This window comes from Thamnophis sirtalis, unplaced genomic scaffold (genome assembly GCF_051295495.1).
Source record: "Thamnophis sirtalis isolate CommonGarterSnake01/CBP01778 unplaced genomic scaffold, rThaSir2_p1.2 scaffold_3, whole genome shotgun sequence".
NCBI classification, from domain to species: domain Eukaryota; kingdom Metazoa; phylum Chordata; class Lepidosauria; order Squamata; family Natricidae; genus Thamnophis; species Thamnophis sirtalis.
The window spans coordinates 31,854,166-31,925,711 of NW_028261383.1; the positions used below are offsets into that span (position 1 = coordinate 31,854,166).

Sequence of the window (71,546 nt, forward strand, 5' to 3'; positions counted from 1 at the left end):
TCAAAAGAAACCAGCATGACTGCATAAAGAACTCTCTGAGACATTGAAAGACAAAAAGGATAAGTATAAAAAGTGGAAAGAAGGGCACACAACTACACTATATTGCCAAACGTATTCGGTCACACATCCACATAATCAGAATCAGTTGTAAGTGAATACTTTTGGCAATATAGTGTAAGGCAGAATATCAGCAAATAGCCTGAGCCTGCAAAGATGAAAACTAAAGCTCACAATGAACAAAGGATTGCCATAAAAGTAAATAATAATAATAATAATAATAAAAAGCTTCTTCCCACATGTTCAAAACAAGAAAAAAACAACAAGGAAACAGTTGGTCTATTCCTGGAGAAAGTGACAAGAAGGTGACAAGAAACAGGGAGAAAGCAGAACTACTTAATTTGTTGTTTGCATCTGTCTTTACACAAAGGAAAAAAACAGTCCAACCTATCAAAAACAGCACCACAAAAACAGATTAGGAACACAAGTTGAAATAGGGAAGAAAATGGTAAGTGAGCACCTGTCTACCCTAGATGAGTTCAAATCACCAGGACCGGATGGATTACACCCCAGGGTTCTGAAGGAACTGGCAGACAAGATCACAGAACCACTGAACTATATCTTTCAGAGATCCTGGAGCCCCGGGAAACTGCCAGAGAATTGGAAAAGAGCTGATGTGGTTCCCATCTTCAAAAAAGGGGGGAAAAAACATCCAGGAAACTACAGGCCTATCACCCTGATCTCAATACCAGTGCAGAGTCTGAAAAAGACAATCAAGCAAGGAATCAGCAAACACCTAGAAGCAAACAAAGTAATAACCAAAAGCCAACATGAGTTTGTCAAAGAAAGATCATGCCAGACTAAACATATTGCATTCTTTGACAAAGTGACAAAATTAGTGGATCAGAGGAATGCTGACAATCTAATTTACTTGAACTTCAGTAAGGCATTTGATTGAGTAAACCATAACCAACTACTTGATAAGATAGAAACATGTGGGCTAAACAGCATCAATACCAGATGGATTCATAACTGGCTGATCAATATATAGTCCTCAATGTAACTGCATCTACATGGAGGGAAATATGCAGTGGGGTACCCAAGGACTCTGCTTTAGGCCTAGTACTCTTCAACATCTTCATCAATGATTTGGACAAGGGGATAGATGGGGAACTCATCAAATTTGCAGACAACACCAAGCTGGCAGGAATAGCCAACACTCCAGAAGATAGGCTTAAGATAAAGAAGGATCTTGACAGATTTGAACATTGGATGCTATCTAACAAAATGAAAATCAATAGTGAAAAAGTAGGTTTCTACATTTAGGCAAGAAAAACAAAATGCACAGGTACAGTATAGGTGGTACCTTGCTCAATAGTAGTAACTGTGAGAGGGATCTTGGAGTCCTAGAAGACAATCATTTAAATATAAGCCAGCAGTGTGCTGCAACTGCCAAAAAAGCCAACACATTTCTAGGCCACATAAACAGAAGGATAAAATCAAGATCACATGAAGTGTTAATAGCACTTTATAGTGCCTTGCTAAGGCCACACTTGGGATACTGGATCCAGTTTTGGTCACTACAATATAAAACAAGATGTGGAGACTCTAGAAAGAGTGCAGAGAAGAGTAACAAAGATGATTAGGGGACTGGAGGCTAAAACATATGAAGAACGGTTGCAAGAACTGGGTATGTCTAGTTTAATAGAAAGAAGGACTAGGGGAAACATGATAGCAGTGTTCCAATATCTCAGGGGTTGCCACAAAGAAGAGGGAGGCAAACTATTCTCCAAGGCACCTGAGTGTATAACAAGAAGCAATGGGTGGAAACTAATCAAGGAGAGAAGCAACTAAGGAGAAATTTCCTGACAGTTAGAACAATTAATCAGTGGAACAATTTGCCTCCAGAAGTTGTGAATGCTTCAACACTGGAAGTTTTTAAGAAGAGATTGGATATCTATTTGTCTGAAGTGGTGTAGGGTTTCCTGCATAAGCAGGGGGTTGGACTATAAGACCTCCAAGATCCCTTCCTATTCTATTCTATTCTGGAGGCAAATATTTCACTAATTAATTGTTTTTACTTTCAGGAAATTTCTCCTTAATTCTAGTTAGGATCTCTCCTTGATAAGTTTCCACCGGTTACTTTTTATCCTGCTATCAGGTGCTTTGGAAAATAAGCCAACCCTCTCTTGTCTGTGATAGCCCCTCAAGTACTGGAAGAGTGAAGCAAAGGGGCGTCTGCCATCCCAGATAGATCAGCCGTGGACACCAAAGTCACGAATCCTAAAACTACTTTTCTTTCAGGGTTACAGAAACAGAGCCTGCCTTTAGCCTAAAGCGAACCAGGAAGGATAAACCCGGAGACATTTTCTCAAATTGCGTTCCTATTTTGGACACAGAAATGTCTTATCTCACCGTTGCCTGGGCTGCCTCGCTTCCTCCTCTTCCTCGAGGTGATTCTCACAGCCCACCACAGGGAGGGGAACCCCCTCAAAGTGTCAGACCTGCCGCCAATTAAACCTCTAAATAAAAAACATCCTCGGCCCCATCTGTTGAGAAAGGCAGCGTTTTATTAGGAGTGCATTGCAGTGATGCGTAGCCAGAACTGAGGATCGCACGCCAGAAGCCCTAAGTTTAACCTTCCCCTCCCTCCACCCACCCTGTGCGACCAACCAAGTTCAGGCAGGATTTTTTTGTAATGGCCAGTTGTGTACAGGAAGGGAGGCAGGTGGCCTTGAAACAGCAACTCCAAGAGATGCAAAACTTAACTTTCTCTTTCCTCCTTGCCTTCCTCCCAGTCCCACCCCACAATTCATGGCAGTCTGTGGAAGCACAAGCAAGTATAAGGTTACAGCTGACACCGTGTTTCTTTGAATCTTCAGAAAAGCTTATTTTTTTATTATAATTATTTCAGCCTTCTTCATTTTAAGAAAACTTCAGTGGTCATGAAAGCCCTTAAAAAAAATTACTTTTAAATAAGAAAGGAATAATTCTGTTGCCTCACATTCCGTTACCTCAGTTCAAAATGGCAGACGTTCCACTCCTTCACTCAGGAGAGGTCTGGGACTCCTTACAGTACTAAACATACAGTACCTCACCAATATGTCTACGCCTTCCACCTATGGAATTGCTTCTGGACTCAAGGCGGCAGGAGCGATATTCCCTTATGTGTTTCAATCGTCAACCACCATTGAGCCAATGGATTGTGAATCGAATTTCTCCTGCATAGCCCAGTGGTGAAATTCGTCCGGTTGAAATTCAAATTTTTTTTACTACCGGTTCTGTTGGCGTGGCTTGGTGGGTGTGGTGTGGCTTGTGGGTGTGGCTTGGTGGGCGTGGCAGAGGAAGCATACTGCAAAATCTCCATTCCACCCCCACTCTGGGGCCAGCCAGAGGTGGCATTTGCCGGTTCTCCAAACTACTCAAAATTTTCACTAGCGGTTCTCTAAACTACTCAAAATTTCCACTACCAGTTCTCCAGAACCTGTCAGAACCTGCTGGATTTCACCCGTGATATCATCACGAAGCATGGGTATCCAGCTACTAGTAATAAATAAATTGCTAGCATGGAACCAACGTTCAGCAAGATTAAGCATTTAATCCAGCATCTTCAGAGCCTAGGTAGTCCTTTGTATACTTTCTATTAAGCGGTCTTAAATATGGACAGGAGAATCACTCTTCAGCCATGGAGGGTGGTGGAGAAGAGAGATTTATATCTCATGAGATTGGGATTTGAGAGAGATTCAAACCAGGATTTTGAGCCACTGCAGACAATTCAGACCACCCTCTACTAAACCCCAAACTCACTTGCTAATAACACAGATTTCCAAGGAGGATTTTAATTGAAATTTGACATGTTTTGGAACTGTATAGAAAACCCATCAGGAGCAAGATTAACAAGACATCAGAACTCATTGCAAAAATCACCACAGCAATAAATAATTTCTTACAGGAACTCGCTTAATGCAATAAATTTAGTGAAAATACTATATATAACTCAAACAGACCACTTTAAAGTATATTTCTATCCCAACATTGTATTCAGTTATTTCAACTTGAGTCTATTTTGCAAGGGAAGAGCAAAGCTGTTTGAGTCAAGTTGACTCAGGAGCAAGCAAAGTCAACTGAATTCAATAGATTCACTTCCTATTAAATATGTTTAGAACTTCAGATTAACAGAGTTGGAAGGGACCTTGTAGGTCATCTAGTCCAACCCCATGCCCGAGCAGGAGACCCTATACCATTTCTGACAGATGGCAGTCCAGTCTCTTCTTGAAAGCTTCCAGTGATGAAGCTCCCACAACTTCCGAAAACAAAGCTGTTCCATTAGTGATTGTTCTCACTGTCAGAAAGTTCCTCCTTATTTCTATGTTGAATCTCTTCTTAGTCAGTTTCCATCCATTATTCTTGTCTGGCCTTCAGGTGCTTTGGAAAATAGCTTGACCACCCCCTCCTCTCTGTGACAGCTCCTCACATATTGGAACGCTGCTATCCTGTCTCCCCTGGTCCTTCTCTTCACTAGACCAGCCATGCCGTCATACTTTCCCAGGAAATCTCAAATATTCTTCCCTTTCCCCACCTCCTGGCTTGTTATATGAGTTCTACAGGTTAACTGCTCCTGATTGCAAAAGACTCTTTTAAGGGGTGAATTCAACTGATTTTAATTCCCATTGCTGCCACCTGAACCCCCATTTCTGACCTTGAGGATAATCATCTCTTCCTCCGCTTCTTCCGTCCTGATCCCCTAATTTCTCCTTGGAACCAGATCAGGTCTGAAAAGGATGACCTGTCTTACTTCGCACCAGGGGTGGGAGGTGCACGGAGCTGTGGGAATGGCCTGAATTCCCTCCAGCAACTGGCTCTTCCGGTGGGTTCCATTATGACATCAAGGTGGAACCTTTTCAAAACCCGAGGAACTGCCAAGATGGTGGTTGGGATCTGGACCTGGATCCTTATCCTGGGTGGCCTTTGGGGGAGATGGATCATGGAGGTTGGAGCTGGGCCAATGAGTGAAAAATCTGGTATTTACTCCTTTGTTTATTTATCCCTCCAACCCATTTCTACCCTGCTCATCTCACCTAGGTAAGATAGGTGAAGAAGGCTAAGGAATGAGCTCTAGGCCCTTAGGTAAGTTCCCCAAATTTATGATCCCTTTCCTGCCCCTAAGGAACATCCAGGAATGGGGAGATAAAGCCAAGTTGATGGCTACCGTGGCATAATCAAAGCCTTGTCTGGTTGTATGTATATGCAATACACATAAAAGAGGGCAGACTTTCACTTCTATGGTCCCATATAATTGTTTTTGTACACATTTATGGAGATTCCCAGTCATCCAGGTCATGGTTGTCCCAAAGGTGCTTTTTTCAAGAGGCAGCTGGACTTTCTGTTTCTTTTGAAGACATTTCACTTCTCATCCAAGAAGCTTCTTCAGCTCTGACTGGATGGTGGGGAATGGAAGGATTTCATTCACAAATGTCCAGTTGACTTGCAGACAACTGGACATTTGTGCTTTTCTACACACACACACACACACCAAAATTATGGGTGTTCCTATTGCCTCCCCTTGACCTGTAAACACATAATTTCTCATAGCAGGAACAAATAGTAGTTTCAAACCAGGAGAGGCTTGGGTGGGCTTCATGTCCTGCCTACCTCTTCCTTCTCACAACCAGCAACAAAACATAGTTCCTCTTCATCATTGCTTGACTCTCCGCAACTGGTTTTTCTAATATAAAACAAGGAAATTATAAGAATTTAGCTGCTATAATTATCTGGTCTTTGATTGAACCCTTACTGATCTAGGGTAGTCTGTTTTTAAGCCCCTGGTAATACTAGAAATGTTGTAGGTCTGAATTCGTTTTCTGTAACATAGGATAAAAGAAGACACATGCATTGGCATGTATGTGGCATGTATGTATATGTGTGCATCTGTGTGAATATGCACATTTATGTAAATAAGTTGTGTATGTATGTGTCTATACACACACACCAATGGTGGGTTTCAAAAATTGTTCAAACTTACTCTGTGGGTGTGGCCTTTGTGGGAGTGGCTTGCCACCCATGTGACCGGATGGGAGTGGCTTGCCACCCATGTGACCAGATATGAAGATGCCGAGGTGGTGCAGTGGTTAGGGTGCAGTACTGCAGGCCACTTCAGCTGACTGTTATCTGAAGTTCAGCGGTTCTAATCTCACTGGCTCAAGGTTGACTCAGCCTTCCATCCTTCCGAGGTGGGTGAAATGAGGACCCAGATTGTGGGGGCGACATGCTGACTCTGTAAACCGCTTAAAGAGGGCTGAAAGCCCTATGAAGCTGTATATAAGTCTAACTGCTAAGATGCCGATGACACTTGTCAGAACCACCTTAAATTACCTCACACATAGCACTGGCATGCATAAGAATATGATGTAAACTTGTTTTTTAAAAGGCATCTTTAGTTTGCGTTAAAACAACTTCAACACATGCAATGTTCTGATTGCACCACAAATGCAGTAGTAATCCTTAACTTTCACAAAGGCACTGAGTTTTATAAATATGAGAATGATAGGGTAGAATAATCATATCCAAGGACCAGTGGTGGGTTTCAAAATTTTTTGGAACTTCTTCTGTAGGTATGGCTTGCTTTCCGGGTCCACTGGTGGAACCTCTTCTAACCGGTTCTACCGAATAGGTGCGAAATGGTAGGAACCCACCTCTGACACACACACACACCTTAAATACATATAAATATATTGTAAATACACATGTATATATACATATGTACACATACATTGTAATTATTCTTCCAAATGTTGGAGAGGTCATCCAAGAATGGCTCTTTCTTTCATTTGTGATGGCCATGTGATAAAGTTATACCTTTGAGATACACTGCTTGATTTATGACCAACCACTTAGGACCGTTCAAAGTTATAATGGACCTCCCAGGATGATAACGACTCAGTTCTGAAGTTCCAAGTTCCCCAGAGTCACATGACTGCATTTCGGACACTTGGCAACCAGCCCACAGGTACAGCCAGTTGCAATGTCCCACAGTGATGTGACCACATTTTATGATGTTTTTGCCAAAAGCAGCATTTACTTCTGTTTTTGGCAACACCAGAACATAGCAAACAATTGGTTTTCTTCTCCTAGAGGAGATCAGCCCTGACTGCTCTTTAGAAGGCCAGATCCTGAAGATGAAACTCAAATACTTTGGCCAGCTGATGAGAAGAAGGGGCCCCGGGAGGAGAGCCTAATGCTGGGAAAGATGGAGGGCAAAAGAAGAAGGGGACGACAGAGAATGAGGTGGCTGGCTGAAGCAGTCGGCATGAGCTTAAATGGACTCCAGAGGATGGTAGAGGACAGGAAGACCTGGAAGAACATTGTCCATAGGCGATAGGCCGGACACAACTTCGCAACTAACAGCAACAACAAATATTTCAATGCTGGGTTTATAGGCAGACACATGGCACACGCTCCCAGCTGGATAGCAACATCTAATTAACTACTTTGATCACTAACCAGACTGGAGCTGATTAATATTTGGATGGGAGACTCCCCCACCCTAGCCCCCCCAAAATCCCAGCATTGTGGGTTAGACTGAAAAGTTGATTTTAAAAAAAACCACTAAAAGAGGTTGCAGCAAGAATATTCAACTCAAAATGATTGGCATATCAATGTATCGACAAATGTTTGAAAAAATTAGAAAATAGAAAACAAGAAGTGTTTTAACAGGTCATCCCCAATGCATAGACAAGTGTTTGAAAAAATTAGAATGTAGAAAAGAGGAAGACTTAAAACAGAAATGTTTTAAGAAGTGATTGTCAGGGGCAAACAACCAGACCTACAATTGAAACGTTCAATTAGTTGCTTTACTGCTCAAGCAGCAGTACAGAGGAATCTTCTCAAATGAACAGCTTGCAGCTAATTGAGACTAGATAAGGTTCAAAGGCATTCAACCTTGTCCTCTTGTGCCCATGTAGGGATTCTAGCCTAAGTCCCCATTTGATGCCTCTGTCTGGCTCAGCCAGTTTCTCTTCTACAGCAGGGTTTCCCAAACTTGGAGACTTTAAGATCTGTGGACTAAAACTCCCAGAATTTCCCAGCCACCACATGGCTGGCTGAGGAATTATGGGAATTGAAGTCCATAAGTCTTAAAGTTGCTAACTTTGGAGATCCCTGTTCTACAGAGATGTCCCCAATGTATAAACAAGCGTTTGCAAAAATAGGAAGTAGAAAAGGCAGGAAGTATTTAAATAGTCATTGAGTAGTTTATAAGCAAAGCAGGACAGCTGCAAGTTGTTTCATGCATTTTCCCTTCAACTTGGTGAACAGCGGATGCATTGGTTGTGCATTACATGAGCAATTTTGGGTGCTCTGCAGTTCACCTGAGTAACACTCCTGCTCTTCTGACCTAGGCTTCCTGATACAATAAAAAGCACACTCTTAGTCCCAAAACCCCCCTTTTTATTTCAAGGGCTATTATTCATGTTCATTCACAGCCCTAAATAAGTCACCAATAGTTTGTAAAAAGTCTGACAGAAGTCTGCCAAAGTCTTTCAGGATAAGGCTGATAAGCACCAAAGACCTAATTGGCAATTAACTTGCAAGACACATGGAACAAAGAGTCAAAACGGAGCTTCAGAATTTAATGAACAAAGTTGGTTCCTGCAAAGCTCATGTGACTTTGCTCCTCCTTTATGTCCTTTGGGAGGGGACAATCATCTCCAAGCCTAGTTGTCCCTTTTGTCTTAACTGTTCTTGCCTTCTGGCAGCTCTGCGCATGCACCCATTGGGAACAGGCTCCCCCTGTTCCTCTGCCTCACTGATGTATGACTTTGGAGGCTCCGGAGGCAGCACATCTCCCAGATGGCCCTGGCCCCCTTTCTGCCTCTGACGAAGAGCCTTCGTCCAAGTCTTCCCCAGACTCCAGGACTGGCCCACGTTCTTCCCCAACCTCCTCAGTGTCTGACTGCTGCCAGCTCTGCAGACCGCCAGTGGACCACAACAACTGCTGTGTGAGCTGCACTGACTCCCTATTGCTTTCCAGCTGACATTCAAGGTGCTGGTTATCACTTTTAAAGCCCTACATGACACAAGTCCAGGTTACCTGTGAGGCCACTTCATCCTGAAAGTATCTTCCAACACTTCTAGGTTACTTAGGGTAGGTGTGCTGCAAATCTCCCTACCTTACATGTTGCTACCTGGCAGGATCTTGGAGAGGAGCTTTCTTGGAGTCTGACATAACCCTTTGGAATGGTCTCCCACTTGTGATCCAAATGATCCCTACTCTTTTAGTCTTCAGTAGGATTGTGAAGACATGAATCTTCCTCCAAGCATTGAACAAGGATGGGGATTGAGCTGCAAAGATGATTGATCTGGCCCTCAGGATAAAAGGGATTTATTTATTTTTTTGCATTTAACAATGCTTTATGGGTTGTTCTGAGCTGCCTAGTATCATCATAGGAGATAGGTGATCGTAGAAATCCTGCAAATAAACCAATAAATATAAATAAATTGGCTGAATGAGAATCCAATTCTACTCTCTCCCCATGGCAGAGTAGCTTGGAGCCAAATGCTTGGCTTCGTAGTAGCTTTTGGAATATAACTTCTGGCAGATGCCAGTGATAGTATGCAAAAAGATTGTTTGGCAAAAGCAGCATCACATTTCTGGAAAAAGCCCAATGGGATTGAAGTCCAACATCAACTAAAGAAGTGAACGCTGTATTTTCACAGGATCGTGTATAAATAGTACAAAGCTATGTTGATAGTCATTATAACATGGTTAAGGTAAAGATAAAGCTTCCCCTCAAACATGTATGCTAGTTGTTCCCAACTCTAAGGGGCGGTACTCATCTACGTTTCAAAGTCGAAGAGCCAATGCTGTCCGAAGATGCCTCCGTGGTCATGACTAAACGGCAAAGGCGCACAGAACGCTGTTACCTTCCCACCAAAGGTGGTCCCTGTTTTTCTACCTGCATTTTTACATGCTTTTGAACTGTGAGGTTGGCAGAAGCTGGGACACGTAATGGGAGCTCACTCCGTGACGCAGCACTAGGGATTCAAACCGCCGATCTGCCAACCTTTCTGATCAACAAGCTCATCGTCTTAGCCACTGAGCTGCCACGTCTTATATATACACCTATTCTATAAGTAATATTATATAGATAGATAGATAGATAGATAGATAGATAGATAGATAGATAGATAGATATAGATATAGATATAGATATAGATATAGATATAGATATAGATATAGATATAGATATAGATATAGATATAGATATAGATATAGATATAGATATAGATATAGATATAGATATAGATATAGATATAGATATAGATATAGATAGATACACATACATACATACATACATACATATATTAGTAATTATTCTATAACTAATAAGTAATATTATTTTCACTTTCAATGTTCAGAGACACTTTCCCAATTAGTTTTGAAGACCCACCCTCCCTCCACCACACAGCAATAGTTACTTGCTTGCCTCCCTCCCTAGAGTATAGAATACCTATTCTATAAGTTAGCTCCTTTGAGGTACTTTGGTTCAAATATTGTTGCCCTAAGAATGCACCATTTCACCCATTTAAAGGCCATGGCGATGAGAGGTAAACTACTATCTAGTTTACCTGTCCGAAGGTATTTAGGATGAAAGTGAGCTTACATCTTGATCCATAACTGTGATGAACGTCTCATTTTTTTCTCACCAGCATCAAGCATCTGCCCCATCATCCATGAGTTTATTCCTCGGGACTCCGAAACCTTCATCCCTATTCCCCACTCTAACAGTTACGCAATCCTGTGCCGAGTGAACCTCACCTCATCCCAATGTGAGTGGGTCTTGCTTGCCAACAGAGGGCGCTGTTACTACTTCAACTTGGGCCTGAAGGAGCACCTCGTTCTCCACCAGATGGGCCTTATCGTCATGCACATGAAGAAGGAGCTGGAAGGAGAGTATCAGGTCCTCTCTGGGATAAACCGGAATTGTCAGGGAAGGGTCTTGATGACGTATGTGGGTAAGAGTCTCCTGGGGAAAGGAAGATGGCAATGGATAGAAAAAGTGTTGATGGATTTTTTTTGTAGATAACTAGTTGATAACCCGGCATTGCCTGGGTATTTATTTATAGGGAGAAAATGTTTGGATCAAACATAATTTCTAATATTGGATTTTCCCCCCTTATCAGAGGGAGCCCCCTTGTGGAGTACTGTGAAGCCATAACCATGGCAACTCCACTGCACTGCACAGTAGAACCCATTTTATGGCAGTACAATAGAAGCCATTTTAAGGCACAACAGGCTGTATCTTAACAGAACAACCCCCCCTGAGGGGGTGTTAGGGGCATCTTACCCCACACAATATTTTTTTCCAGACAGTAAGTCATCTCTGTTCGGAGTTTGGTTGAAATTGCTTCAGGCACTCCAGACAGGGGTGGGTTGCTCCTGGCATTACTGCCGGTTCAGTGTGCACAAATTTTTTTTTTGCAGAAAATCCAACATTAGAAATTACGTTTAGTCTGGACATTTTCAACAAGGCTTTGATTATTCTAAATGCCTGTAAATTCAATTAATTTGATTTTGATTTGACACTATGCATATAATTCATTCCTTTTCCTGATACAGGATTGGGATAAAATAAATACCCGGGCAATGCCAGGTTATCAGCTAGTTCAAGTATAAAAAAGCAACCCTTGCAAACAAGTTCCTCTGCCCCCATAGGACACATAAAGCATACGACTCCATTCAGTCAAGCTACCACACACTGCAACACAGTTTGAAAAGCAGAAACTACTTGCAACACAAATGCCCGTGCAACTTCAAGAAAAAGTCTGCCCAACTGAATACAACGCAAACAACATCCCAAAAGAAGGCTGTCCTGTACATCAAACGTATGTCGGAGTCCATCAACAGGTTATTCCAGGCAAAGCTTTCTGTCCAAACCCATAGCAGTACCACTAGAAGACAACATTGAAACTCTATATCAGGGGTCGGCAACCTTAAACACTCAGAGTCACAAAGGTCCTAACCGGAAGGGCACCCCCCCCCTTCAATTCTGGAGCCGACCAGAAGTCCTGTTCCCCCACCATAGAGTCTCCTCCTAGTGCAGCATTCTTTTTCCTCTGCTGACCGGAAGTCCTGTCCCCCCCACCATAGAGTCTCCTCCTAGTGCAGCATCCTTTTTTCTCTACATGTCCTAACCGAAAGGCCTATCAATTGTGGAGCTGACCGGAAAACCCACCCCTTGCCATAGAGCCATGATGGCGGACCTATGGCACCCGTGCCAGAGGTGGCACACAGAGGCCTCTCTGTGGACACGCACACTGTCGCCGGCTGCTCTTCTGGTTTCTGACACACATATGCACACCGGCCAGCTGGTCTTCATAGGGTCTGAAAAATGCCCTGAAAAAGAACCAAAAAACAGGTCATTTCCCATTTTTGGAGCCATTTTCAGGCTGTTTTGGGGGCATTTTTCAACCTCAAAAATGACCCAAAAACGGCCTGAAAACAGCCAAAAAACAGGCATGCATGCGCTGGCCAGCTGGTCTTCAGTTTCTGGTGCTCGGCATGACCACATGCATGGACGTTCCAGTTTGGGCACTTGGTGCCGAAAAGGTTCGCCATCACTGCCATAGAGTCTCCTCCTGGTGTGCCCTGCTACACCCCCCCTCCGCCAAACTGGAAGCTCCTCTCAAAATTGTGGTGCGACTGGCGACAGGGAGCCTCAGCAGAGGAATGAAAGAGCCACATGTGGTTCCAGAGCCACTGGTTGCTGACCTTTGCTCTATACAAAAACACAATAAAAAGCCTGTAGACACCACTGCATAGGACACATAGGGGGGAACCAGGAGCCCAATGAATAGTCAAGAGACCCAGTACCAGCTCCGCCATTTCATTTCCCACCAACAATCTTGGGGCAGAGCATATTCCAACAGGGTTGGTTTGGGAAACGATCAAAATTTTAGATTTAAATTTAACTTAATGTTTTAAATCTCAATTTAGCCAGATTGAAAAAAATACAAGAGAATGTTTAGAAACCTGGGATTCCAACCAAAGCACTTTTTTAACAGACTGCCATCTGTTAGAAATGAAGTAGGGCAGGGATGTCAAACTGAAGGTCTGCGGGCTGGATCCGGCCCACGGAGTACTTAGGTCTAGCCCACAGGGCCGCCCTGGAAACAGCAATGGATCGGCCCATGGTGCCTCTGCCAGCAAAAGCATGCGGTCCTTGCGAGCTCTTTTTTTGGCTGGGATGGCCTCCTGCAACCCTCTGCCAGTGAAAACGGAACTCTGTTTTCGCTGGCAGAGGGTTGCAGGAGTCTGCCCCATCCAAAAATTGAGCTTGGTAGCGCTGGCAGAGAGCTTGGGCCACCACAGGTGCCCGCCTGACATGACTGAACTCAAGCTTGCCGTGTCCACCATGGTCACACACACATACCCAAGGTCAAACACAGCCCTGATGCGGCCCTTAATGAAATCGAGTTTGGCACCCCTGATTTAGGGTCCACTTGGAGGGATGGGGGACTTGGATTAGATGACCTACAAGGTCCCTTCCAACTTTGTTAATCTGTATCTGTATCTATCTAGAGACGCACCAAAAGATATTACCAAAGACTTCCTAAAGGTGGTTTTCCAAAAAGACAACTGTGCTTTCTTTTTCCTTGAAGATGTTTTGCTTCTCATTTACTGTGATTTTTCAGCAACACTGCTACTCTTTGAGTTACTACTGTAATTGAGGCTAGTAATTACAGACATAAGTCATGATGGTCATAAAGCAGGCCATCTCATGACTGGTCCCAATTTTACAACTTTTGTTGTGGCACAACACGTTATTCCCTTTAGGACGTTTTTGGGTTGGAAGTAAATGCTTCTTTCCAGCAATTTTTATATATATATATCACTGTCACATGAACATGGGGCACTGCAAATAGCCCGCAATGGTATAGAGCAGGGGTGTCACACTCAAGGCCTGGGGGCTGGATCCGGCCCACAGAATGCTGAGATCTGGCCCGTGGGGCTGCCCTGGAAAGAGTGAAGGACTGGACCACAGTGCCTCTGCCAGCAAAAACTGGAGCTCGGAAGCCTGTTTTTATTGGCAGAGCACTTGGGCCACCACAGGCGCCCCCAACATGAGTGATGTAGATCTGGCCATGCCATGCCACCCCCCCCCCCACAACGTCAAACACAACCCTGATGCAGCTATCAATTATGTCAGTTTGACACCCATGGTGTAGGATCTCCTGCTTGAGAAAGGGGTGGACTACAAGACCTCCAAGGTGCCTTCCTACTCTGTTATTCTGTACTTCTCTAAATCTTAGATTCCCCCCCCTCCTTGCTTCCTGGTTTCCAGGATTCCTTTTCAAGGAACACATCACCAATACATCTGTTGTGCAGGGAGATATGGCACCCACAGCATGGCCCTAAGCACCTTTATCCACAAATGTGCCCAGTAAAAGACACTTAACTCCCCTTCAGAGATATTATTCCATAGGGGGAGAGGGAGATCATTCAGTTTTATAGAAAACCAACTGATAACCTGGCCCTGCCCTGGTATTTATTTACCCCAACCCTTCTTCCATGAACATTGCTGCAATTTGTAATGTTGGATTTTCCCCCTTACTAGAGGGAGCCCTCTTGTGGAACACTATGAAGTTGTTACCATGGCAACTCCACAACACTGTACAGTAGAAGCCATTTTAAGGCAGTATGATAGAAGCCGTTTTAAGGCACAACAGGCTCTTAATAGAACGTACACCCCGAGGGGTGTTAGGGGTGTCTTACCTTCACAGTATTTGTTTCCAGAGGGTAAGTAATCTGTGTACCAAGTTTGGTTGAAACTGCTCAAGGCGTTCCAGAGTTATGCTGGAACACACACACACACACACACACACACACACACACACACACACAGAGTCATTGATATAGCTAGATAGATTTTGCATCTTGCTATGTACTCAGAGACCTGGCTTGTCACAATTTATGTTCTGAGGAGATTTCTCCTCCTTTTTCCAGACCTAGGGCCGTCATTCCTTTATTGCATGATCTTGCTGATCCTGGGCATCATGTTCCTGATGGGGCTGGGAATGCTGTGGGACTGGCTGATCAAAGCCCGCAGTCGCCTGTGGACCTCTGAAGAAGAGCAGGCCGCTAACCAACTGATCCAGCATGTCATCCCTCCCTTGGATACGACTGCCCGCCTGTGACTGTAACTCCGCCTTTCTTTCCCGTTCATTATAGAGGTGATGCCAATGTGACCCGGCGCTCATTTGCTCTCGATCTATGGCTTGTAAATATCTCTTTTCCTGCTCAAACTCTGGTTTTTGTTTTGTTTGTTTCAGAGGTTTTTAATTAATAAAGAGTTCTAAACCAAACTGATTTCGAGAGTGGATAGTGACTGCTTTTTTGATGTTTGTTGCTGGGGGAGAGAGGGGTGTTGCAGGGCTATCGGTGTCACTCCAGATTAGGTTCCTGTGGTAACTGAGGCATGGATGAGTTGCTGCCGGTTTTACTACCGATTCACAACTCATGTACAATGTGCGCTGCGCATGCATATGCACACATGTGCTGTTCAATATAGGATGTGTAATCACTAAAATCCAAAATAGTGTGGCCCGGCGGTGGCGAGGGAACTGGTTTCAGGATGTGGCAGGCCTGGATTGTTGCCGGTTTTGCGGCAGGCCGAACCAGGCCAAACTGGCAGTAACCCACCTCTGAACTGAGGGCCAAACCATCTTAGAATCTGTGAGGAGGAGGTAGCCAGGATCTTTGGATTAGGTAAGAATCCAGAAGAAAGTATCCTTGACCAATGGCAGTTGAGGGTCTGTTGAACACAATCAGAGGATGGGGCTCAAGATTCAGGGGAAACACACACACACACACACACACACACACACACACACACACACACACACACACACACACACACACAGGTTTTTGTCAAGGAAGAATGATGTTCCTTTCAAATTATGTGGCTTTGTTTCCTTTTCATTCCTCTTCAGGGTTGTTGTTGTTGTTGTTGTTGTTGTTGTTGTTGTTGTGTAGTACTGCACTCTAACCACTGCGCCACCACAGCTCATTAAGAATAGAATAGAATAGAATAGAACAGAACAAAACAGAACAATAGAATAGAACAGAACAAAACAGAACAATAGAATTGAATTGAATTGAATTTCTTTATTGGCCAAGTGTGGGCACTTTATTGGGCACACAAGGGATTTGTCTCCAGTGCATAAGCTCTCATTATATACACAAGTGATAAATCATGACCATAATTCTAAAATACAATCATCATAAATCATAAGATACAACACTCAGTGATAGTCATAACATACAAAATTAGCAATCCACATAAACCATAACAGGATACCTAAATAAAGGCAATCAACATAAACCATAAGATACAATCAACAAAGTTACAGTCATAAGATGCTAAAGAAATAGATAATAAGAAAGAAGAGAAGGCTAGTAGTAATACTGCCCTACTGGTTTGACATCCCAGGGCATAAGACAGTGTTGTGGGACTGTGTCAACACTTGCAAAGTGATGGCATAGGAGAAACAAATGTCCTTGTGTCTAGTTGTTTTGATGTGCAATGCCTTATAGCCGTGATGGCAAACCTATGGTATGTGTGCCGCAAGTGGCATGCAGAGCCATCTCTTGGGCACGCCAGCTGTCACCCATTGCTCTTCCAGGTTCCGTCGCACACATGCGCACCAGCTAGCTGGTCTTTGTATGTGCAGGAGTGCTGAAAACAGGATGCTCAACTTCCCGACACGGGCATGCATGCCGGGGAACTGCTCTTCCAGTTTTCAGTGCTCCCGTGCGTGCACACCGGGAAGCTGCTTTTCCGGTTTCTGGCGCTTCCCCTCCCCCCATGTGCACTCCCATTTCAGCACTCAGTGCCGAAAAGGTTCGTCAGCACTGCCCTTTAGCATTATAGGGCGATGAGCATTAAAGAGTGATGAGGAAAACCATCACTTGTTGCAGGTATAGATACTTCCCAGGGTTTGAATAGTTGAACATCTCTACTAAGGTCTTCCCAACTAAGAACAGGAAGTACGGCTTAACTTCACTGTTTTTGTCTGCAGTGGGACGCATTGAAAGCAGGTAAAAATCTTGCACCACAGGTGGACAGAGGCAGCCTCCGCCCTCACTACGGCCAATGGGTTGAGGAAATTAAACACTTGGGAAATAGAAGGTGAAGTTGAAAGCTACACTTCTCTGCGCCTAGAGCAAGGGTGTCAAACACCCTTGCTCTAGGGTCACCGATTTCATTGAGGGCTACATGAGGGTGGTGTTTGACCTCAAGGGGCTGGATGCACGTGCTCATCATAGGCATGGCCAACTCAACATCATTCATGTCAGGGGCACCTGTGGTGGCCCGGGTGGAGCTGGAGGAATCCACTTTTGCTAATAGTTTGTTTTGAAAGATACTCTGTCAGTGAAAACAGAGCACAGGGGCCCTGCATGGGCCTCCTGCAGCCCTCTATCAGCGAAAAGAGCCACTGCGCACAGCCCTCCTGAGCTCCATTTTCACTGGCAAACACTGCAGTCGGTCCTTTGCTGTTTCTAGGGTGGCTTCACGGGCCAGATCTAAGCACCTGAAAGCTGGATCCGGCTCCTGGGCCTTGAGTTTGACACCACTGGCCTAGAACAACTTTCCTGCTCCACAATAATCAGGTCCGACCAGAGGTGGGTTTCTGCTGGTTCACCCCGGATCAGGCGAACTGGTAGAAGCGGTGGCGGGAAGCTCTGCCCATCCGCCTGGACACTTCTGTGTATGCACAGAAGCATTGCACAAGAGCGCACGCCCAAGCAAACTGGTTGTAAATTTAATTGAAACCCACCACTGGGTCAGACCAATTTACAATCTCCAAACGATTCCTTGCAAAGAGGGAATAGAATGGGCTTTCTCTTAAAACAGCCGCCCTAAGACACCTCAATGTTTTCAACTTTCACCAGGCTGTTCTTTGCAATGCTACACTCTGAGCTAAGCTCTCAAAGCTCCAGGTCCCACACCGAGAGGGGGTAGCCGCTTTGAGTGCTGAGAAAGGGGAGCAACTCTTCGTGGAAGCACACTTGGAAGGTGAAGAGGTGGGACATGCTGCTGCTGTTGTAAAAAGAGAGCTGCCCTCCTTCAAAGTCCATGTAGACCCCAACTTTTTCCATCCTCCCACAGACCGAGAGGGCCGTACGGGGCTCACTCAGAGCTTGGTACTCTCCCGCCTTCAGCTCAATAGCCCACACCCCTTCCTTGGGCAGAAAGTTTAGCTGCTTCTTGCGCTTCACAGACTTTTTGGCCGTCCCCACTATCCAACCGGGGCTGTCCCCAACTTGGATCTCCCAGTAGAAGCGCCCAGTGGTAATGCCCTTCCGTCCCACCACACATGGGGTGGAGGTGAAGCGCTCCAGCTTTCGCCGCCAAAACCGTCGACCAGGACTGAACTTGACTCCAGTGGCTTCTTCCACAAGGACCAAGCTGGGGTGAGCTGAATTGCAGTCCAAAGTGATGCTTGCAGGGACTGGAGAGGGAAGATGGAAAGAATTCAGAATGAACAAGAGGGGACTTGTGTAGCAAAGTTATTGCAGGAGTATAAACTAGTCCAGAAAAAAATTAGACACAAATGAAGATAATATTGGCCAGTTGTTAATTAACCTACTGCCATCCTCAACATGTCTGAAGCTTCCTTTCTCTCTTTTAGCCCAAACTACATGACGATGTAATTATATATAATAGGGTAATTAGAGCAATTAAGCAATTACATTTGGAAGAGTTAGTGGTAAATGGAAACCAGGCCATCAAAGAACATGGTAGCTCAACACCATCAAAGCTGACACCAGCCGGAGCATAGAAGAACTCAGAGAAGCAGTGCAAGATTGGAAGATGTCTATCATCATTACAGATTGCAGATTAACAGAGTTGGAAGGGACCTTGTAGGTCAACTAGTCCAACCCCCTCAAGAACATCCTAGACTATTTCTGTCAAGTGACTGTCTAGTCTCTTCTTGAAAGCCTCCAGTGATGAAGCTCCCACAACTGCTGAAAGCAAAGCTGCTCCATTGATTGATTCCTCTCACTGTCCGAAAATTCCTCCTTATTTCTATATACAGAATCTCTCCTTGTTCAGTTTCCATTCATTATTTTTTGCCTGGCCTTCAGGTGCTTTGGTAAATAGATTGACCCCCCCCCTCCTCTTTGTGACAGCCATTTAAATATTGGAAGACTGCTATCATGTCGTCCCTGGTCCTTCTCTTCACTAGACTAGCCACGCCCAGTTCCTGTAACCGTTCTGCCTATGTTTTAGCCTTCAATCCCCTAATCATCTTGGTTGCTCTTCTCTGCACTCTTTCTGGAGTCTCAACATCTTTTTTATAGTGTGGTGACCAAAACTGGACGCACTATTTTAGGTGTGGTCTTACTAAGGCTTTATAGAATGGTATTAGTACCTCATGTGATCTTGATTGTATCCCTTGTTAATGCAATTTAGGATTGCATTGGCTTTTTTGGCTGCCGCTGCACTCTGCTGGATCATATTTAGCTGGTTGTCCACTAAGACTGCAAGATCCCTCTCACAGTCACTGCTATTAAGCCTGGTTGCACCCAGTCTATATGTATACATCATCATCATCATCATCATACTTATTGCTGTGGAGTAATAATTTGGATTTGTGAAGACGCTGCATTTGGTGAAGAGGCAGTTTTGGTGGCCCACTTTGAAGAAGGACATTGAACTTTATGTTGCCAGCTGTCCTGTTTGTGCAGCCGCTAAGCGCCTGCCGGGGAAACCGCAAGGTTTACTCCAGACTGTGGCTTGCCCTGTCGCCCCCTGGAAGGAGATTTCTATGGATTTCATTGTCGAACTTCCTGAAAGCCAGGGGCACACGGTCATATGGGTGGTTACAGACTTGTTTTCCAAGCAAGTTCATTTCATACCTCGCCCTAAGATCCCTTCTGCGAAGGCGCTCGCTAAACTTTTCATTTCTCACGTTTACCGCTTGCATGGCGTGCCTGACCGCATAATTTCTGATAGGGGCGTCCAATTCACCTCCGTCTTCTGGAAAGAATTTCTTAAACGCATTGGCTCCGCCCAGGGTCTAAGCTCCGCCCACCACCCTCAGACTAATGGGGCTTGCGAGAGGACTAATTCTGTTCTAGAACAATATTTACGTTGTTTCATCAATTACCAGCAAGATGATTGGGTGGACTTGTTGCCGCACGCGGAAGTGGCTTATAATAATTCTGTACATAGCAGCACTGGATTCACCCCTTTTCGTGTTGTATTTTGCCAGGACTTTGTTCCTATTCCCAAAGTTCCTCTAGAGCAACCACAGTTTTCATCTATCTCCGATTGGAGTGAGGGGTTGCGGCACATTTGGCCTTTGGCACTTCGCACTTTGGATGCTGCGCACCGTGCGCATAAGAAACAGGCTGATAAGAAACGTTCTCAACCTTATCAGTACAAAGTGGGTGACCAAGTTTATCTATCCACAAAGTTCCTTCAAACTACGCAGAAATCAAAAAAGTTGGGGCCCAAGTATGTTGGCCCGTTTCCCATAATCAAGGTCATTAATCCTGTTTCGGTTCGCTTACAGCTACCCAAGCACCTCAACCGTGTATATCCTGTTTTCCACATTAATCTCATTAAACCTGTTCATTTTTCATCTTTGCGTCCGCCAGTGGATCCGCCACCTGCCCCCCTATTGATTGATGGTGAGCAGCATTTTGAGGTTCGGGAAATCTTGGACTCTCGTAGACGGCGGAACCGCCTTCAGTACCTGGTGGCTTGGAAGCATTTTCCTCAGTCTCATGCCGAGTGGGTGGACAAGTCCCATCTCTGAGCCCCCAACTGCTCCGCCAGTTCTATTCTGCTTATCTGGACAAGCCCTAGCAGACTTCCTGACTTTCTCCCCCCCCTATTTTTCTTTTTCTGTTTTTTGTTGTTTGTCTGTTTGTTTGTGTTTTGTCGTTTTCCAGGCCTGACCACCTTTTTCTGGAGGAGGGCCGGATGTCAGCCTCTGCTTTGCTGTTGCTTCGGCTGCCATTGAAACGGGGAGGGGGGCATGGTATTTGGGAGGGGAATACTAATTGTGCTGGAGGAAGGTCCTGGAGTTTGCTGCCTGTCTTGCTGCGCATGCGGAGGAGGTTTCCCACCAAGGCCAACGGCACCGACATTCCATCTGGGTGATGCCTTTCGAAGTTATCTCACACCTGACACTTGGGAGAATTATGATTGGACTGTAACTGGGATGCCAAGGGGAGGGGAATGGGTTATTCTATATATCATTTGCTTTCGCATCTAAATAATCAGTGTTTCGCTTTGCTACGCTTCTAATCATTTATAATTAGTAAAAGTACACTTGATTTCTATCAATGGAGTCTCGTGGTTTTCTTTCCTAATTATTCAATGGAGGAGTGCTGACAGGTATCAGGAAACATATCTGGTTTTGTTGCAGGCCCGCAGTGAGCTCCGAGCGAACTGGCTCTAGAAGCTCCAGCCACGGCCTGTGAGAGGTTCAAGGAGATTCCAAGCGGAGCTGCGGAGCAAACAGGTCCATCTGACCTGTCCAACAAACACCCTCCTACTGAACTGTGCAGGTCTGCCTACCTGCATGACTACGTAACAAGTAGGATTATTCCATCCAAGAGGGGAGGGGTGTTAGATATTTGTTCTAACTACAGTCGTTTCCAACAAGGTCCTCTGTTCCGGCGGGAACAGAGTTTAATCCTATTGGTCAAAGGGTCCGACAGCTCCCTATAAAAGAGCTGCTGTCAGATTCAACCTTCAACTGGATTGATCTCAGTTTCACATTGAAACAAACCACTTTCTTAGAAATTAAGTGGTTAAGAAACTACTTAGAACATGAAGAACTATTTAGAACATAAAACCACAAAGTGGTTTTCCCGCTTCATTGCTCATTTCCAATGACTGCGGTTGTGTGAACATAATTTGACATTTTGAACGAAAAATCTGCTGCTTTTGTTGCTGCATACAACAGACATCTGATTTGAATCTTCTGTAGATCTACGATAAAAAAAGTTTTGAAGTCTTTCAAAAGCTTCATGGCACTAGAGAAGATGGTTATCAAGAGACTTTGTCCAAATTCTCAGCTCTGATCTTGAACCATATCTCTGTCGATGAAGATAATCAAATCATTGCAAATGGAAGATAATACTGGTTCTGTGGACATGGCTTGGTGGGCATGGCAGGGGAAGGATACTGTAAAATCTCCATTCCCTCCCCACTCCAGAGGAAGGATAATGCAAAATTTCCATTCCCTCCCAATCAACTGGGACTCGGGAGGCAGAGAATAGATGGGGGCAGAACCAGTCAGAGGTGGTATTTAACCGTATTTTTCGGAGTATAAGACGCACCTTTTTCCCTCAAAAAAGAGGGTGAAAATCTGGGTGCATTTTATACACTGAATACAGCATTTTTTACCTCCAAAATCCCACCCCCCTTGCAAAAATGGCTGTGCATAGCCTTTAGGAGGCTTCCAGAGTGCTCCTGGGGGCTGGGGAGGGCAAAAATGAGAGAAAACTGGCCTTTTTGCTTGTTTTTGCTCCCCTAGGAGCACTCTACAAGCCTCCTAAACGCTATCCATGCCCCCCCTTTTTTTTGACAAAAAATGGGCCGTTTTTGGGAGGTTTGCAGAATGCAAAAACTTTTTTAAAAAATTGCCTCTTCAAAATCTTGGTGCGTCTTATACTCCGGTGCATCCTGTACTTCAAAAAGTATGGTACTCAAAATTTCTACTACTGGTTCTCCAGAGCTGGTCAGAACCTGGTGAATACCACCTCTGGTCTAGACCAGGGGTCTCCAATCTTGGCAACTTTAAAACTTTTAGACTTCAACTCCTAGATTTCCTGTGAACAATAAAAAAAAGTTTTAAAGGTAATATTTCAGAAGCAGAAAAAAAATGAAGGGGCATAAAAGTGCTTTTATTACGTTTTTCTTAGAACAATTAGCTGAACTCTGCCTTGTTTATCATTATTTTAGGCTGTCTGGATGCCCCAATGGTCTTCATCCAAATATCACATCTGGCCCCCTTTTAGTTTCCAAGCCTCAATAAATATAACTGTGGGGCATGACTGGTTATGGGGACTTCCCATGACAAACAAAGCACAGGATGCAACACAGTTGTGGGAAAGATGTGAAGAGAGGAATCGAACATTGAAAACTATCTCACACCATCTCCTGAAACGGTTCCACCACAAAACCGCATTCGACTAAACCGTGCTCGACGAAACCGCGTAGCTGACGTCATCAACAGCGCGACAACAGCGCGGAGACAGAAGAACGCTGTAAACGCTAAACCTAAAATTAACCCCTAAACCTAACCCCCCTAAACCTAACCCTAAACCTAACCCTAAACCTAACCCTTAACCTAACCCTAAACCTAGCCCTAAACCTAACCCTTAACCTAACCCTAAACCTAATCCTAATCCTTAACCTAACCCTAAACCTAACCCTAACCCTTAACCTAACCCTAAACCTAACCCTAACCCTTAACCTAACCCTAACCCTAACCCTAACGCTAACCCTAAACCTAACCCTAAACCTAACCCTTACCTTAAATTGAATCGGCTTGCTTTCAAAGCGCTATTTAAAGCGCCCTTCTTTCTCCGCACTCGCTGTTGTCGCCCTGATTATGACGTCAGCGATGCGGTTTAATCGGGCACGGTTTAGTCGAGCGTGGTTTTGTCGTGCCACGTCCTGAAACAGTTTGTAGGTTCCCTTTATTTCTTGAAGAACACAGGTTTTTTTTTTTCCGGTGATGTCATGTGCTATTTTTGTGCTGACAATAAAGAAACATTCTCACCATTCCAAGGACAGTTTGAACTTATTTCAGACTGTAGAAACATCTGCGCTCAGTTGGAAGTTGGTGCAGGAAATCACAGAGAACCATTTCAAAGAGGTGAGGAATGGAATAAGTCTTTATAATATGTTGGTTTTCTGATTCAGGAGAAGAGGAAACTGAAAGGTTTGCTTAGCGTATCGTACTGAACAAAGCTTCAAGAGTAGTGTGTGTGGGGGTGTTTCTACCAGTTTGCTGAGAGGGCATTTTGCCTTCTCAATCCTACTTCTTGAACCACTGTTCAAGCGAGAGGATTTTCTACAAAATTTCTAGATGAGGAGTAAAAAATGTAGGTAGGAAGACAAGCCATGGATTCTTCCATTCTTCCAGTTCTTCCCTGTAGGTTTTGAGTGAATGCCGCATTTAATATCACTAATGAAACCAAAACATTTCTGCTTTCTAGAAAAAAACTAATTGTTGGATTCTTATTTCAGTTTTGTAATCATTGTTGTTTTTTCCTGCTCAGTGATTTCTAACACTCCAGACTTGGCTATTTCTTAACTTTCTAAATATTTCTTAGATCTCTATCAATATGAAAATTGTTCTGTACTCAGCAACGTATGTTTTGTAAGACTTTGGTTAGCAAAATCTGTGAAACCAGTCAGCATGGTTAGAAAACTATCGGTTATAACTCGCCCAATTTTATTTCATTCAACAAAACTTGAATTCCACAAATCTTGAAACAGCTCACAAATAAATATGAACCTTGCTTTTTGAAGAAATCTAGCATTTTATACACGCTCCCAAGACCTTTTTCTGACATATATTTTAGAATCACTTCTGAGTGGTGTGATGGTTTAGTGGTGAAGAATCTTGTCTCCCATTCGGAAGGTTGAGAGTTCAATTCTAGGTAGCAGCAGATATTTCTCTCCTAGGTCCCATACAAAAATGCTGTGAGCACCTCTGCTACCCCAAATTAAGGGATTACAGGATTGTAAAAAGGGAGCTTTAGTTTAGAATCAGTATCAATTCCCTAATAGTTGCATTTAGAGAAGAGACCAGGGGCTTTCTTTCATTGATATCAATGGGAAAGATCTAAATTCATCCCTAGAATTTTATTTTCCTTGTGTCCACAAAAGTTTTCAAATTACAGCAAATGTTGTACCTTATGATTCTTGATGAATGTATCTTGTCTTTTTATGTAAACTGAGAACATATGCCCCAAAGACAAATTCCTTGGGTGTCCAATCACACTTGGCCAATGAAGAATTCTATTCTATTCTATTCTATTCTATTCTATTCTATTCTATTCTATTCTATTCTATTCTATTCTATTCTATTCTAAAAGTTTCATTCATTAAAATGAAAATAATAGAGAAGATTGTGATTGTTCTTTTCTCTGTGATTATGAAAGATTTCTTTAATTACATTTTTATTAAATGGAAATCACATTAAATAGGCAGCCCAAAGGGCTCTATTTCTCAGAGAAACCAATTTAATTTAGTAGTGAAGGCACCAAACTAGAAGTCGGGAGGCTGTGAAAACTAATCTCACTTTAGGCATTTAAGCCGGCTGGGTGAATTTGGCCCAGTCCCTCTGTCTCAGCCCAACCTAACTCAAAGGGTTGTTGTTGTGGGGAAAACAGGAGAGGTAAAGAGTATTAGGTGAGTTCACTGCCTCAAGTTATTTATAAAAATAATAAAGGCGCGTTTGGGGGAAATAAAATCTAAATAAACTAAACCTAATCTAAATAGATCAGGATGGGCAGAAAGCAATTGAATTTATTGGTAAATTAAACAACCTATGATCCAGGGGGGTCTTCTTTTACCAATATTATTTAAACTTGAGAACAATTTTTGGTTTTCTGTCAGATCCCTTTGACTTTCCTTATGGGAAACCGGCAGGATTTATTGGAAATGATGGTCATTGTTTATACCCTGGCCACGTCAGGGTGATTGTGTAACACCCTGGGAGCAGCCATGACTTTGTCAAATTTCAAAACAAATATTGGACACATTCTTTAAGCTAGCCCATTTGAAGTACCTTGATTCAAAATCTGTTGCTGTATGTTACAAGGTACTGTTACAGATAATTGAAGTTACAAACAGACAGGAGAGTTTTAGTATTATCTAGCTCTGAGATTTAGCTCTGAGTAGATTGGCTAAATTCCTTAATTTCTGGTTTTTTAAAAAATATTTAACAAATAACCCATCTCCAGCTTAAAGGGACTGTATGCTTTAAGCATCATGAGTTCTGTTTCATTGCAACAGCTGGATTTAATATTTATTTATTCTGCACATCTGTCTCTCCCTACTCTGCTGTAGATTAACTAGTTTTAAGGCAAGGATCAGACAGCTTGGATTAAGAACAACATCATATCCACCCTGATGTCTTAAATAATAGTTATCATTTGTGTTTTGAAAAACTGATTTTGTGAATCAACTTGTTTCAGATACTCCCAAGAATTTGGCACTATCTGCAATGCTACTCAGGAAAGGAAATGGATGGGTTTTTTATTTCATCTGCATTTTTGCTATTGCTGTTTCGGTTTCTGTTGCCTGTGACAAAGAACTAAGTAAGTATTCGTTTCTAATTTCCATCATTAATGTACAGGTTATCTTGATCTTGTTATTTCCCCCCAAAGTGGTTTTTTCTTTCTAGCTGAGATACCATGACTTGAATCTAGCTACGTCTCTTTAAAAAGTGTAATGCAATGTAGAGTAGAAAAAGATGGAGGGAAGAAAGGATGTAGAAAGGGGGAGGAGAGAGGGGGAAGAAAGTGTCGGATAAGGTATAAATATGGTGTATGGAGAGCAGAAGAGCCAATAACTGGCTTTTTCCCCCCTTTGGTAGTTGATGGTAAGATGAATTGATGTAATTACTTAATAATACAACATGATATTGACATGTGATTATATGCTATGAAGATGGAAAATAAAAAAAAATTTCTATGAAAAAAAAAGTGTAATGCAATGCAGTGGTTAAGTGGAGTCCTAGAAGGAAGGTGTGTGTATATTTATTTTATTTATTTTTATTTATTCATTTGTTTTGTAAGGTTCCAGCCATTTCCCTGAGCCACTGAGATGCTAAAGGCAGTGATGGTGAACCTTTTTTGGCTCGCATGCCATAAGTGGGGGGAGCGGAGGAGAGGTCGTATACCTGGGGTATATGCATAATTTTGTATTTATTTATTTATTTATTTATTTATTTATTTATTTATTTATTTAGTCATGTTTCTGTAGTGTATATTGGAGGTGGTGACCTTTTGAAAGCTGTATGCAACAAGATTTCATTTTAATGAATGCCAATTAGTGTATATTCAAAGTGACAATAAAGTTATTCTAAGTCTCTAATCCTCAGTCTGGCAAGAGATTCTGTCTACAGGTGTGAAAAGAACTGGGCTTGGAACAATTGCCATATGTCTTTCTTGGTTTTGGGCCTGACAAAATGGCCTGTATTTTACTAAATAGTTAGTTCAAGAAATTAACAGGCAGGGCAAAAGATATTGTTCCTTTATTTTAAATCCTGGAATTGGAAGAATCGTAGTATAGGTGTTATTCTGTTTACTTTGAAGTCCTGCTTATAGCATTTTGATTAAGGTGACCAGATTTTCAGATTGGAAAAGAGGGACACCCTTGACCGGGGGGGGGGGGGGGGGGGGGCTTGATTAAAAAAAAATTTTTTTGTCAAAAGGTCACCCCAGGACACTGAAACCAGCATAAATACGAATCTGTTGCCAAACAAAATTTTGATCACGTGACCATGAGGATGCTGCAACGGTCGCTAAGTGTGAAAAATGGTCGCAATGGTCGCTAAGTGTGAAAAATGGTCGCAACGGTCGCTAAGTGTGAAAAATGGTCATCAGTCACTTTTTTCAATGCCATTGTAACTTTGGTCACTAAATGTTTTCCCCCTCCTCGAGACTCCTCACTTCTTCCTTCATTCCTCTTGCTTATCTACCTTCACCTTATCTGTCTTCTGCTCTTTCCCTCTCTTCCTTCCTTCCTCCCTCCTTCCATCCTCTTCTTTCCTCACTCACTCCCTTCCTCCTTTTTTCTCTTCCTTCCTCCTTCCATTCTTTATACGATATAAAATTCAATGAGGGTGAAACACACCAAATCTGGCAAAGCTGCCTTGCACCAACCTGGCCTGCCCATAGAATAGCAGCCACTTTGAGACACATAAACCTGGTCTGAACATATTGCATCACAAAGATTTGCAAAGATCACATTTGCAAAAAGGAACATTTCTTGTAGTAAATACATTTTATAAACAATTTAAAAGTAAAAATCCCCCCAAAATAATAAAAAAGGTATTCTATAAATAAAAGAAATCCTTAAAAACCATTGTTAAGTATTACACCAGCAATAATTTATACTGTCACCATTTCAAACTATCATCAGAAATACGAATCCGTTGCCAAACATCAACATTTTGATCACGTGACCATGAGGATGCCACAACGGTCGCTAAGTGTGAAAATGGTCGCTAAGTGTGAAAAATGGTCATCAGTCACTTTTTTCAATGCCATTGTATCTTCCTGATTATTAAAAGTGCAAATTCACTCAGTGTCAATCATGACTCCTGAGTCCATTTCAAAGTATTGTGCATAGAAATTTTAAAAATGGCTTGTTTCAATTTATTTTGGATAGAATCTTTTTTTAAATAGTCTAAGACAATTTAAAAAAAAAGAATCAACACAGAATACCACTATTTTAAAAAATCATATGCACAATAAATAAAATATTATTTTAAAATACATTGAGCCTATACTCCTTACAGTAAATGACTCATCTGGAAACAAGCCAATAGCATTTTTTGTGCTTTCAAATTTACAGATGTTCCAAAATCAGCTTAAAGTCCAAATATTTAAAGACCACCCCCCTCAAAGCTATCTTACCAGAGCTTTAAATATCTTCTGGGGAGGCCCTGTAATCCCATTATAGAATACAAATTATTTAATAATAAATTTAAAAAGCTGGATAGAAGATATGAAAACATTGCAAACTATTGTTCAAGATAATTTGAGAAAAGGGAATCATTCACCAAGAGTGCTAATAACTACTGCTAAGTTATATAGCAAATCAGATACTAAGGCCTAATGCCACAGAGAGGAGAGAAATTCATAAGTTTTCAAGATTTCCTGCACTGCTTCAAACATATACCCTTAATACCAATGAATCCACAGCTATTATTTGACACAAGAAGATGGGTATGGAGAACGGAAAGAAATTTAAATTAATAAAAAAGATGCCACTGAAATCATCTGTTTTAAATTATAATCCCTCTTCCTGACAGTGGATCAATAAAAAAAGATTATGCCCAATTCAAACTGGAAAAATACATTTAGCTCAAAAAAATAAGATCGTCATGGTGATGAAAGAACATGGCAAGTATCCCTAGGAATTATTTGTCTCTCCAGGCAAATAAGGAAATACCTGTTGCTCTGGTCTTTAATGCAATTCTTGCTTAAGGCAGAGCCCTCCCCCGAAAAAATGCTTCTGCCGGGCTGCGAGAGCCACGTGGAAGTTGTCTGCACAGCTGAAAAAAGGACTGTTTGCTGGGCTGGGAGGAGGAGACAGCCCCCTGCCTTCTCCCCCTTTGGCTTTGCGGAGTTCACAGCCAGCACGGGCGGCAAGTCTGGATGGAACCACGTGGAAGTTCTCTGCACGACCGGCAGCCGCTTTTTACTCCCGAGTAAAATTTTTACTCGGGAGTAAGTAAAATTTACTCCCGAGTAAAATTTTTTACAAAACATGATTTATTTTACTCACCACCAGTAAGCGCAGCTGCAACCCCAACAAGAAAGACAAAATAAAATGGAGACTCGCCCATGCGTCCTCAGCTAAGGAGTCCAGCCAATCAGTGAGCTGGTTGGCCAGCTCACTGATTGGCTGGAGTCCAGCCAATCAACTCAGTGAGCGGCAGGCTGGGCTGGCTTAAATTTGTAGGTAGCATAGAACAGAACGATGAGCCAGCCCAGCAGCTGATGGGCGGGAGCTGCCAGCGCCAAAAAAAGCGTGCCTTTTAAAAAAGCGGGCGGGATGCGGGAAAATGCATCAAAAAGCGGGGGTGTCCCGCCAAAAGCGTTATGTCTGGTCACCTTAATTTTGATTCAAGATTTTTAGTCATTTCCTGAACATAGGCAAGCTTAAAGTCAATGGGACAATGCAGACAAAGGAAATTACAGAAATAATAGCATAGGAGACACCCTAATGAGGCTAGTCACAATGTTTAATAGTACCAGTGGTGGGTTTCAAAATTTTTTAGAACCTCTTCTGTAGGTGTGGCCTGCTTTGTGGGAGTGGCCATGTGACAGGGTGGGAGTGGCTTGCCAGACATGTGACCAAGTGGGAGTGGGTTGGCAGTCATGTGACTGGGTGGGCATGGCCAAGTTGTAAAATGTGGTGAAACTCACTTAACAACGCGCTTGCTTAGCAACCAAAATGTTGGCTCAAAAACTCTGGCATTTGAAGCACGTAAGTCTTAAAGCTGTCAAGCTACAAGACCCTTGCACCCCTAACCCTTTAGGGAAAAAAACCCATGGGTGTTCAAACTTGACAGCTTTAAGGCTTGTGGACTTCAACTCCCAGAATTCCTCCAGTCATGTTGGCTCAGGAACTCTGGCATTGAAGTGTGCAAGTCTTAAAACTGTCAAGTTACAAGATCCTTGTACCCCTAACCCTTTAGAAAAAAAAACCATGAGTGTTCAAACTTGACAGCTTTAAGGCTTGTGGACTTCAACTCCCAGAATTCCTCCTCCAGTCATGTTGGCTCAGGAACTCTGGCATTTGAAACACGCAAGTCTTAAAGCTGTCAAGTTACAAGACCCTTACACCCCTAACCCTTCAGGGAAAAAAAAACCAGGGGTGTTCAAACTTGACAGCTTTAAGACTTGTTGACTTCAACTCCTAGAATTCCTCCTCTCACTTTTCATCTTGATGATGTGTGGACGGGCGGGGAGCAGGGAGCTGGAACCGCTTCTAAACGGCACTGTAGATTTGTGGAACCTCTTCTATAGAAGAGGTTAGAACTGGCAGGAACCCACCCCTGAATAGTACTTACTGAGGTACAGGTACTTAACAAATTAATATAGGCATTGTGGTTTCCAGGCCAAAGGAGGTATAATTTTGGTCCAAACAGACTTGTGTGCCTGAAATGATTAAAAAATTATGAATTTCTTCTCTTAACAGGTGATCATGACTGTCCTCCCAAGCCCATAACTGTGGCGGAAGGTGAATCGGTGAAAATACCCCTCTCTGCTTCTGGAATAATTGCAAACGTCTGCATTTGGAATAACATTACATTGATCTGGGAAACTGCGTGCCATTTTTTTCACAGTGTTTGCCAACCACTTCTTCCTTATTTCAGAGAGGACATTTCCACAAAAGGAAAAACATTTGAACTAAAAAATGTTAGCTACAAAGCCAGTGGGATTTACAGGCTTATAAATAGTTCTGAAAACTGTATAGTGTCAATGCAGATCTCTGTACTAAGTAAGTTTGTAAAGGTGTTATTTAGTGTGCAGATGCTGAGGTTGGGTCTGCTGGGGGAGAGGGGAACGCCATTGATCCAACTCCCATTTTTTTACAACTCCTGATTACCCAAAAATCATGGCACATAGTTGAGAAGTGGCAGTCTGATTGCTAATTCTTTTCCTGTTAAATGTTTTTTTTATTTATATAGTACTAAAATCCCTGTATCTGTTGGATTATTTGTAATTGTCAATTGGGCAAAACAGTGTGTTGTAAGGAAACAATTTTTGAATCAAGGCACCTTTCATAGAACTAACTTAAAGAATATGTCCAAAATCCAGAAACGATAAGTCCTCTGGGACTGAAATTGGGCAAAGCTGTGACTACTTCAAAGCTGTCATACCATCACTGCCCTAGTCATCTGCTGTATTGTGTTCATTATTTCTAATACTTCCTGCCAGCTTCCTACTAGGCAAATCAATGGGGAAGATGGTAGGAAGTCAAAAGTCGCTCTCATTGATTTTTTGATTGCCCATAGTCATTCCGTTTTGGTTTTTTTTAAGATAAACGCAATATATTTGAAACAGTCACCCAACAGGTCACAGGTTATCTACCGTTTAAAAATTTCCCTCAAAATATACAAGCAGTCCTCAACACAGAATCGTAATGGAGCCAGTCCATTATAAGTCATGGCGGCGGTAAAGGGGTCACCCATGTGACTGGCCTGATTTTATGGCCTTTTTAGTGCCAGTCATTAAGCAAACAGATTGTTTGCGATGGACCAGTTTTGTGAAAATGATAATATTGCTTTACAGGCCTCTCTAAGCAGTTGACAGAGCCAGCCTATTGCCCTCAACAATCTGGGTCCTCATTTTACCCGCCTCGGAAAGATGGAAGGATGAGTCAACCTTCCTGAATCAACCAAAAGTTATAAAACATGCCCATGTGATTGTAGGATACTGCAAATGGTTATAAATGCAGGCTGGTTATTATGCTCCCAAAGTGTAGCCATGTGACTGGGGATGGGGTATGTGTGGTCTTGGGGAGATCCATCATAACTAAGTTGATGGCTATTAAATAGATATAATGGATTCGTCCAGGAACATCTGCAGATTATAGTTTAAAAGATGATGTCCACAACTGCGCAGTCTAATCTCTGATGGGTTTGTATGTGAACTGATGCACATTAAAAAATAGGCATAGCTTCATATACTTTTGTGACTGCCATCTTGAATTCCTTGATCATACCCTGAGGGCAGCCATGGATTCAGAAGACCAGAAGGTGCAAGATTGTGATACACTATTTTCTCTCTTTTTCCCCCCTCATTCTCCTCCCTTGTTTCTTCCAGGCACAAGACCTACCACTTCCTCTCCTCTTTCCGGAACCTCCAGTATCCAATTGGCAAAATGGAGTAAGTAGAGGTGGGGGAAGCAAGAAAAGATACTTTCATTTTCTCTGAGTTCTGCCATCGATTCTTAAATAGGAGTGAAAAAATGGTTCTGTTTGCATTTTAATGCAGATTTAAGGGATTAGCACTTCCCAAATCTAAACATAGGGTGCCCAATTCCCATCATCTCAGGATAACATGGACCAATGTTGAGTTGGGAACAGGGCATTGAGTTAGACCAGTGTTGGCAACTCTGGAGGCTTTAAGATGGATGGACTTCAATTCCCAGAACTGAAGACAGCCATCATGGCTACCTAAGGAATTCTGGGAGTTGAAGTCCAGCCATCTTAAAGCCACTAAGGTTGAGAAACATTCCTTTAGCAAATTGTATAGGTAATTTCAACTGAATCAGAACATTTTCTGCAACTTTCTTTCATGACATTGTTTCCTTTATGGCGTATTATTACATTATACATTGTTTACTTTATTTATTTTTCCACCATTTATTTCTTTACATATTGGTCATTGATGGGAAGGGTAAAATTCACCTTTTGTCGTGTGCATTAAGATGCTCCCAGACTAAAATTCACTCCAGTTTTAAATAGGCAGAGGGTTTCAAATGAAAAAGCTGAGTCATCGTGGGAGGTTTTCAGAATCTTACATCAGGATATCCTGCATAATGTGACAGTGAATCATTCTGTCTGGCTTCCACTTGATGAACCAGAAGATGTTTTTTTTCTGGTGGGAAAAATTAAAAGCCATGTTCACAGTTGGCTGAGTGAAGAACTCATGAAGAAGGATCACTTAGATTGTGCAGAGATGAATAGGTTGACAATGAAAATAAAGGATAAAGAGGAATCAGAGCCAAGGTGGCGCGGTGGTTAAATGCAGCACTGCAGGCTGACTGCTAGATCAGCAGTTCAGCCGTTCAAATCTCACCGGCTCAGGGTTGACTCAGCCTTCCATCCTTCCGAGGTGGGTAAAATGAGGACCCGGATTGTTGTTGGGGGCAATATGCTGACTCTGTAAACTTCATAGGGCTGAAAGCCCTATGAAGCGGTATATAAGTCTACTGTTATTGCTATTATTATTGCTACTTCAAGACATGGGGAAGATTTTGTGATTAGCTAGAGAAAGCAAGCTAGAAAAGAAAGTAGGGAGAAGATAAAGTACCCAGAGAACACATTATTAAATGGAAAAGGGGGGGGGGAGAAGGGGAAAATGGGGAAAACAGAAAAGAAAATATTAAATATATAAGTATATATTCAAGAGCGAGATATAAAGGGAGGGGAACGTAACTAGGGTACACTAGGAGAGGGAATAAGAAATGATACTAAATTATACTTGGGTTGGCGGAAATTCCATCTCAAGGAAACATAAACTGAGTTTTAAAATATTTGCCAATAATAACAGAAAAAGAAAGGGAGAGAGGAGGAGAGAATGAAAGGAAGACGGGGAAAGAAGAGGTAGAGAGAGGAGGATGGAAGGGAGAGAAAGAGCAGGAGAGAGGTTAGGAAGGGGAAGGGGAAGAGCAGGAGTAGGAGAAAGGGAAGGGAAGAAGGAAAGGAAAGGGAGGAGGAAGGAAGGAAGTAGAGAGGGCAGGGAGGGAGAAAAGGAAAGGAAAACAAGGGGGAGTTACAAAAGGAGGAAGGGATGGTAAATAAAGCAACCCAAACTGTACTTTATGACTTATTAAATGAAATAATAAATGTATAAAAATGATAAACGTAAAGAAGAATAACAATTATGTGAATGTATACTTAAAATGGTATGTAAGAGAATAAAAACATAAAAAAAATCTTTGAAAAAGAAAAGAAGGATCACTCATTTGATCCATCCTCAAACATCCAGCTGTTGGATGATTATCTGAGAAAAGCTCCACACAGTCTTTTTTGAGTGATGAGGCATCTCAGTGTATCAAATAATTGAATGGTGGATTAATCTACCTACCTTCTTCTTTCCACTTACAGATGGTGTGGTGTGGCTCTGCTCTCTAGCAACAATTCCAATATTAGCAAGTTTCAATTATCTATGAATGCACTGAAGACACCGCTTGCTGGCCTTGACGGACTTTCCTATGCATCTTATTCTATTTTTAAGTTATTTTCTTACTGTGCAATATAGACTGTTCATAGAGCTGAGGTGGTGCAGTGCAGTGGTGGGTTGTAGGCGGTACGACCTTGGTAAGCTACAATGTGATTTCTTTGGTAGGTACTATTGCTTGCTCAATAAATTATGGATGAAATAAATCAACAGTACTGAATCTTTCATCTGATGTGGAGAAGGACAGGATGCATAAAATTGAAGTCCAATCTATGATAATGGGTTTAAACAATGGCAAATAATAAGCAGGTTCACCTAACTCAAAAAACCACAGGTTGCTTCACCATGTTTCATTAAATAAACCACAACTGGCTAGATTCATAAGGAAGTACCAAGCTGAACCCTGACAGTGAATTAAACCAGGAAAATTTTCTGGCTTAGACCAGAATGCATAACTTTGGATCCCAGAGCTGCCTTTGCACCCATCACAAAATCCTGAGGGTCACCTCCAGTGACCACCAAACATTTTCAGAGTATGGCCCCCATACCTCATTTAAAAGGCAAGTTGCAAGATTCAGACTCCCAAAACCTGAATACTGGCTTTACTCACTCATCATTCAGACACATTCTGGCATACTAATCTTGCTTTGTGTATTATGTAAATCCAGCTAATTGTAGTTTATGCCTTCAACCATATTTAAGCCAGCCACGGCTTAGCCCTTTGTGTTAAATACAACAAATCCTGTAGCACCTTATAACCAAACTCTTTATTCGAAGCATTTATGGGCTAGAGCAGGGGTTAGCAACCTGCGGCTCTGGAGCCACATGTGGCTCTTTCATCCCTCTGCTGCAGCTCCCTGTCACTGGTCAGCTCCACAATTGATAGGGCTTTCGGTTAGGGCAGGTAGAGGAAAAAGGACGCCGCGCTAGGAGGAGACTCTGGTGGGGGAACCGGACTTCCAGTTGGCTCCATAATTGAACAGGAGGCTTCCAGTTAGGACCTTTGTGGCTCTTTGAGTGTTTAAGGTTGCTGACCCCTGGGCTTGAGTTACCTTAGCTTGCTCTAGGTAGACAATGAAGATGTGAGTATGGCTGGACATGTTTGGTTTACAGTCTCTGATAGAAGACCAGCAATGATTTTCAGGAGACATGAAGTGTCAGGCCTACAGAGATACTCACTAGGGACATCGACTGCTAGAAAAGCTGTGAGGTCTTCAATAAAGGAGAATATTTCTATGAATATTTGTAGCTCGGGTTGGTGCTCCCTGAATTTGGTATTTTCTTGCAACATTTCATGACCCAACTAGGTAACATCATCAGTGCCGGTAGGGAGTAGGATTTGCTTTCACTGGCACTGATGTCACCTAGTTTGAGTAATGAAATATCTGCAAGAAAACAAGCTCAGAGAGCACCAAGGAACCCACTTCAGGAACGAAAAAGAAAACCAAACCACTGTAGATGCTTTCAGGATTGCCTCTTGTAGAACTTGAATTGGATCAAGCTTGTTCTCCAGGGATACCTCCAACTTCCTGGTCCAACCATCTCCAGCCAAAGGCTCTCCAAAATACATTGCAATTCAATCCCATCATTCCAGCAAACATGGAATGCTTTGAATTGCTAAAAGTCTGTATATATTCTCAGTCATCCAGATCATGGTTGTCCCAAAGGTGCTTTTTCAGGAGGCAACTGGACTTTCTGGGGTTTTTTTTTTCTTTTGAAGATGTTTCACTTCTCATCCAAGAAGCTTATTCAGTTCTGACAGGATGGTGGGGGAAAGGAAGGATTTATGCTCCTTGCAGACAGCTGGTCATTTGCATCCTTTTAGAGGGTCGTTGAAGCACTTGGAGGTTTATCTGTGTCCTCAAAGTCACCTGAGTGGTGCTCCTGGTTCCTGTAATCTGCAATGTTGTCCTCTGGAAATCCATTCCTACTCCCACCCCATTCCAAGCAGAGGTGGTATGCTGCCAGTTCACACCAGTTCAGGCAAGCCGGTAGTGGCAGCGGCACGAGGCTCCACCCACCCACCCAGACATCATCAAGGACCTTCTGCGCATGCACAAACACACGCAGAAGGTTCTGCGCATACGCAGACATGGACGTTTCCGCTATCAAACCAGTAGTGAAGAAAATAGGATACCATTACTGATTCCAAGGTTGTTCATCCCAAATTGTTTAGTTAGTTGCCAGCTGAAAAAGCACCTTGGGGACTTTGACTTGCTAGTTGAGATTTACAAGAGTAGAAGTCCAACTATTTGGACAGCAAAAAAATTAAAAGCACTTGAGGAAGTGGCTTTGTTCAGACCTACAGCCGGTTCCTGTACCCGTTTCTGAGGGTGCAATCTTCTAAGCACATAAGCCTCATGTCACATGCCAATGCTGTTCATCTGTGATTCATCTGTGATTCATCTGTGCATTCTAGCCAGCAGTGGGCTTACAACCCCTTTCCAGAAGCTACAGAGCAAAGGCGAAGTGGTGCAATGGTAGACTTCATAGTGTTGAGTCCTAGGAACTTTCATCCTAGAAAGGAGAGTCTATCCACCCTACAACAAATACTTTAGTGGCCTGTTGCAAAGAAGGACCACAGAAAATCAGCAACAAATTTTACAAGGTGTTTTTTGTCCACATCCACCTAACTTGGGTGACTTTCACAAGTCAGGAAACATTGCTCAACTGGGGAGGAGGAGAAGGGAATTTCCATCTGATGCACCCTTGTCTCTCGCGGTCTGGAGGCAACATTCTGTAAAAAGAAGAACAATCTCTGACTTTCTTCAACACCTAGTGAGCAGAAGAACCAGGCAGTTGAGCTCCAGCCTTCTCTATTTTCATAGTTGCAACTTGATAAATTAGATTATATGTATCAGATTAATGCTGAGTCTGTAGATCAACAAAAGCTTACCCATCTCCCACAGAACCTTAGCTTGGCTCTTGATTCAGTCTTTTTATTTTCTCCAGTCTAGTTGGATTATAAAATGAACTCTGGGGCACAGTGGTTAGAATGCAGTACTGCAGGCTAATTCTGTTGACTGCCAGCTACCAGCAGTTCGATTCTGACTGGCTCAAGGTTAACTTAACCTTCCAGCCTTCCGAGGTCGGTAAAATGAGGACCCACGTTGTTGGGGACAATAGGCTGACTCTGTAAACCCCTTAGAGAGGGCTGTAAAGCACTGTGAAGCGGTATATGTCTAAGTGCTATTGCTATACTAGATCATACTTCCATTTAGATCCTGCAATAAAAGGTTTCCTGCCTAACAATGCTGGGACGGGGCGGGAAAACCCAGAACCATTATAGTTGTGGTCCATGAGTATCACATCAACATCTGCCTGCCTTGAGGCTGCACAAGGATGTCACAGATTCTGCCTCTCTATTGTACCCAGGAAGCATCAGTTTCTTGGACCTAAGGCCACATGCCGGCTTTTCACTAAGATGTTGGGGGATTTTCTCTCCCCAAAATGCATAGAGCAGGATAGATAAATATCTAGATGGGAATCTATTTCCTTGGTAATTACGTTCATTAAAAGAGAGAACAAACAAATCATTATCTCTTTAAGACAAGTCCCTTTCTTAGGAATCTCTGTAAGAGTAGGGTGAGAAAGTCAAGATCGCAATTCCAATAGCATGACTGCAATCACCATCTTATTTCTTTTAACCCTTTCTGGAGATATCTCTCTAAAGCAGAGGGTCTCCATCCTTGGCAACTTAAAGCCTGGCAGACTTCAACTCCCAGAATTCCCCAGCCGGCTGTTGCCAAGGTTGGAGACCAGAGGTGGGTTCCTACCAGTTCGCACCAGTTCGGTAGAACCGGTTCGTCAAATCTACCAAACCGGTTAGAAGAGGTTCCACCAGTGGACCCGGAAAGCAGGCGACACCTACAGAAGAGGTTCCAAAATTAACACACAGACACACAGACACACACAGACTCACACAGAGAGAAAAAGCGAAAGAAAGGAAGAAAGAAAAAAAGGAAAAAGGGACAGAGAGACAAAAGGAAGGAAAGAGAGAGAGAGAAAGAGAGAGAGAGAGAGAGAGAGAGAGAGAGAGAGAGAGAGAGAGAGAGAGAGAGAGAGAGAGAAAACATGGTCGGCAAGCCACTCCCACAAAGGAGGCCACACCCACAGAGTAGGTTTGAATTTTTTTTTGAAACCCACCACTGTCGGAGATCTCCTGCTCTAAAGACAGGTACAATCATCTCAAAGAGATTTCCTATCAACGGAGCAGGGAAGTTTATCTAACATTTTTCCAGGAATCTGTGCTTACTCCATCTTGTGGAAATCCACGTCCTTCATTTTCTTGATCTTGCAATGACAAGGGATTTGATAAGGTAGAAAGGCATCTGTTGTTGAGCCGTGGACTTCAGTAACTCTCCCATCTCCGGAGAGATACAATCATCGAGATGGGGATGACATCTAGAACCTCCCCCTCTCTACAAACCCCCCACAGATCTAGACTGAAAGATGGCGTGGTTGAATTTCAAGATTCAGACTGTACTCTGGTATATATAAGAGAGGAGCCTTGAAGGATTTCATGGCAGAGTGAAGTTAGCATTGCTTGGGTATCACCCAGGAAGGAAATCTAAGATCTGCTCAAGCAAATATCGGTAATCCTCAACTGGTTCTTTAATGACCATTCAAAGTTATGATGTAACTTGAAAAAGTTACATATGAATTGTCCTCCGAGTTATGACTGCCTTACTGCCCTCACAGTAACAGAAACATATTTCGGGTGCTTGGCAACCAGCTCACATCTAGAACTGGTTTTGGCATCCAATGACCACATGATCACGTTTCGCAACATTCTTTTTTGCCATTTCCTAGTCCAAAAAAATGCAATGGATAAGCTGGATTCAAACTTATGATCACATGATCCATTTAATCATCATGTGATTTGCTTAATGACCACGGTGACTCACTTAACATCTGTCATAAAAAAAACCACCCATAAAATCGAGCTTGGTTACTTGAGTACAACAAATAACAACCAAAATTTCAGGCCCAATAGTGGCCAAAGTCAAGGATCACCCATCCTGCAAATGTTGAAAATCCGGACGCTGAACGATAGGTGGTCCTCAACTTATAACCACAATTAAATCCAAACTTTCTGTTGCTAAGCGAGACCGCTGTTAAGTGAGTTTTGCCCCATTTTATAACTTTCCGTGTCCTAGTTGTTAAGCGAATCACTGCAGTTGTTGAGTTAGTAACAGGGTTGCTAAGTACATCTGGATTCCCCAGTGACTTTGCTTGTCAGAAGGTTGCAAAAGGTGATCACATGACCCCAGGATGCTGTGACTGTCATCAATATGAACTAGAATTGCCAAGCATCCAAATTCCAACCAGGTGACCGTGGGGATGCTGCAATGGTCAAGAGTGTGAAAAATGGTCATTGGTCACATTTTAAGTGCTTCAAATGGTCATTAAATGAACTGTTGTAAATTGAGGACTACCTGTATTGTCTTTCCCCCAAGGAAAGAGCATATCAAGCAGAGGTGGTATTCAGCCAGTTCTGACCGGTTCTAGCAAACCAGTAGTGGAAATTTTGAGTAGTTCGGAGAACCGGCAAATACCACCTCTGGCTGGCCCCGCCCCTATCTATTCTCTGCCTCCCGAGTCCCAGCTGGTCAGAGTCCCAGCTGATTGGCTGGGTCTTCTTCTGTTGCCCTGCACAGGAGATCAGAGCTGGAAAGCAGGTTAGTGGGGTGGGGAGGGAATTGGGATTTTACAGTATCCTTCCCCCAGGAGTGGGGAGGATATTGAGATTTTACAGTATTCTTCCCCTGGAGTAGGGTGGAAATGGAATTTTTACAGTATCCTTGCCTTGGAGAGGGGAGGGAATAGGGATTTTGCAGTATTCTTCTGCTGCCATACCCACCAAGCCAAGCCCACAGAAGTGATAGTAAAAAAAATTTGGATCCCACCACTGATATCAAGGTCATCTTTAACTCTCCATTCAGCAAACTGGACAAGCAATATGACGGAGGGCTGGAGGAGAAACACAATACGTAGCCATTTACCTCTGCTATGATGAATCCGAGGAGACAGAGAATCAGGCCAGCTAAGCTCAGTCGGATGATATTGGTCACCGTATAGTCTCTGCCAAATTCCGCCTTTACCAAAGGGACTGGAGCTGCTACAAGAGACATTGGACAGGATCACCGCCATGATTTCCTCAGGAAGAAGCAAGAGGAAAGAATTCACACAAAAAAAACCATCCTATCAACTCCCAACGTTGTCATAGTGAGAGAAGGAGGGGGAGTGCATTCCACTCATACTGTCGACTGAAGTCGGATCTCAGATTACTGCAGCAGGCTTGGGAGGGGTGCATCTCATAGGGGAATGTGATTTATGACACAGACTGAGGGGAGGGAAGGAACTGGGGTAAAGTGCAGCCATAAATCAAACAAAGCTTAGATCTGATTGTGAAAAGATCTTGCCTATGATGCTCCTAATAAATGATTAGTTTTGTATTGAAACTTGACTCGATACTCATAAATCAATTAGGGCATTATTAGGAAACCTTACACTTCCATTTCCGAGTGTCTCAAGCTGCAGAGCTGGCCATCAACCAGCAGCTGGGAATAGCAAGGAAGCCAAGCTCAGTGAAACCTGAGTATTCCTGCCGTGAGAAGAATGGCTGGATAAAGGAACTGCCTCACGGGTGGGTTGCTCCTGGCATTACTGCCGGTTCGATATGCGCAAAAATTTTGCTCCATGCGCATTTACACAAAAATAGGTCTCTGCATGTGCAAAAATAAAAAAAAACAAAAATAAATAAATGTGTGCAATTACAATTGTTCTGTGCATGCACAGAACCGAAAATTAAGATGGCGGAACTGGTTTGGGGGAGTGGCAGACCTGGGTCACTGCAGGTTCCAGCGACCCAGGCCACCAAACCACTACCGGTTTGGCCGAACCAGTCTGAACCAGTCCAAACCAGTAGGAACCCATCTCTGAACTGCTTGCTTCAAGAGGTGGCTGGCTCCGCTTAGTAAGAAACATAATCATCAAATTATAGAAGTGGAAGGGACCTTGGAAGTTTCTAGTCTGAATTCTGCCCAAGTCAACAGTCCTTATATCATTATGAAGTCTTAATACCACTTTATAATGTCTTGGTAAGACCACACTTCGAATATTGCATCCAGTTTTGGCTGCCACAGAGATGTTGAGACTCTAGAAAGAGTGCAGAGAAGAGCAAGAAAGATGATTAGGGGACTGGAGACTAAAACATATTGTAAGGTCTTGCCTCTCCAATCTTCCCAAGAAAGCAGGACTGTGAAACTGAAACTGCAAAAGGAGCTTTATTATTGGAAGGTTTGTGATAACAAGAAATCTAGGCATGAACTGAAGCTTCTCACTTAAAACCAGCCATTTAAAGCAATGCTAACCAAACCCCTCCCACACTACATCATTGCAGGGTAACAGAAACAGAGACTAACACAGTAGTGCAAAAAACAGAAACATCATATAGAGATTAGCACAGTAATATGGGAAACAGAAACAGAAACTGGAAACAGGAACTTCATATACAGACCACTCCATTCCTTCCCCTCTTCCTCCCACCAAAATGCCAATGTTCCTGTAGAAATATCTGGGACCTGATACATATGAAGAATGGTTGCTGGAAATGGACATGACATGTCTCATTCTAGTGAAAAATGTCTAAGGGCAACATGATAGCAGTATTCCGATATTTGAAGGGCTGCCACAAAGAAGGGGGGATCAACCTATTCTCCAATGCACCTGAAGGCAGGACAGGAAGGAATGGATGGAAACTAATCAAGGAGAGGACCAACTTAAATTTCCCGACAGAACAATAAACCAGTGGAATAGCTTGCCTCTGGAAATTGTGGCTGCTCCATCACTGGAGGTTTTCTAAGAAGAGATTGGACAACCATTTGTCTGAAATGATATAGGGTTTCCTTCTTGAGCAGGGGTTGAACTAGAAAACTTCCAAAGTCCCTTCCAACTCCATTATTCTGTTCTGTTCTATTCTTGTGGATAAATGAATATCGAATCTTTTCTTGGTTATTCAATCAAGGTCAACAATTGAATTGATTGACATGAAACAGGCAGAGTTATCTGATGCTGAAACAAGATTTGGAAGGAGAAAGTCCATGCCAATATGTCTTCTTCTAAAGACAGACAAAAATTGTGATCTGGTTGTCCAGTACCCCTAATATGATGACATCACTGTGGGGTGGTAAGGGAAAAAGAGAAGATTAAGCTATTGCACATTTAATAGTTATGCAATGAGGGAATTTCCTCCAATGTGGCTGGTGTGGTAACCTATTCCTGTTGAATTAGCGCATGCGCTCAAAAGCCCAATTGGGCTTATTATCCGGGGAGGTCTTATTGTCAGGGAAACAGGGTAAAATGTCACAAGTTTCAACACAGAAATGTGGGGACATTACTAAACATAATTTCTAATTCAGTTTGCATCTTCCAAGCTATGCAAACTATCCAGTTCAGTTTGTATCTTACATACTTCCAAAACTCCATATCTATACACAGTGCTTGATTATAAGATGTGGTGGCGCAGTGGTTAGAATGCAGTACTGTAGGCTAATTCTGCTGACTGCCGGCTGACTGCAATTTGGCAGTTCAAATCTCACCAGGCTCAAGGTTGACTCAGCCTCCTATCCTTCCGAGGTGGGTAAAATGAGGACCCAGATTGTTGGGATATGCTGACTCTGTAAACCACTCAGAGAGGGCTGTGAAGTGGTATACAAGTTATATTGCTATTGATGATTTTTTTATTAAATACCAGCAAAGATCAACACAATTTACTGGTAAAAATGGGAGAAGAGGCACGCCAAAACCGGGAGCGAGAAAACCATAAACACCAGGCAACAATATATATCAGTGTCTCTCAACTTCAGCAAATTTAACAGGTGCTGACTTCGACTCTCAGAATATCCCAGCCAGCCATCTTGACTGCAGAATTCTGGGAGTTTAAGTCCACACCTGATAATGTTGCTGAGGTAGAAAAATACTGATTTACATTAACTGCATCTTTGTTTTTCTGTCTGTATCAAAAGGGTCAGAACTGTTCAGAGCCACTGGAAGCAATATGGGGGATAATTCGCATTGACTGTTCCAAAGGGAGCAGCCTTTGCTTATTCCAGCTTTAGTCCATTTATATTACATAGCAGCAGCAGTACAGAGATGGAAAATAGGACCACCACAGAGAGGAGGGGGTCAAGCTATTTTCCAAGGCATCCAAAGGCCAGAGAAGGAATAATGGATGGAAGCTGATCAAGGAGAGATTCAACATAGAAATAAGGTGGAATTTTCTGACAGTGAGAACAATCAACCAATGGAACAGCTTTGCCTTCGGAAGCTGTAAGAGCTTCATCACTGGAAGCTTTCAAGAAGAGACTAGACTGCCATCTGTTAGAAATAGTATAGGCAGGGTCTCCTGCTTGGGTGGGGGTGTGGACTCAGTGGTGGGTTCCTACTGGTTCGGACTGGTTCAGCCAAACTGGTAGTGGTTTGGTGGCCTGGGTCACTGGAACTGGCAGCCACCCAGGCCTCCCACGCCCCCCGAACCGGTTCTCTGGGCAGCTCTGTAGGCACCACCATCTTATTTTTTGCTTCTGCGCATGCGCGGATCGCCCACGAACAAATCGGCAGTAGTGACTGCCAGAACCCACCCCTGGTTGGACTAGATGACCAACAAGGTTCCTTTCAACTCTGCTAAATCTGTATACTGGGAAGCAGGTGATCCCACTTTAGCATGTGATGGATGGAGATAATGTCTAAAAGCATGATTAAGTTTCATGTTCCAGTACCTGATAGTCATGTCCCCCTTCCATAGCAATAGATAGCAATAGCAGTTAGACTTATATACCGCTTCATAGGGTTTTCAGCCCTCTCTAAGCGGTTTACAGAGTCAGCATATCGCCCCCAACAACAATCCGGGTCCTCATTTTACCCACCTCAGAAGGATGGAAGGCTGAGTCAACCCTGAGCCGGTGAGATTTGAACAGCCGAACTGCAGAACTGCAGTCAGCTGAAGTAGCCTGCAGTGCTGCATTTAACCACTGTGCCACCTCGGCTCTTCCACATTCCATTTAATTCCTGGTTTTCTTTTCTAATTATTTCCATCTCCCATACAAACCTGCTACATTTGTGCTTTTGCTAGAAGAGATCCCTCTTCTCTGATCATCAAAGGCAGCACCATTCAAGAAGGGATTGCTGGTTTCTGTTAAGATTTTTTTAAAAAAAGACATTATTTTTTTTTAATGCTAAGCACACCTCAGCCCTTTGAGGGTTCCTTCTGTTCACTTTCCCAAACAAGAAACACAATCGGAGGAACTAATTCTACTTTATTGTAAAGCTACATTAACAGAATCTTGGAAGTCTAAAAATGCAAATCACTCAGCTAGGGGAGGGGATGACCAGGCTGAGGGGTCAAATCAGTGGTGGGTTCCTACCGGTTTGGACCAGTAGTAATTTGGCGGCCTGGGTCGCTGGAAACGGCAGCAACCCAGGCCTGCCACGCCCCCGAACCAGTTCTCCCAGCGCCACTGTAAAGGCTGCCATCTTGTTTTTTGCTTCTGCACGGGCACAGAGCAATTTTTATTGCATTTATGGTCAAATGTGCATGCGCACGGAGTACATGTCTAGCATTCATGCAAAATTGTGCATGCACCAAACCCACAGTAATGCCAACATCAACCCACCCTTGGGTCAAATGCGTCATCATTCCCAAGTCCCTTTGTGCCCACAAGAGATCTATGTCCAGCCCACCTTGAATTCCATTGGCTCCTATCTACCGCCAATTTGCTTTGGTTTCCCAATTAAGAAAAATCCTCTCCCAAATCAGCTGCTTACTCCCTCATGAATAAAGCAGGGATGGGAGAGCCATGATCCCCCAGCAACCAGGAGTGGATGTTCAAGAAAGTCAAAATGACACCATAACCATCAAACCCTGATCCATTTTTTACGTGTGTGTCACACACAATACACCTAAAAAGACACGGGGCTGCAAATTGTGCAGCACAGCTGCGCTCGTAACCTCTCCCAAGGTGGGAGGAGAATTTCTCTCAAGCATATGTGGAATAACAGAGCAAGTATAAGGATTTCATGGAGAGAATTCCGGTATTCAGATGTATAGACCAGTGTTGGTCAACATTGGCAATGTTCAGGTGTGAGGACCTCAACTCCCAGAATTCCCCAACCAGTCCTGCTGGCTGAGGAATTCTGGGAGTTGAAGTCCACACATCTGAAAGTTGTCATATTTGAGGAACACTTGTATAGATTTCAGATCCCAGAATTCCACAGCCAGCATAACCATTGATGAGAAATCTGGGAGTTGAAGTCTACGCAGCTGAGCATGCCCAAGATTGGGAAACACTACTCTAGACAAAGTGCAACTTGGAAATATGGGCATTGCTGTCCAATTGGCAGGAGATTTGGCCATCGTAACTTAGCTGTGAAGTGCTACTGTACATAGAAAACAGCTGCTTTGAGTGGACCTGAGAACTTCAATCCAGACAATGTGGGCTGGGAAATAAAATTAAGGACACTCCATCTGCTTTTAATATTTTAATAGCCTCAGGAGATGTAAAGATTATTGAAAATGTTATTGAAAATGTATTCATCTTAAAGGTCTGGTGTAAGCCTTATAAACCAGATAAAGCAATAAAGTCAAAACAAAGAAATAACATTTAATGTCAATAAATAAAACTTAGGGTCCTCCCATCAACTATGTCCAGGAGTGAAGTAAAGATGGCCACAATTACACAACTCAGAACAAGAAGCAACACATGAAACTAATCAAGGAGAAAAGCAACCTAGGACTAAAGAGAAATTTCGTGACAGTGAGAACAATTAATCAGTGGAACAACTTGCCTCCAGAAGTTGTGGGTGCTCCAACACTGGAGGTTTTAAAGAATAGATTGGGTAACCATTTGCCTGAAATGGGATAGGCTTTCCTGCCTGAGCAGGGGGTTGGACTAGAAGATCTCCAAGGTCCCTTCCAACTCTGTTATTCTGTTATTCCTGCACAACTCTGATGCCATGAACAATTGTATTGCAGTTGACATCTCAACTTTCTTGACTTCTCCAGAGATGTCCTTCCCCGCGAGTACAGACCTATTTTCATTCTCTTACCATTGATCACAGTTAGGTTGATGTTGGCTGACACTCGGACCCCCAAAGCCAGCACCTTGATGTTATAAATTCCCGAATCTTCTACTCTGGCATCCCGCAGTATCAGCGAAGTGTCTTCGGAAGACCACTCTGCTCGGTGCCTGTATCTCTCTGCTTCCGCCACTGTGATCTCGCAAGCGTCCCACCACTGACGGGTGCCATTGTCTGCCTGGCAGTTATCGGCTTTCACAATCAACACCAGCCACTGGCCGGGGATGAAACGCCATCGGATCTGGAAGTAGGCAGGCACCGAAGAAGAGAAATTCAACGAGACTGGAAGCAAGGCGGTCTTACCATGAGAGACGGAAACTGGGAATGAGGGTGTAGACAGCACAAGGCCTGCAGCAGGGCCTGGGGAGAAGAGAACAGGAGAAGGTATTAGCAGCGAGGTCTACAGAATACAGAATAAGAGAGAGAAGGGACTTTGGAGGTCTTGTAGTAAAACTCCATGCCTGAGCAGGAAACTCTGTACCCATGATGGCGAACCCATGGCATGTGTGCCATAGGTGGCATGTGGAGCCATTTCTGAGGGTACGTGAGGCCAGCTGATTTTTGGCCTTGGTTTTTGGCCGTTTTTTGGGCGTTTTTTGCCCTTGCAAAAAAGCTCTCTCAGCCCTAGGAAGCAAGCAATGGCAAAACAAAGTAAAGCAAGGCAAGGCAAAGGCAAAGGCAAGGCAAAGGCAAGGCAAGACAAAGCAAAGCAAAGCAAAGCAAAGCAAAGCAAAGCAAAGCAAAGCAAAGCAAGGCAAGGCAAGGCAAAGCAAAGCAAAGCAAAGCAAAGCAAGGCAAGGCAAAGCAAGGCAAGGCAAGGCAAGACAAAGCAAAGCAAAGCAAAGCAAAGCAAAGACAAGGCAAAGGCAAGGCAAAGCAAAGCAAAGCAAAGCAAAGCAAAGCAAAGCAAAGCAAAGCAAAGCAAAGCAAAGCAAAGCAAAGCAAAGCAAAGCAAAGTAAGGCAAAGCAAAGCAAAGTAAGGCAAGGCAAAGCAAAGCAAAGCAAAGCAAAGCAAGGCAAGGCAAAGCAAGGCAAGGCAAGGCAAGGCAAAGCAAAGCAAAGCAAAGCAAAGCAAAGACAAGGCAAAGGCAAGGCAAAGCAAAGCAAAGCAAAGCAAAGCAAAGCAAAGCAAAGCAAAGCAAAGCAAAGCAAAGCAAGGCAAGGCAAGGCAAAGGCAAAGGCAAAGGCAAAGGCAAAGGCAAAGGCAAAGGCAAAGGCAAAGGCAAAGGCAAAGGCAAAGGCAAGGCAAAGCAAACACTTTGTTCTTTTATGAACAAAGTGTTGTCCCGATTTTCCCTTTAACATTTTCACATATACATAATACATTTTGCATTATATTTCCATTTTCAATTTTTGCCGTATTCTTTTCATATCTTCCAGTTTTTAATGTTTATTACATACATAAAACTGTGGGGTTTTTCCCCTTTAAAATAAACCAAATTCATCCTCCCCTTTCCATCTATTTCCTACAAGTAACATGTGTCTTCAAATTCAGTTTTTTTATGTAGTAAACATTTAACATGATTACTTTGCACAGTTAAAGGTATTAATGTAACTCACGCCCATCCTAATTAGATCTATACCGTTACCATGTTTAGAACGTTTCATTTCATTCTACTAACTGGAGCCCCATGTTGAAAACCTTTGAGGTTTATTGAAACCGGCCCTTCTCTTTCGACGCTGCCAAAGAATTCCGCCCTCAGCATTGCTGCCATGCTGGGCTCTGTAGAACATGGGCAGCCTGAAGCCCCCATCTCAAGAAAAGGTTTTCTGTCTCTTTCCTGCTTAGCAAAGCAGCCCCTTTACTCACCCACCAGCATCAGGAGCAGCCACGGACTTGGCATCGCAGCCAAGAGTGTCTTCTCCTCTGCCTTTGGAGCACTTTCTCCTCTGCCCATCACTTTCCCTTTGTCAGTTCATTTCACTTCCACCTTCCTCTGCTCCATTTTGAGGAAGTGTGCCAATGGAGCCAGGCTTTTACCCTACGTCCTCCTGGCTCCAGCAAAATTCTGCCAGCTCGGCACAAATATAAAAACAACGGTTAAAGGCCTTTCCACAATGTGCGGTAGCCGGGGGGGGAGGAGGGGGATATTTGTCAACAACACACCCACCCTCCTTCCTGGAGCCCCCCAGTTTATATCTCACTATCTGACTTCCAGAGTATGTGGACCAAAGACTTTCCACAATAACTTCAGTCTCCTTCAGTCCTGGTCAACTCCTCCTCCTCCTCCAGAGTGTCACAACATTCCCTGCTTTACAGATGGACCCAAAGGATTAAATCTACCCAGGGGTGGGGGGTCTAGCCAGTGTTACTGCCCATTCGCTCGTGTGCGCACGCTGGATGTGTGATGCCTGCGCATACGCAGTTCAACAGAACTCCAAAACAAGATGGCAACAGTGACTTTGGCAACCGGGGAACTGTTCGGAGGCATGGCCAGCCTCGGTCGCTGCCAGTTCTGTGACCCAGGCTGGCATACCAATACCGGTTTGGCTGAACTGGGCCGAACTGTCAGCAACCCACCTCTGGTGTAGATATGAACTATTCCATTTCATGGAGTTCATTGTAAATCAGGGATATCCAGAACAGGAGGTACAAGAAGTCAAAAGGAAGACATATCCATGCAACGGAAGCCCCACACCTTTTGCGTACATTGTGATGCACATAAAAGGGGCAGGGCTTGTGGAGTTGGGACTTCTTTGAGCCCCCTTGTGAATCCCTCCCCAGTGTAATTAGCTTCTACTGAGAAACTGGGATTTGGGATTTGATGAAATCCCGAACAACTTCTTCTAAAAGTTAAACCAAAGTTACAAATTAGATGCATTTTTTTAAAAAAAACTTAAATGCCATCCTATGTAACCCCAGCGAAACACTTTCTGCCATCCATAAATAATATAGTGAATTCTGGGTGGCTATTTCAGATCTTGGCCTCCGAAAGGAGAAACTCCAGGTTCATTTCTCCTCTGTTAAGCATGAAGCTGTTCCTTGAAAGGAGGAGGAAAATTGGTTTAGGTGTGTTTAAATTGTGACATCTCCACTCACTTCCACTCTGCAGGCTGACCAGCTGGCACTTTGCACAGAACATCAGGGCTTTGGGTGCATCCATCGTTCTCTCCCCTTTTAAAAGCTGATGCCAGAGGCCTTGGGGGTTCTGGGAAGGAGAAATAGGTGACTAATGAAGTCCTGGCTTCATACCAGGGGTGGGCTGGTCGGGGGCTGCTCAGGTTTGGGTGATCCTCTAGCTAGGATTCTTCCCAGTTTGGCAAACCCACGAATGCCACCCCTGGCTGGCCACGCCCACCCCACCCCTCCCACCCCACCACGCCCTTCCCAGGAGTCTCCACGCAGCCCATTCATCATACTAGGTAAATGCAGGGCCCGCGTGGAACCTGCGGAGGGCGAAAAATGGGCCTACTGGAAGTTCCTGAAGTCTGGAAATGGGCCTGTTTCTGGCCTCCAAAGCCCGGGGGAAGCAGTTTGCGCCCTCCCAGAGGCTCTAGGAAAGCCTCTGGAGCTTGGGGAGGGCAACCCCCCCACCTGTGGTGCTGCAGGCTGACTAGGCCATGCCCACCATGGCCAGGCCCACCCAGCAACGGGGCAGCGAACCTGTTGCTGCAATTTTTGAAGCCCACCCCTCTTTCATATCACTCTGATCTGCAGTGAATCTTCAAAATGTACGTTTTAAAACCTTGTGTTCTGACCCAGCTCCCCAAACATAACAAACCCTTTGAAATTAACTCAAAGATTCCTTTAATTAGGAGTGCCAGCAGCCCCGGCAAAAAGTTTCTCTCTCACCACAGGCTAACAAGTCCATCCTGCAGGGAGATGAATAGTTGTCTACTACATCTATTCATCTATGCCCCCGGCGTTTTATCGCCAGAGCTAGGGTGGGGATTCGCTAGCAGTGTTGGCTCTTCCTTCCCAAGGATTGGCCCATGGATTTCCACTGCTCTCCTCTCCTCTGCCTTCTGTGCATCTGTGTGTCAGGCACTGGACCCATCTGTCCCTCCTCTTCTTCATCAGCCACCTCCAGAGCTGGGGCTGTTGACTCTCTATCTGAGGGTTGACAGACTGCTCAGGATCCACCTCCCTCCCTCCCTCCCTCCCTCCCTCCCTCTCTCTCTCTATCTGCAAACTCCACTCCCCCTTCCCCCTCAGAGATCTCAGGTTGCCTTGATGCTGACCCCGACTCCCACACCTCATCCAATTCAGCTGCTGGAAGGACCAGTGGCCAATAGACCACAACACCTTGCCTGAATTGTTAAGCATTCAGCACACCCGAATTAGCTTGGCCTGAAAAGTGAACAAGAAAACCAAAACAGTGACGAATCACAGAATCTCTTTGCAAAGTGACTACCCACAAAACCAGCCATAGATCTATAGGCCTGCAAATAGTAACAAGAAAAAACGAAACAATGATGACTAAGAGAATACCCTGGGATCTTTGCAAAGTGACTTTACTCACAAAAACAACTTGTAGATCGGTGCCCTTGATAACAAGGGACTGAAGTCACAAGACTATTTTGGGATAAATCCTTCTTCTCCTTTTCTGAAGGGCTTCCTCATTTTTGTTTTGTAGGCTCCTAAGCTGACTCCAAACCAAAGTTATTTATGCTAAATTGTATCTATAGCTGGTGATTTCCTGTCAGGAAAGTCAAGAGGTTTTTTTTCTATGTTAACAAGAGACAGGAAAGAAAAAAGGGGGGAGGGAAAACCTTTAGCAGATGAGAAGCAGTTGAATTAACATCTGTCAGATATATGTTAGTTTGCATTTCTGAACCAAGCAGGGATTTGGACTTGAGGGTCTCATTCAGCTCCATGATTCAGTAATCAGAGGTCCTAAAAGGCCAACTCTAAAGAGATGGGTGTATTCAACACTATTTGTGTAAGGCAGGGGTGTCAAACTCAAGGCCCCGGGGCCGGATCCGGCCCATAGGTTGTTTAGATCTGGCTTGTGGGGCCACTCTGGAAACAATGAAGGCCCACAGTGCTTCTGCCAGTGAAAACAGAGCTCGGTTTGCTGACTCTATAAACCACTTAAAGAGAGCTGTAAAGCACTGTGAAGCGGTATATAAGTCTAAGTGCTATTGCATTACTAAGTTTTTGCTGCTTAAACAATAGCTATAGCTTAAGAATGAATTTACAGCTCTGTAACCCAACAGGAGAGGCTGGAAGTGGAAAAAGAATGGCTCAGGACAGCAAAAGGTATTATTTCTTTATTACATATCATTTTATTAAAACTTAAAAACAAGCGTTCAAAACTAATAACATGTTTTCCCCAAAATAAGACAGGGTCTTGTCTTTTAACCCCACCCCCACCCCCGAGATAAACACTTGGTCTTATTTTCGAGGAGATCTTATTATTTTTGAGATGCGGGAGGCGGCGAGCGTGATCACCTCAAGGCTGCTGCTGTGTTGCAATATTTTCAGGGAGGGATTATTTTCGGGGGGGAGGGATTATTTTAGTGCATGCTCTCAAAAGCCCGATTGGGCTTATTATCTAGGGAGGTCTTATTTTGGGGGAAACCGGGTATAAACTAATAGAGAGTAAGGAAGAAAAGAGAAAAAGAGAGACATCCAAGAAAAGAGCTAAAAATCCCATTTGAAAAAAAAACAGTATTGTAAAAGAAAAAAAGAAAGTGGGTTTTGATCATCTTTTCAGCCACTATAAGTCCGATTATAAATTTACCATTCTTTTTTTCTATAATCTACCCTATCTAACCAACAAAACCAAAAGATGGTAAGTTTACTTTTTTTCCCTGCTTTATGCAAAAAAGTCCTTAAAGGTGTTCTACGAAGTTATGGAGCAATAACTGCTTATTTTTTAAAAAGCAATTATTATTTTTAAAGCTGTACCTCAGTCAAGCAGCCCTGTTCCTAAAATCTCTCAAACCCCCATAACATTAACCTTAAACTATCTCAAACCCCCATAATGTTAACCTTAAACTGTCTACTGTTGACTTCACCCCATTTCTAAGAGGTCCATAAAGGGGGTGTACATAAGCGGACCAGCATACCTAACATCCCTGTCCTACTGTCCCCGTTTATTTGTATCCATTCCTGTGTTCTTATTCATGTTTATTCTTACTCCTGTTATCTTGTACATGAGTGACAAATAAAATAAAATAAATAAATAAACAATTGGCTTGTTGTTCAACAGGGAGAAAAATGAGGCTCTGCCTTGTTATATGAGTTCTACAGGTTAACTGCTCCTGATTGCAAAGGACTCTTTTAAGGGGTGAATTCAACTGATTTTAATTCCCATTGCTGCCACCTGAACACCTATTTCTGAGCTTGAGGATAATCATCCCTTCCTCCGCTTCTTCCGTCCTGATCCCCTAATTTCTCCTTGGAACCAGATCAGGTCTGAAAAGGATGACCTGTCTTACTTCGCACCAGGGGTGGGAGGTGCGCGGAGCTATGGGAACGGCCTGAATTCCCTCCAGCCACTGGCTCTTCCGGTGGGTTCCATTATGACATCAAGGTGGAACCTTTTCAAAACCCGAGGAACTGCCAAGATGGTGGTTGGGATGTGGACCTTCAGCAGCCCACCCCATGAAGGGAAGAGACTGGGCACCTCCGCCTGGATCCTTATCCTGGGTGGCCTTTGGGGGAGATGGATCATGGAGGTTGGAGCTGGGCCAATGAGTGAAAAATCTGGTATTTACTCCCTTGTTTATTTATCCCTCCAACCCATTTCTACCCTGCTCATCTCACCTAGGTAAGATAGGTGAAGAAGGCTAAGGAATGAGCTCTAGGCCCTTAGGTAAGTTCTCCAAATTTATGATCCCTTTCCTGCCCCTAAGGAACATCCAGGAATGGGGAGATAAAGCCAAGTTGATGGCTACCGTGGCATAATCAAAGCCTTGTCTGGTTGTATGTATATGCAATACACATAAAATAGGGCAGACTTTCACTTCTATGGTCCCATATAATTGTTTTTGTACACATTTATGGAGATTCCCAGTCATCCAGGTCATGGTTGTCCCAAAGGTGCTTTTTTCAAGAGGCAGCTGGACTTTCTGGTTTTTTCTTTTGAAGACATTTCACTTCTCATCCAAGAAGCTTCTTCAGCTTTGACTGGATGGTGGGGAATGGAAGGATTTATACTCCTTGCAGACAACTCGACATTTGTGCTTTTCTACACACACACACACACACACACACACACCAAAATTATGGGTGTTCCTATGGCCTCCCCTTGACCTGTAAACACATAATTTCTCATAGCAGGAACAAATAGTAGTTTCAAACCAGGAGAGGCTTGGGTGGGCTTCATGTCCTGCCTACCTCTTCCTTCTCACAACCAGAAACAAAACATAGTTCCTCTTCATCATTGCTTGACTCTCCGCAACTGGTTTTTCTAAGATAAAACAAGGAAATTATAAGAATTTAGCTGCTATAATTATCTGGTCTTTGATTGAACCCTTACTGATCTAGGGTAGTCTGTTTTTAAGCCCCTGGTAATACTAGAAATGTTGTAGGTCTGAATTCGTTTTCTGTAACATAGGATAAAAGAAGACACATGCATTGGCATGTATGTGGTATGTATGTATACGTGTGCATCTGTGTGAATATGTACATTTATGTAAATAAGTTGTGTATGTATGTGTCTATACACACACACCAATGGTGGGTTTCAAAAATTGTTCAAACCTACTCTGTGGGTGTGGCCTTTGTGGGAGTGGCTTGCCGCCCATGTGACCGGATGGGAGTGGCTTGCCACCCATGTGACCAGATATGAAGATGCCGAAGTGGTGCGGTGGTTAGGGTGCAGTACTGCAGGCCCCTTTAGCTGACTGTTATCTGCAGTTCAGCGGTTCTAATCTCACCGGCTCAAGGTTGACTCAGCCTTCTATTCTTCCGAGGTGGGTGAAATGAGGACCCAGATTGTGGGGGCGACATGCTGACTCTGTAAACCGCTTAGAGAGGGCTGAAAGCCCTATGAAGCGGTATATAAGTCTAACTGCTAAGATGCCGATGACACTTGTCAGAACCACCTTAAATTACCTCACACACAGCACTGGCATGCATAAGAATATGATGTAAACTTTTTTTTTTAAAGACATCTTTGGTTTGCGTTAAAACAACTTCAACACACGCAATGTTCTGATTGCACCACAAATGCAGTAGTAATCCTTAACTTTCACAAAGGCACTGAGTTTTATAAATATGAGAATGATAGGGTAGAATAATCATATCCAAGGACCAGTGGTGGGTTTCAAAATTTTTTGGAACCTCTTCTGTAGGTGTAGCCTGCTTTCCGTTTCCACTGGTGGAACCTCTTCTAACCTGTTCTACCGAATAGGTGCGAACTGGTAGGAACCCACCTCTGACACACACACACCTTAAATACATATAAATACCGTATTTATCGGCGTATAACACGCAGTTTTAAAACTAAAATTGCAAGCTTAAACCCTGCCTGCGTGTTATACGCCGATACTGCGTGTTATACGCCGGGTCCCAAACTGCCTGCTCCAGCTGATTCACCGGCGCCCATGATACTCATAGAAGTGCAGCATCCATTTCATGGCAGCGTCGGCGGCTCTCCAGCTACCCTGCCTGATATAACCCCTACCTTGCAGCAGTGGCGGCAGCTCTCCAGCCACCTGCTGTTCGCTTTAACCCCATCATTGAACAAGCGGCGGCTGGAGAGCCGCCCGCTGCCTGATTTAACCCCATCCTAGCAGCAGCGGCTCGCAGCGGCCAGAGAGCCGCCCGCTGCCTGTATTTTTTCTCCATCATTGCGGGTGCTTACCTTCCCGCCCGCCTGCTCTCTGGTCCCAAGTGTACGCGCCGGCATTCTCCCAATCAGCTGTGAGTCCGCAGCCGCCCGCGCTGCTGTTTTAAAGGCTGCTCCTCAGGACCCTCCGAGGTCACCGTACTTCTGACGAGTGACGTCCCTGACGTTACGCTGAGGACGTTACTCGTCAGCGCAATTAAAGAGTAACCTGAGTCTGCTAGCGACACAGGCCAGGTACTGTGGTGAAACAGCCTTAGGTAAAATACTGTATATCCCTGATGGAATCAAGACAGAAGCGTTCAGCATATACAGCTGCTTTCAAGTTAAAAGTTGTAGAATATGCCAAGCAACATGGGAATAGGGCTGCAGCAAGGCATTTTGGAGAGCCACCAACAGAATGCACAATACGAGAGTGGCGAAAAAATGTCGAAAAAATCAAGATGTTACCAAAATCAAAATGTGCTTTGCGCAGTGGCATAACGAAATGGCCACAACTAGAAAGTAAAGTGAAGGAATTCGTCCTGAACCAAAGAAAAGCAGGCATTGCTTTATCAACAAAAATGCTGACTTTTGAAGCTGTGAAAATCAGCAAAGAGCTGCAAATCCAGGATTTTAAAGGGACAACGTCATGGTGCCAAAGATTTATGAAGAGGCATGACCTTCGGATGCGAACAAGAACAAGGATTGCCCAGCGTATGCCAGATGATTATGAGGAAAAGATAATACATTTTCATAGATTTATTATCAATGCAAGAAAAAGACAAAATTTTGAAATGGGTCAAATCGGCAACATGGACGAAGTTCCCCTCACTTTCGATGTTCCTTCAAATAAAACTGTGGATTCAAAAGGTACTAAAACAGTAACAATTAAAACTTCAGGGCATGAAAAAAATCGTTACACTCTTGTTCTTGCCTGCACTGCAGATGGAAATAAGCTGCCTCCATTGGTAATTTTTAAAAGAAAAACGTTACCAAAGGAGAGAATTCCTAGTGGCGTACAAGTGCATGTTCATCCAAAAGGATGGATAGATGAAGAAGGCATGAAGCTTTGGATTAAAAATGTGTGGGGGAAGCGCCCAGGTGCTTTGTTAAAGAAGCCATGCTTATTGGTATTGGACGCATTTAGATCTCATCTTACAGAAACAACAAAGGCGGAGTTTCAAAAGTTCAAAACTGATATAGCAGTTATTCCAGGCGGACTGACCTCACAATTACAGCCATTAGATGTTTGCATTAACAAGCCCTTCAAAGCTTTTATGCGTGAAGAGTGGAATAAATACATGTGTGATGAAACTCAACATGAAGTTACAAATTCTGGGCGAATGAAAAGACCTAGCATTTCAAAAGTGTGTCAGTGGGTGAAAACATCATGGGACGCAGTCAAAGAAGATATTGTTATCAACTCTTTTAAGAAATGTGGCATAAGCAATGCTTTGGATGGGGAAGAAGACGAACTGATCTATGAAGACAGTGAAAGCAGTGAAAGCAGTGCTCAGTTTGATTTTGAGGATACAAGTGAAGATGAGGAAGAGTTTTTTGGTTTTCCAAAAAGCAGTGATTCTGATTAAGTTTTTTTGCTCAAAGAGGTGTTTTTTCATTTCATATTTGCCTTTTAAGAGGAGTTAATGTTATAATTCATGTTCTAATGTTATAAATTTTAATCCAACATTAAGTTCCGAGCTTCCAAGTCATTTATTTTTAATGAAAAAAATTTTTACTCAAATTTTTGTGTTAAAATGGGGAATGCGTGTTATACGCCGGTGCGTGTTATACGCCGATAAATACGGTATATTGTAAATACACATGTATATATACATATGTGCACATACATTGTAATTATTCTTCCAAATGTTGGAGAGGTCATCCAAAAATGACTCTTTCTTTCATTTGTGATGGCCATGTGATAAAGTTATACCTTTGAGATACACTGCTTGATTTATGATCAACCACTTAGGACCGTTCAAAGTTATAATGGACCTCCCAGGATGATAACGACTCAGTTCTGAAGTTCCAAGTTTCCCATTCAACCTTGTCCTCTTGTGCCCATGTAGGGATTCTAGCCTAAGTCCCCATTTGATGCCTCTCTCTGGCTCAGCCAGTTTCTCTTCTACAGCAGGGTTTCCCAAACTTGGAGACTTTAAGATCTGTGGACTAAAACTCCCAGAATTTCCCAGCCAGCACATGGCTGGCTGAGGAATTATGGGAATTGAAGTCCATAAGTCTTAAAGTTGCTAACTTTGGAGATCCCTGTTCTTCAGAGATGTCCCCAATGTATAAACAAGCGTTTGCAAAAATAGGAAGTAGAAAAGGCAGGAAGTATTTAAATAGTCATTGAGTAGTTTATATGCAAAGCAGGGCAGCTGCAAGTTATTTCGTGCATTTTCCCTTCAACTTGGTGAACAGCGGATGCGTTGGTTGTGCATTACATGAGCAATTTTGGGTGCTCTGCAGTTCACCTGAGTAACACTCCTGCTCTTCTGACCTAGGCTTCCTGATACAATAAAAAGCACACTCTTAGTCCCAAAACCCCTCTTTTTATTTCAAGGGCTATTATTTATGTTCATTCACAGCCCTAAATAAGTCACCAATAGTTTGTAAAAAGTCCGACAGAAGTCTGCCAAAGTCTTTCAGGATAAGGCTGATAAGCACCAAAGACCTAATTGGCAATTAACTTGCAAGACACATGGAACAAAGAGTCAAAAAGGAGCTTCAGAATTTAATGAACAAAGTTGCTTCCTGCAAAGCCCATGTGACTTTGCTCCTCCTTTATGTCCTTTGGGAGGGGACAATCACCTCCAAGCCTAGTTGTCCCTTTTGTCTTAACTGTTCTTGCCTTCTGGCAGCTCTGCGCATGCACCCATTGGGAACAGGCTCCCCCTGTTCCTCTGCCTCACTGATGTCTGTCTTTGGAGGCTCCGGAGGCAGCACATAACTCCCAGATGGCCCTGGCCCCCTTTCTGCCTCTGACGAAGAGCCTTCGTCCGAGTCTTCCCCAGACTCCAGGACTGGCCCATGTTCTTCCCCAACCTCCTCAGTGTCTGACTGCTGCCAGCTCTGCAGACCGCCAGTGGACCACAACAACTGCTGTGTGAGCTGCACTGACTCCCTATTGCTTTCCAGCTGACATTCAAGGTGCTGGTTATCACTTTTAAAGCCCTACATGACACAAGTCCAGGTTACCTGTGAGGCCACTTCATCCTGAAAGTATCTTCCAACACTTCTAGGTTACTTAGGGTAGGTGTGCTGCAAATCTCCCTACCTTAAATGTTGCTACCTGGCGGGATCTTGGAGAGGAGCCTTCTTGGAGTCTGACATAACCCTTTGGAATGGTCTCCCACTTGTGATCCAAATGATCCCTACTCTTTTAGTCTTCAGTAGGATTGTGAAGACATGAATCTTCCTCCAAGCATTGAACAAGGATGGGGATTGAGCTGCAAAGATGATTGATCTGGCCCTCAGGATAAAAGGGATTTATTTATTTTTTGCATTTAACAATGCTTTATGGATTGTTCTTAGCTGCCTAGTATCATCATAGGAGATAGGTGATCGTAGAAATCCTGCAAATAAATCAATAAATATAAATAAATTGGCTGAATGAGAATCCAATTCTACTCTCTCCCCATGGCAGAGTAGCTTGGAGCCAAATGCTTGGCTTCGTAGTAGCTCTTTTTTTGGAAAATAACTTCTGGCAGATGCCAGTGATAGTATGCAAAAAGATTGTTTGGCAAAAGCAGCATCACATTTCTGGGAAAAGCCCAATGGGATTGAAGTCCAACATCAACTAAAGAAGTGACAGCTGTATTTTCACAGGGTCGTGTATAAATAGTACAAAGCTACGTTGATAGTCATTATAACATGGATAAGGTAAAGATAAAGCTTACCCTCAAACATGTATGCTAGTTGTTCCCAACTCTAAGGGGCGGTACTCATCTACGTTTCAAAGTTGAAGAGCCAATGCTGTCCGAAGATTTCTCCATGGTCATGACTAAACGGCAAAGGCACACGGAACGCTGTTACCTTCCCACCAAAGGTGGTCCCTGTTTTTCTACCTGCATTTTTTACATGCTTTTGAACTGCGAGGTTGGCAGAAGCTGGGACAAGTAACAGGAGTTCACTCTGTTATGCAGCACTAGGGATTCGAACCGCCGACCTGCCAACCTTTCTGATCAACAAGCTCATCGTCTTAGCCACTGAGCTGCCACATCCTATATATACACCTATTCTATAAGTAATATTAATTATATAATTTATATATATGTGTGTGTGTGTGTGTGTGTGTGTGTGTGTGCGTGTGTGCGTGTGTGCGTGTGTGCGTGTGTGCGTGTGTGCGTGTGTGTGTGTGTGTGTGTGTGAGAGAGAGAGAGAGAGAGAGAGAGATAAGGAGTAGAACTCTGTGGCTTAGTGGTTAACACATCTGCCTAAGATGCAATACAGCACAGGTTCAAATCCCAGTAAGGGTATGGCTAGCTGATGAGAGCTAAATAGATTTAGATTTTAGATTTGTTTATAAATAGCTTGAAATAGATCTATACTAGTCTCCCTTTATTTATTTATCAGCACAAATAAAAAAACACAAATATAACAAAGGCAATAGTAAAATAATTGGGTTTCTGTCGTGACGGACTCTTGTGACGAGCCGATTGACAGATGATGGAAGCAGTTAGCTTCCTCCCATAATTGGGGCTTACCAGGGGTTGTGACACTAAATATATACCTTCTTCCCTGGCTTCAGCTGATAAGGAGGAGACCTGTGGCATAATGGCTAAGACGTTTGCCTGAGATGCAATCAGCACAGGTTCAAATCCCAGTAAGGGTATGGCTAGCTGATGAGAGCTAAATAGCTTGAAATAGATCTATACTAGTCTCCCTTTATTTATTTATCAGCATAAATATAACAAATGTAACAAAAAGGCAACAGTAAAAAATATTGGGTTTCTGTCTGGATGGTCTCTTGTGATGAGCCGAAGGACAGAGAATGGAAGTGTGACCTTCCTCCCATATTTGGGCATACCAGGGGTTGTGACTTATATATATATATATATATATATATATATATATATATATATATATATATATATATATATATATATATATATATATATATATATATATATATATATATATATATATATATATATATATATATATATGCTAGTTGCTATTATATATATATAATATTAATTATTCTATAACTAATAAGTAATAAGTATTTTCACTTTCAATGTTCAGAGACACTTTCCCAATTAGTTTTGAAGACCCTCCCTCCCTCCCTCCACCACACAGCAATAGTTACTTGCTTGCCTGCCTCCCTAGAGTATAGAATACCTATTCTATAAGTAAGCCCCTTTGAGGTACTTTGGTTCAAAAATTGTTGCCCTAAGAATGCACCATTTCACCCATTTAAAGGCCATGGCGATGAGAGGTAAACTACTATCTAGTTTACCTGTCTCAAGGTATTTAGGATGAAAGTGAGCCTATGTCTTGATCCATAACTGTGATGAACGTCTCATTTTTTCTCACCAGCATCAAGCATCTGCCCCATCATCCACCAGTACATTCCTCGGGACTCCAAAGCCTTCATCCCTATTCCCCGCTCTAACAGTTACGCAGTCCTGTGCCGAGTGAACCTCACCTCCTCCCAATGTGAGTGGGTCTTGCTTGCCAACAGAGGGCGCTGTTACTACTTCAACTTGGGCCTGAAGGAGCACCTCGTTCTCCACCAGATGGGCCTTATCGTCATGAACATGAAGAAGGAGCTGGAAGGAGAGTATCAGGTCCTCTCTGGGATAAACCGGACCTGTCAGGGAAGGGTCTTGATGACGTATGTGGGTAAGAGTCTCCTGGGGAAAGGAAGATGGCAATGGATAGAAAAAGTGTTGATGGGTTTTTTTTATAGATAACTAGTTGATAGCCGGCATTGCCTGGGTATTTATTTATAGGGAGAAAATGTTCGGGTCAAACATAATTTCTAATGTTGGATTTTTCCCCCTTACCAGAGGGAGCCCCCTTATGGAGTACTGTGAAGCCATAACCATAGCAACTCCACTGCACTGCACAGTAGAACCCATTTTATGGCAGTACAGTAGAAGCCATTTTAAGGCACAACAGGCTGTATCTTAACAACCCCCCTCCCGAGGGGTGTTAGGGGCATCTTACCCCACACAATATTTTTTTCCAGACAGTAAGTCATCTGTGTTCGGAGTTTGGTTGAAATTGCTTCAGGCATTCCAGACAGGGGTGGGTTGCTCCTGGCATTACTGCCGGTTCAGTGTGCACAAAAAATTTGTCCAAACCCATAGCAGTACCACTAGAAGACAACATTGAAACTCTATACCAGGGGTTGGCAACCTTAAACACTCAGAGTCACAAAGGTCCTAACCGGAAGGGCGCCCCCCTTCAATTCTGGAGCCGACCAGAAGTCCTATTCCCCCACCATAGAGTCTCTTCCTAGTGCGGCATCCTTTTTCCTCTGCTGACCGGAAGTCCTGTCCCCCCCACCATAGAGTCTCCTCCTTGCGCAGCATCCTTTTTTCTCTACATGTCCTAACCAAAAGCCCTATCAATTGTGGAGCTGACCGGAAAACCCACCCCTTGCCATAGAGCCATGATGGCAGACCTATGGCACCCGTGCCAGAGGTGGCATACAGAGGCCTCTCTGTGGACACGCACACTGTCGCTGGCTGCTCTTCTGGTTTCTGACACACATATGCACACCGGCCAGCTGGTCTTCATAGGGTCTGAAAAATGCCCTGTAAAAGAGCCAAAAAACAGGTCATTTTCCATTTTTGGAGCCATTTTCAGGCTGTTTGGGGGGCACTTTTCAACCTCAAAATTGACTCCAAAACAGCCTGAAAACAGCCAAAAAACAGGCATACATGCGCTGGGCAGCTGGTCTTCACTTTCTGGTGCTCGCCATGCGCACATGCATGGACATTCCAGTTTGGGCACTTGGTGCCAAAAAGGTTCGCCATCACTGCCATAGAGTCTCCTCCTGGCATGCCCTGCTACACCCCCCCTCCGCCAAACTGGAAGCTCCTCTCAAAATTGTGGTGCGACTGGCGACAGGGAGCCTCAGCAGAGGAATGAAAGAGCCACATGCGGCTCCAGAGCCACTGGTTGGTGACCTCTGCTCTATACAAAAACACAATACAAAGCCTGTAGACACCACTGCATAGGACACATAGGGGGGAACCAGGAGCCCAATGAATAGTCAAGAGACCCAGTACCAGCTCCGCCATTTCATTTCCCACCAACAATCTTGGGGCAGAGCATATTCCAACAGGGTTGGTTTGGGAAACGATCAAAATTTTAGATTTAAATTGATTTAATGTTTTAAATCTCAATTTAGCCAGATTGAAAAAAGTACAAGAGAATGTTTAGAAACCTGGGATTCTAACCAAAGCACTTTTTTAACAAAAAAAAAAACCTACATACAGATTTAAACCTAGAAACTGGACTGCCATCTGTTAGAAATGAAGTAGGGCAGGGATGTCAAACTGAAGGTCCGCGGGCTGGATCCGGCCCACAGAGTACTTAGGTCTAACCCACAGGGCCGCCCTGGAAACAGCAATGGATCGGCCCATGGTGCCTCTGCCAGCGAAAGCATGCGGTTCTTGCAAGCTCTTTTTTTGGCTGGGATGGCCTCCTGCAACCCTCTGCCAGTGAAAACGGAACTCTGTTTTCGCTGGCAGAGGGTTGCAGGAGTCTGCCCCAGCCAAAAATGGAGCTTGGTAGCGCTGGCAGAAAGCTTGGGCCACCACAGGTGCCCGCCTGACATGACTGAACTCAAGCTTGCCGTGTCCACCATGGTCACACACACATACCCAAGGTCAAACACAGCCCTGATGCGGCCCTTAATGAAATCGAGTTTGGCACCCCTGATTTAGGGTCCACTTGGAGGGATGGGGGACTTGGATTAATGACCTACAAGGTCCCTTCCAACTTTGTTAATCTGTATCTGTATCTATCTAGAGACGCACCAAAAGATATTACCAAAGACTTCCTAAAGGTGGTTTTCCAAAAAGACAACTGTGCTTTCTTCCGTTGCCAACCAAACAATCTCATTTCCTCATCTTTTGTACTCTTGATCTTGCCCTCAAGGGAGCAATGTACAACCTCAACACCTATGGTACCGCAAACCACAGCAGATGTAAACCTGGTGTGTGTGTGTGTGTGTCTGTGTGTGTGTAGTCAGTGTCACAACCCTGGTATGCCCAAATATGGGAGGGAGTATACTGCTTCCCTTTTCTGTCTATCGGCTCACTCTGGGAGCCATCCAGGCAGAAAGCCATTTTTTAATGTCGCCTTGTTACATTTGTGTGCTGATAAATAAATAAAGGGAGACTAGTATAGATCTATTTCAAGCTATTTAGCTCTCATCAGCTAGCCATATCCTTACTGGGAGATTATATATATATATATATATATTATTACAATATCACTTCCTGTAATACCATCACAGGAAACACCACTATTCTTTTATTCTGACCACTTACTGTGATTTTTCAGTCCCAATTTTACAACTTTTGTTGTGGCACAACACGTTATTCCCTATAGGACGTTTTTGGGTTGGAAGTAAATGCTTATATATATATATATATATATATATATATATATATATATATATATATGTATGTATGTATGTATGTATGTATGTATGTATGTATGTATGTATGTATGTATGTATGTATGTATGTATGTATGTATGTATGTATGTGCGTGCGTGCGTACGTGCGTATGTGAGTACGTGCGTACGTGCGTATATGCATATATATATATATATATATATATATCACTGTCACATGAACATGGGGCACTGCAAATAGCCCGCAATGGTATAGAGAAGTGGTGTCACACTCAAGGCCTGGGGGCTGGATCCGGCCCACAGAGTGCAGAGATCTGGCCCATGGGGCTGCCCTGGAAACAGTGAAGGACTGGACCACAGTGCCTCTGCCAGCAAAAACTGGAGCTAGGAAGCCTGTTTTTATTGGCAGAGCACTTGGGCCACCACAGGCGCCCCCAACATGAGTGATGTAGATCTGGCCATGCCATGCCACCCCCCCCCCCAACGTCAAACACAACCCTGATGCAGCCATCAATTATGTCAGTTTGACACCCATGGTGTAGGATCTCCTGCTTGAGAAAGGGGTGGACTGCAAGACCTCCAAGGTGCCTTCCTACTCTGTTATTCTGTACTTCTCTAAATCTTAGATTTCCCCCCCCCCCTTGCTTCCTGGTTTCCAGGATTCCTTTTCAAGGAACACATAACCAATACATCTGTTGTGCAGGGAGATATGGCACGCACAGCATGGCCCTAAGCACCTTTATCCCCAAATGTGCCCAGTAAAAGACACTTAACTCCCCTTCAGAGATATTATTCCATAGGGGGAGAGGGAGATCATTCAGTTTTATAGAAAAACCAACTGATAACCTGGCCCTGCCCTGGTATTTATTTACCCCAACCCTCCTTCCATGAACATTGCTGCAATTTGTAATGTTGGATTTTCCCCCTTACCAGAGGGAGCCCTCTTGTGGAACACTATGAAGTTGTTACCATGGCAACTCCACAACACTGTACAGTAGAAGCCATTTTAAGGCAGTATGATAGAAGCCGTTTTAAGGCACAACAGGCTCTTAATAGAACGTACACCCCGAGGGGTGTTGGGGTGTCTTACCCTCACAGTATTTGTTTCCAGAGGGTAAGTAATCTGTGTACCAAGTTTGGTTGAAACTGCTCAAGGCGTCCCAGAGTTATGCTGGAACACACACACACACACACACACACACAGACAGTGTCATTTATATAGCTAGATAGATTTTGCATCATGCTATGTACTCAGAGACCTGGCTTGTCACAATTTATGTTCTGAAGAGATTTCTCCCCCTTTTTCCAATACTAGGGCCGTTATTCCTTTATCGGATCTTCTTGCTGATCCCTGGCATCATGTTCCTGATGGGGCTGGGAATGCTGTGGGACTGGCTGATCAAAGCCCGCAGTCGCCTGTGGACCTCTGAAGAAGAGCAGGCCGCTAACCAAGTGATCCAGCATGTCATCCCTCCCTTGGATACGACTGCCCGCCTGTGACTGTAACTCCGCCTTTCTTTCCCGTTCTTTAAAGAGGTGATGCCAATGTGACCCGGCGCTCATTTGCTCTCGATCTATGGCTTGTAAATATCTCTTTTCCTGCTCAAACTCTGGTTTTTGTTTTGTTTGTTTCAGAGGTTTTTAATTAATAAAGAGTTCTAAACCAAACTGATTTCGAGACTGGATAGTGACTGCTTTTTTGATGTTTGTTGCTGGGGGAGAGGGGGGTGATGCAGGGCTATCGGTGTCACTCCAGATTAGGTTCCTGTGGTAACTGAGGCATGGATGAGTTGCTGCCGGTTTTACTACCGATTCACAACTCATGTACAATGTGTGCTGCGCATGCATATGCACACATGCGCTGTTCAATATAGGATGTGCAGTCACTAAAATCCAAAATGGTGGCGGCGAGGGAACCGGTTTCAGGACGTGGCAGGCCTGGATTACTGCCGGTTTTGCGGCAGGCCGAACCAGGCCAAACTGGCAGTAACCCACCTCTGAACCGAGGGCCAAACCATCTTAGAATCTGTGAGGAGGAGGTAGCCAGGATCTTTGGATTAGGTAAGAATCCAGAAGAAAGTATCCTTGACCAATGGCAGTTGAGCGTCTGCTGAACACAATCAGAGGATGGGGCTCAAGATTCAGGGGAAACACACACACACACACACACACACACACACACACAGAGGTTTTTGTCAAAGAAGAATTATGTTCCTTTCAAATTATGTGGCTTTGTTTCCTTTTCATTCCTCTTCAGGGTTGTTGTTGTTGTGTAGTACTGCACACTAACCACTGTGCCACCACAGCTCATTAAGAATAGAATAGAATTGAATTGAATTGAATTGAATTGAATTTCTTTATTGGCCAAGTGTGGGCACTTTATTGGGCACACAAGGGATTTGTCTCCAGTGCATAAGCTCTCATTATATATACAAGCAACAAGTGATAAATCATGACCATAATTCTAAAATACAATCATCATAAATCATAAGATACAACACTCAGTGATAGTCATAGCATACAAAATAAGCAATCCACATAAATCATAACAGGATACCTAAATAAAGGCAATCAACATAAACCATAAGATACAATCAACAAAGTTACAGTCATAAGATGCTAAAGAAATAGATAATAAGAAAGAAGAGAAGGCTAGTAGTAACACAGCCCTACTTGTTTGACATCCCAGGGCATAAGACAGTGTTGTGGGAATTAGTTGTCTTGCAAAGTGATGGCATAGGGGAAACAAATGTCCTTGTGTCTAGTTGTTTTGATGTGCAATGCCCTATAGCCGTGATGGTATATGTGTACTGCAAGTGGCAGGCAGAGCCATCTCTCTGGGCATGCTAGCTGTCACCCATTGCTCTTCCAGGTTCCGTCGCACATATGCGCACCAGCTAGCTGGTCTTTGTATGCGCAGGAGTGCTGGAAACATGAAGCTCAGCTTCCTGGCATGAGCATGCTTGCCGGGGAACTGCTCTTCCAGTTTTCAGTGCTCCCGTGCGTGCACACACGGGGAGCTGCTTTTTCGGTTTCTGGCGCTCCCCCCGCTCCGACTCCCCCACACGCGCTCCCATTTCAGCACTCGGTGCCGAAAAGGTTCGTCAGCACTGCCCTTTAGCATTATAGGGCGATGAGCATTAAAGAGTGATGAGGAAAACCATCACTTGTTGCAGGTATAGACACTTCCCAGGGTTTGAATGTTTGAACATCTCTACTAAGGTCTTCCCAACTAAGAACAGGAAGTATGGCTTAACTTCACTGTTTTTGCCTGCAGTGGAACACATTGAAAGCAGGTAAAAATCTTGCACCACAGGTGGACAGAGGCAGCCTCCACCCTCACTGCGGACAATGGGTTGAGGAAATTAAGCACATGGGAAATAGAAGGTGAAGTTGAAAGCTACACTTCTCTGCGCCTAGAACAAGGGTGTCAAACTCGATTTCATTGAGGGCCACATCAGGGTGGTGTTTGACCTCAGAGGGCTGGATGGACATGCCCATCATAGGCATGGCCAACTCAACATCACTCGTGTCAGGGGCACCTATGGTGGCCTGGGCAGGGATGGAGGAATCCACTTTTGCTAGTAGTTTGTTTTGCTAGATACTCTGTCAGTGAAAACAGAGCACGGGGCCCCTGCACGGGCCTCCTGCAGCCCTCTATCAGCTAAAAGGGCCACTGCGCGCAGCCCTCCTGAGCTCCACTTTCACCAGCAGAAGCACTGCAGTCAGTCCTTTGCTGTTTCCAAGGCAACTTCATGGGCCAGATCTAAGCACCCTGCAAGCTGGATCCAGCCCCTGGCCTTGAGTTTGACACCACCGGCCTAGAACAACTTTCCTGCTCCACAATAATCAGGTCCAACCAGAGGTGGGTTTTTGCTGGTTCGCCCTGGATCAGGCAAACTGGTAGAAGCGGCGGTGGGAAGCTCTGCCCATCCATCTGGACACTTCTGTGTATGCGCAGAAGCATTGCACAAAAGCGCACGCCCAAGCAAACTGGTTGTAAATTTAATTGAAACCCACCACTAGGTCAGACCAATTTAGAATCTCCAAACGATTGCTTGCAAAGAGGGAATAGAATGGGATTTCTCTTAAAACAGCCATCCTAAGACACCTCAATGTTTTCAACTTTCACCAGGCTGTTCTTTGCAGTGCTACACCCTGAGCTAAGCTCCCACACCGAGAGAGGGTAGCCGCTTTGAGTGCTGAGAAAGGGGAGCAGCTCTTCGTGGAAGCACACTTGGAAGGTGTAGAGGTGGGACATGCTGCTGCTGTTGTAAAAAGAGAGCTGCCCTCCTTCAAAGTCCAGGTAGACCCCAACTTTTTCCATCCTCCCACAGACCGAGAGGGCCGTACGGGGCTCACTCAGAGCTTGGTACTCTCCCGCCTTCAGCTCAATAGCCCACACCCCTTCCTTGGGCAGAAAGTTCAGCTGTTTCTTACGCTTCACAGACTTTTTGGCCGTCCCCACTATCCAACCGGGGCTGTCCCCAACTTGGATCTCCCAGTAGAAGCGCCCAGTGGTAATGCCCTTCCGTCCCACCACACATGGGGTGGAGGTGAAGCGCTCCATCTTTCGCCGCCAAAACCGTCGGCCAGGACTGAACTTGACTCCAGTGGCTTCTTCCACGAGGACCAAGCTGGGATGAGCTGAGTTGCAGTCCAAAGTGATGCTTGCAGGGACTGGAGAGGGAAGATGGAAAGAATTCAGAATGAACAAGAGTGGACGTGTGGCAAAGTTATTGCAGGAGTATAAACTGGTCCAGAAAAAAATTAGACACAAATGAAGGTAATATTAGCCAGCTGTTAATAAAGCTACTGCCATCCTCAATATGTCTGAAGCTTCCTTTCTCTCTTTTAGCCCAAACTATATGATAATAGGGTAATTAGAGCAATTAAGCAACTACATTTGGAAGAGTTAGTGGTAAATGGAAACCAGGCCATCAAAGAACATGGTAGCTCAACACCATCAAAGCTGACACCAGTCGGAGCATAGAAGAACTCAGAGAAGCAGTGCAAGATTGGAAGATGTCTATCATCATTACAGATTGCAGATTAACAGAGTTGGAAGGGACCTTGTAGGTCAACTAGTCCAACCCCCTCAAGAAGATCCTACACTATTTCTGTCAAATGACTGTCTAGTCTCCTCTTGAAAGCCTCCAGTGATGAAGCTCCCACAACTGCTGAAGGCAAAGCTGCTCCATTAATTCATTGCTCTCACTATCCGAAAATTCCTCCTTATTTCTATATACAGAATCTCTCCTTGTTCAGTTTCCATTCATTATTTTTTGCCTGGCCTTCAGGTACTTTGGTAAATAGATTGACCCCCCCCCTCCTCTTTGTGGTAGCCATTTAAATATTGGAAGACTGCTATCATGTCGTCCCTGGTCCTTCTCTTCACTAGACTAGCCATGCCCAGTTCCTGTAACCGTTCTGCCTATGTTTTAGCCTTCAATCCCCTAATCATCTTGGTTGCTCTTCTCTGCACTCTTTCTAGTCTCAACATCTTTTTTATAGTGTGGTGACCAAAACTGGATGCACTATTTTAGGTGTGGTCTTACTAAGGCTTTATAGAATGGTATTAGTACCTCATGTGATGTCAGCCTCTGCTTTGCTGTTGCTTCGGCTGCCATGAAACGGGGAGGGAGGGCATGGTATTTGGGAGGGGTTACTTTTTGTGCTGGAGGAAGGTTCTGAGAGAGATGAAAGAAAAAAAGGAAAAAGGTACAGACAGACAAAAGGAAGGAGAGAGAGAGAGAGAGAGAGAGAGAGAGAGAGAGAGAGAGAGAAAGAAAGAAAGAAAGAAAGAAAGAAAGAAAGAAAGAAAGAAAGAAAGAAAGAAAGAAAACACATGGCCGGCAAGCCACTCCCCCCAGGGGACATGGCCGGCAAGCCACTCCCACAAAGGAGGCCACACCCACAGAGTAGGTTCAAAAATTTTTTGAAACCCACTACTGGATTGGGCTCACATTCAAATTGCCAGAGGAGAAGTGGATGTGGATCAACGGCTCACCATTAAACCAAACACTGTGAGTATTCAAACATCCAAGGAAGAAACCTTCTATAATTTTTTTTTTGTGGAAGAAAGTTTTTAAAAAGAACAGAAAAGTATATTGCAGATAGTATAGATATTAAATGTCTCTATGGAGTCTAGAAGCATCTTAGAGAGATTATAATATCAGCTTTCATTTCTTGGTGAAGAAACCCTTTCAGTACAACTGTGAAAAACCCTAAGCCAGAATCCATGGCTTAATTTCATTATTTTTGCTTTTCTGCTACTGTTAGAAATCCTTTCTTTATTGATTCACATTGAATGCTGCCCAACCCCAAATCACTCAGGGGTGTAATCAAATGCAAATACCTTTTTTAAAAAAATGTGAGAATAGACAATAATAAAAGAAGTCAAACATGACAAGAATGGACAGGAATGAAAAGAAACTATGGGAAAGTATTTGCACAGGTGGTCGGGCCTCGCCCTTGAGCTTCCTGTTCCTGCGCAAGAAATGTATTCTATTTTATTTATTTATTTATTTATTTATAAAATTTATATGCCGCCCAATCCCGAAGGACTCCGGGCGGCTTACAAAAAAGAGAAAAAAATACACATAACGAAAACATAACGAGAGAATTTTTTTTAAAAAAAATAGCAACATCTCATGCATTCATTCTAATCGGGGCTGGACCTCAACAGTGAGATCAACAGCCCCAGGCCTGCCGGAACAGCCAGGTTTTTACAGCTTTCCTGAAGGCCATGAGAGTGGGTATGGTCCGGATCTCTGAGGATAGCTGATTCCAAAGAGTCGGAGCAGCCACAGAGAAGGCTCTCCTCAGGTTCCACCACAAAACCGCGAAGCCCTTATCTGCGCCGACATAAGTGCGGAGGGCAAATCCGCGCCGTTCGAAGCGCTAAGGAAAAACGCGACCCTACCGCGATGACATAATCGCTGAGGGCTAATCCGCGCCTTCCGAAGCACTCAGCACCCTAAACCTAACCCTAAACCTAACCCTAAACCTAACCCTAAACCTAACCCTAAACCTAACTCTAAACCTAACCCTAAACCTAACCCTAAACCTAACCCTAACCCTAACCCTAACCCTAAAGCAAACCACTAAACCTAATCCTAACCCTTACCTTAATTTAAATCGGCTTTCTGCCGCCGCGCTGTTTTAAAGCGCCCTTCTGTCGCCGCGCTGTTGTCGCGGCGGTGATAACGCATGGTGATGATGTCGCGGCTTTAGCGACGCGGTTTTATCACTGCTATTTTGACGAGCGCGGTTTTGTCGTGCCACGCTCTCCTCCGGGGGCCCGCCAGCTGACACTGTCTGGCTGACGGCATCTGAAGAAGGCCCAATCTGTGGGATCTTACTGGCCGCTGGGAGGTATGTGGCAGTA

The 71,546-nt window shown here is 43.7% G+C and overlaps 5 protein-coding genes across 5 annotated transcripts in view; 1 reads left to right on the plus strand and 4 right to left on the minus strand.

The window, feature by feature from the left end:
• The window catches only part of LOC148047843 (zinc-binding protein A33-like), a 9,335-nt gene extending 6,749 nt beyond the window's left edge, over positions 1 to 2,586 (minus strand). The window contains exon 1 of the mRNA XM_087708166.1: positions 2,413 to 2,586. The gene's annotated coding sequence lies outside the window, so the exon portion shown is untranslated. The remainder of the gene's footprint in view (positions 1 to 2,412) is intronic.
• Positions 2,587 to 17,986: 15,400 nt separating this feature from the next.
• LOC148047844 (E3 ubiquitin-protein ligase TRIM69-like) lies at positions 17,987 to 19,967 on the minus strand. Its single transcript, XM_087708167.1, has 2 exons — positions 19,922 to 19,967; positions 17,987 to 18,510 (listed from the first exon to the last, which is right to left on the minus strand). The coding sequence occupies exons 1-2, from the start codon at positions 19,965 to 19,967 to the stop codon at positions 17,987 to 17,989; spliced, it is 570 nt and encodes a 189-aa protein (XP_087564293.1).
• A 3,883-nt stretch (positions 19,968 to 23,850) lies between these two features.
• LOC148047845 (uncharacterized) lies at positions 23,851 to 34,896 on the plus strand. The gene is made up of 5 exons (XM_087707783.1): positions 23,851 to 23,904; positions 26,237 to 26,359; positions 30,978 to 31,280; positions 32,609 to 32,671; positions 34,618 to 34,896. The coding sequence occupies exons 2-5, from the start codon at positions 26,266 to 26,268 to the stop codon at positions 34,680 to 34,682; spliced, it is 525 nt and encodes a 174-aa protein (XP_087563909.1). The 5' UTR covers positions 23,851 to 23,904; positions 26,237 to 26,265; the 3' UTR covers positions 34,683 to 34,896.
• A 2,446-nt stretch (positions 34,897 to 37,342) lies between these two features.
• LOC148047846 (uncharacterized) lies at positions 37,343 to 48,722 on the minus strand. The gene is given in 6 exon segments (XM_087708537.1): positions 37,343 to 37,366; positions 37,368 to 37,427; positions 40,696 to 40,811; positions 44,802 to 44,885; positions 46,799 to 47,188; positions 48,639 to 48,722. Coding segments are annotated over 6 exon segments (708 nt in total). The 5' UTR covers positions 48,673 to 48,722.
• A 19,536-nt stretch (positions 48,723 to 68,258) lies between these two features.
• LOC148047847 (E3 ubiquitin-protein ligase TRIM69-like) overlaps positions 68,259 to 71,546 on the minus strand; it is a 17,270-nt gene continuing 13,982 nt past the window's right edge. The window contains exons 3-5 of the mRNA XM_087708168.1: positions 71,222 to 71,237; positions 70,106 to 70,161; positions 68,259 to 68,910 (exon numbers count right to left, since the gene is read on the minus strand). Of these exons, the coding sequence (XP_087564294.1) occupies positions 68,259 to 68,910; positions 70,106 to 70,161; positions 71,222 to 71,237 (724 nt within the window). The remainder of the gene's footprint in view (positions 68,911 to 70,105; positions 70,162 to 71,221; positions 71,238 to 71,546) is intronic.

Bases quoted from the DNA above. Each gene is read 5' to 3' on its own strand.
- LOC148047844 (XM_087708167.1), bottom strand. From the start codon at position 19,967: ATGAAAAGTTTAGCGAGCGCCTTCGCAGAAGGGATCTTAGGGCGAG. The intron at 18,511-19,921 runs GTATGAAATGAA...TTCCCTCTCCAG, and splicing joins AGAAGGGATCTTAGGGCGAG to TCCCTGCAAGCATCACTTTG.
- LOC148047845 (XM_087707783.1), top strand. From the start codon at position 26,266: ATGCTACTCAGGAAAGGAAATGGATGGGTTTTTTATTTCATCTGCATT. The intron at 26,360-30,977 runs GTAAGTATTCGT...TTCTCTTAACAG, and splicing joins TGCCTGTGACAAAGAACTAA to GTGATCATGACTGTCCTCCC. The intron at 31,281-32,608 runs GTAAGTTTGTAA...TGTTTCTTCCAG, and splicing joins AATGCAGATCTCTGTACTAA to GCACAAGACCTACCACTTCC.